General features: G+C 42.4%; 1 protein-coding gene across 2 annotated transcripts; it reads right to left on the reverse strand.

Moving 5' to 3' along the window:
- Positions 1–5,692: 5,692 nt before the first annotated feature.
- On the reverse strand, positions 5,693–22,253 carry GDNF (glial cell derived neurotrophic factor). 2 transcript variants are annotated; one of them, XM_054398072.1, is made up of 2 exons: positions 22,181–22,253; positions 5,693–6,177 (listed from the first exon to the last, which is right to left on the reverse strand). In XM_054398072.1, the coding sequence occupies exons 1-2, from the start codon at positions 22,251–22,253 to the stop codon at positions 5,693–5,695; spliced, it is 558 nt and encodes a 185-aa protein (XP_054254047.1). The 2 variants fall into 2 exon arrangements, with proteins under 2 accessions (XP_054254047.1, XP_054254046.1); XM_054398071.1 differs by having other exon boundaries at positions 22,082–22,253.
- Positions 22,254–72,089: the final 49,836 nt, after the last annotated feature.

A 72,089-nucleotide genomic window follows, 5' to 3' on the forward strand; every position in this document is an offset into this window, starting at 1 on the left:
CTGTCAAGGTCCCTCTGCAGAGCCCTTCTACCTTCTAACAGATCAACATCTGCTCCCAGCTTGGTGTCATCTGCAAATTTACTTATGATGGACTCAACCCCTTCATCCAGATCATCAATAAAGATATTGAACAGGATGGGGCCCAGCACTGATCCCTGGGGGACACCACTAGTGACAGGCTGCCAACTGGATGTGGCACCATTCACCACCACTCTCTGGGCTCGGCCCTCCAGCCAGTTCCTAACCCAGTGCAGAGTGCTGCTGTCCAAGCCACAGGCTGCCAGCTTGGCCAGGATATGTGAAATAAGTTAGAGAGGCTTGAAATGGAAGCAGAAAAACTAGGGGGTTTGTACAAGGATCTAGTCTTTGCATGTGAACATTGCTCAAAAAAATCAACAGCTTTGATACACTTTTTTATGTTTCTGTGAAACTGGAGTGACGCCAAGACAGTCAATGGAACAGCTCTGATGGGGATCTTGAAAGCTTTAGACCTCCTAGAACCCACTTGGTTCTTGGAACCCACACTCTGGCCCAGAGATTGACGTTTTTGTCTTCCTTGGGGTGACAGACAAGAAAGTGTTCTTCATCCTCAGACATTCAAGGTCTAGCTTGATATTCAAGGTCAGGTTTGATGAGGCTTGAGCAACCTGATCTAGTTGGGGATGTCCCTGCTTACTGCCAGAGGTCTGGACTATATGACCTCTAGAGGTCCCTTCCAACTCAGTGCATTCTACATTTCTATGATTCCATAATCCAGCTTGCAGGGAAACAGGAAGCCAGAGGTCTGGGGCAGTGAGAGGAAACCTGTGACCCAGGGCTGGGACTGCTGTCAAAGGTCTGGAGAAGTAGCCTACAAAAGTTCAGCACTGTGTAAGTACAGCAGCCCTTTGCTGCCTTTAAAGTCCTGTTATATTCTCAGCCATTTCTTCAGCTGCAAAGTGGAAAGTTTTCTGTATTTGAGAGTGACCCTTTTAGAGAAATGTGACCAAAATGCCACAGTTTCAAAGTGAAAAACCCAGCAGCAAGTGCAGATATCTTGGTGCTGAGCATGAGTAATGGTGCTTGGTGCCTGCCCACAGAAACTTCCCAGCATTAGGCTGAGCTGAGCACCATGTTTCTCCTCTTACTGGCTGCTGCTGTGGCTTGTCTGAAAGCCACTGGGATTAATACTGCTAGAATATATGGTTTGTTTGGCTATTTTTATTGACCTGTGAATATACTTACTGTATAATTTATTGTAACATTAGTAGTTCTGTCCTTTGGTGTTTGCTATAGAAAATCTTCACTTTAAGCCAGTGGGAAATTTTGCTAGGGTGAGGAGTGCAGGCCTGGCCTCTGCTTCGCCTTTTTTCTTTTCCATTGCAACACAATTAACCTTTTCATTAGAAGAGCTCTGTTCCAAATAAGCAAACTTCTCAATGTGTATTACTGAGCCATTTTAAGCTGTCTCTTGCTTTGGAATAAAACATCTTTGTTCCAGCCATGCATGACATTTGAAGACCTATTTATACAATGTGTCAGCTCCATTTGTTTTCTTCATCCTGATATTTTCCTCTGTATTTTTGGTTAGTCATCCAGATTGCAAGGAGCAAGGCTGCTGCTGTTTTCCTCCTGTATTGTTCCAGACCTAGGCACTGTCTGCATCTAGCTTTTCTTCCCTATTGTGGGCAGAAGTGTAACAACCCAAAATTAAACACATTTTGCCTGTTTCATTCTCTTTGCACTGAGACGAGTACCACTGGACAGCTGTAGGGTGGAACGCACAGGGAGCTTGCAGAAGAACTTGATATTATTACTAGGTAATCATGTAAAATCAAAAGAAAGAATCTGTATCAAGATGTCAAGAAAGCTTGATGTCTTCCTGATTTGCATAACTATAAATCATTATGGAGTTTGGTCCATCCTTTCCTTTGTAAATACTTTTTCTAGCTTGGGATATGTGATCTCCTTCCAGAATGGACCCAGAGTAGTGCTGTCTTTACTACTCAGGCAGCAACATAATGCCTGTCCCAGCACTGACACTACCTAGTGACAAATGGAAGTTTAAATCCTTTTTGAAATCCTTGACACAACTTGCCAGCTGAAGGCTTCAAGCTGCTTTAACACATGCAGGATGTCAGGGAAATACTGGAGGCCTTACTTTAACCAGAAAATGAGGCTAAAGGTACCAGCCATGGAGTGGTGAGCCTGAGGTTGCAATTAACAAAACCCTATCAGCTCCTTCCAATATTATCTTCAGAAGGAAGGAAGCTATTTTGTAGCTCACTCAAACCCTCCAATAAAGCCAAGCAAGACTTCAGTATTGGCCTTGTGCTTCCCCATCCATGTAAGACGAGACAGAAAATCTAGGCTGTAAGAGCAGACATTAATCTTCAGAGGTCCTCACAATTGCTCTTCAGAAAGTGCAGTGTGTGCCACACTCAACCAGACTACAATCAGCAACCTGTATGCATGGTGGATGGGCTTCTGCTGCAAAAAGTGGAGGCAGTGGCATGTGAGGAAGAGTGCCTTCAATACTGTGCGCTTCAAAACAGCGCTCGTGAGCTTTTCTGTGTGTTTCAGCAGCTGGCCTAGAGCTGCGTGCACAGCCTCACTCAGCACAAATGAAACCAAGGCATCCATATGCTGTACATTAAGAGAGTGTTTCATCTCCTGCTTGCTGGCTGACTGCTCACATGCTCCCTCTTCCTCTCTGTAGCAATTTCAAGGAGTAGAGAGACCAGTGTCAAAACGGCATGTGTTTATTTGCTCTGTGGTGGGAACTGCAGTACTTAACACAAAACAGTTGAGACAATACTGCTGGCCACAGCCACACAACCTGCCCTCATCTTTTCTATTGTGGTGGAAAAGTCCTCAAGTTGTATTTTCCTGTTTAAAGACAAGGGGGAAAGGACTGCCATAATAGATGGAATTTAGTCCAGCTGACGTTAACACCTGGGTTAGCAAAGCAAAGCTCAAAATTTGTTCAAGTTCAGGAACTGTGCCTGTGCATAGACGAGGCCACCACAAAGCTGCTGTAGCCCTGCATGGGCAAGGGACAGCTTGGGTAGTATCAGCCTTCAAGCCTGCCACTGAGTTGATTACTGTGTCACTGCTTATTGTGCATTTTCAAGCCATTCACTGCAGTGGCCCATTAATGCTATGTTCTGCTAAGAAGCTACCAGCATCTTTAATCTGTTACCAGGAGAGAAAAGCTCCCCTTCATCAGAGGACTTGCTGGCTCTTCAGCATTGCCCCATGCAAGTCAGGAACCAGACAAAACTGTAACTTGGAAGTAGTACAATGGGAAAGAAGAACAAGCAACAACAAGGCAACAATAGAAATGAGTTTTATTTCATAAAAAGTTATAAAATGAATATTGTACAAAAATAAAGTCTGTAGAGAACTTTGGTTGATTAACACAAATGACTGAGACATAAATCGCAGGTGAAGTAAAAAACTCCAGAGAAGCACACTCCTGTCTTCAGTAAGGTCTAAAAAAAAAAAAAAAAAATCACAAACTTTACCCTTTTGTATTTTGAATATAGTGATTTGCTTTGGTTGCAACCTCTTAAAGCTGTACAAAAAATGCTTTGAGGCAAGTATTCAGCAACCAGGGCAAGTGAAAGCACATCTCTGAGCACTGCTGCTGGTGAGCAGCACAAGCTGACCCTCACCTTAGCAGGCTTTTACTGCCCAAACAATGCCGATGCTTGTGGTGGCATCAGCTGTACCGCCCCTGCCCATCACAGAGAGTAAGGTGTCCCTGTGGCACTGCAGAACAGACCCCATGGATACGCTCCAAGGCTGCCCTCCATCCACCTAGGAAAGCAGCAGAGGTTGGGGCTGCATTTCATTTCATACACTTAATATTTCTTTCTATGCCTGTTCTTTAATTTTGTTGACCTCTAGACCTTTCTTCTGTGGTGCTCCAAGGGCAAAATGAGTATGGAAAGCCATTGCACACATGAGATAAAAGGTCAGACTGTATTCTTGTTTTGTTTTGTCATCTTCCTGTTGTTTTTGTGGGAGTTGATGCTTCACTGGTTGTCAGGTTATGTCTAGGGACCTGCACGGCTGCTCCTTTGGGAAAGTGGTCACCAGAATGACAGCCTGCCCTAGCAGTCAGGTATGAATGCCTTTGTTGTACAATCTCCCTCATCCTACGGAAACTCAGACTGTTCTGCCCCATGGTTACGATCCTGTAACGTTTCACCAAATCACACAAAACACTTTGGTTATTCAAAACAACTGTCTAACTGCAGGCTACATTAAATCCAGGGCTAACTAGTAAGAGGGACTTAACCTCTTTTATATGGAAATATGGAAGAAAAAGCTTAAATAAATATATCAAGAAATTATAAGGCTAAATGTGATTATTTCTTCCATTTGTCAATAGTTATACGAGGTCAGTTGGCAAAAAGTGTGAGGAGAAAAACACGTGACTACATTTAAAATATGACTAGAATTACTTTTTCTAAGAAATTGCTAATCCTGAACCAAGTTGTGCGACCCTCACTCACTCGGAGCCATTGCTGCTCCTGTGCATCTGTGACTGAAGAAATGTTCAAAATTACTAGTGAAGAGGAGGGAGGATTGCAAGCTTTGGCACTACATTTTGTGAACATAATCAGGATTTTGTTTAAAAGTTAAAAAAAAAAAGGTAAAGTAAGTGATTTTTTGCATTGAAGTTAACATTTTCAATGAAAATCATGGACCGTTGTTCCCAACTTCATTCACTCTGTATCTTCCAAGCACCTTCTACTTTGGCACCTTTGAAAAGAAACTTTAATAAATAAGGAAAGGAGACTCATTACTGAACTGTAATAAATAACAATAACTTAATCTCAATAAATATCTTCTGTATATTTATGTCTCTGAATGGATGCATTGCATCAAGTAGTCTCTGCTCACTCACAATGACCAAACAGAAATGTAGTTACGCAAGTGATGTTAGTCCTTTGTAAACCTAAAGAAACATATTTTGTGTAGACTGGGTTTGTAATTTCTCTTACTATATTAAGAAGAAGTGCTTAAAAACTCAACTTGTTTTCACAGGTAGCAGAAGAATAAAATCCTACACTTTTTTCAAAGAAACATGAGATGGAAATAACCAAACTTAACCAGTAAGTGAAATTGTTTTGCTTCGAATTTATATTGGCCCTAGAGAACTTGAGCCTGAGAATTTTAGTATTTGTTATAGTCTTACTTAAGGGGTTAACCTTATCATAGCTTAGAATTTGCCCTAAGTGCTTAGGAACTACCTTCAAGGAGCAGTAGCACAATGTGCTTCAGTAAAGCTGAGGGCAGAGGGGGGATGGGTAAGGTACTCCTAAGCTACTTCTCAGCTAAGCTTCCTGGCATGGACGATGTAACTGCAACACAGAGTGGTGTGGCAGAGTTGTGTTTTTAAGCACGTTCCTCGTGGATCTGAGTCTCACTGATGGTGGACTGTGTCAAATGAGAAAGGAAGTGTGCACGCCATCCAGCCGTTGGCATCTCCACCTGAGCTTTTATTTATTTTTCTGTAGGACATCAAAAGCCACCATCCTCCAATAACGCCTCACATATCCCCAAGCTTTTAATGACCCCTAGTTCTGCATTCTTGGTCCTCTTTTGTCCGCTCTGAGCAGATGCTTCCCTGGGAACCTTGGTCCCTCTCTCAGTGTTGTAGCAGGAATGCAAAACTGGCGCTGCCGCTGGCATGCAGCAATCAGACGCATCCACACCTTTTTGCGGAATGTTTTTTCAGTATGTGGTAAACCAGGTTATCGTCCAAAAAGGACAGGTCATCATCATAGGCTGTGGGCCTGCAACAAGCTTGCCTCACTTTGTCAGTGACAAGTTTCTTCTTTCTCGTTAAATTTTTCAAAATTTTGTCGTAGGTGGTCTCAGCTGCATCACAAGATCCACTGCAATACCGGAAAATTAGCTCTTCTTTGGTTTCGTATCCCAAATCCAAGTCGGTCACGTTTAAATGTATTTCTGTTAAGACACACCCTCGATTTTTTCCCTTTTGATTCCTCCTTCCCTTTTTGTTGGAATTCTCTATGTTTGTGGCTGTATTTTGCCGGTTTCTCTCTCGCCTAGAAAAAATCGGAGTCTGCTTATCCGGTGATCTCCTCAGTCTTTTAATGGTGGCTTGAATAAAGTCCACTACCTCATCGAACTGATCTGGGTAATCCTCTGGCATATTAGCTGTTTGGGAAAGAGAGAAAAGGCTTTGTCACACATCAGTTGTCATTGTTTGTCCGCTCATGTCTCAAAAATGTTAAGACACAATGCAAGATGCTCTGCCCATCACTTCAGTTCCTGTGCCTAGGACCTTCGGAAATGAAGGAAAATTTGGAATGGTTTAGAACATCATGGAAACTCTTTTGGAGAAAAAGGAATTATATGCATATATCTCTGCAGGTGTTTGCTGATGCTTGGTAGCACTCCGTTGCATCTTACAATACTGAATGAGGCCTGTCAAAATTGAAGGAAGGCAAAGCATGTCATGATATGAATATTAATTGATGAATGGATGAAGCTACTGTAGTGAGGTTACTCTCAGCAAAGCAGCAAAAGGGTGAGGTTTCTTTAAAGCAATTTTGTGACTATAATTGTTAATCGCTGTCTTTAGTTAGTACTGCCAAAGCTACCTATTGATAAGGTTTTTGGACACTGAAGCAAAAGAATTTTCCTGGGGAACCAGGCTGAACTATTATCCCTAGTTGAATGCTTGTTTTTTTTACTGCTTCTAGCAGATAACTGTTATCAGAGCTTTCAAAAAATTTCTCATGGAAACATTTTGTATCACAAGATATAGATTAGACTGCCTAAAAATAGGTCAGAATATAAATATCAAGTTAATTTTCAAGGGAAATATTATTAATGTATTTTCTTGTTATGATGTTAAAATACCTGTTTCATTTTTCAATTTATATACACTCTACTAGTGATAAACTATTTAAGTAAATTAAACTTTGAAGCCAGTGAAATTTTTTATACTAGCAGAATGAACCTCTTCAAAGAGAGCAAAACTAAATACATTCTAAAATGTTCTCAGATTTCGACTTCTCAGCATGATTTGGAAAAAAAATTGTATTTTGAAATCTTTAAACTTCCTATGGACTAAATACCTCATTGTCATCTGCTCTAATGAATACAGTTATTTAACGAAGGGTCAGGCTGTCAGAAGCCCATATGTAGGTGCCCTTATGTTGTACTATTAATGATTGTCTCTTAAACACATAAACCTCAGTGCAGTATTGAGAACTTTTTTTTTAATTCATTGTGCCAAAAATCAAGACTTGAGGACTCACTTCTTTTGCTGTAAGACCTAAGAGGATGCTTCTTTCTGTACCTAGCTCTTAAGTACCCACCCATGTAACTGTTACAGTGGAGTAACAGACCAGTTATCATGCACCCATCTCCAGAAGGACCCCTGCAAATCTCCAAGGAACTGCAAACAGTAGGAAAGGCAATATCCAACACAGTCCACCTAGCCAGGGGCTGGTACTTCCACTGAGTCATGAAGGCTCTCACTGGTTGAGGTGGTGAGACAGTAACAATTTATTAGGCAAAGATCCAGTATCACATTTCCCTAATGAGCACTCTAACAGACAGAGGCCCTGATGGGAGACCAGGCAATGAATGCACTCTGCCCAGACACGATGGCAGAGAGTAAAGATGGCAGATGGTAAAGAGAAGGCATGAGACTACCTCCTGTTACCCAGTGAAGGTGCAGGTTCATATCTTCAGTATAAGCACCAAATATAGAGAAGATGGTGGCAGCAGGATCTTAGCTCTGCTAATGCAAAATAGTTTACTGGAAAGAGTAATGATGGCAGGCAACCTTGTACCTTCACACCACGTGGGTGGCACATAGGAAGTGGGATCCTATACAGTATAGAATTTGTGACTAAGAAAGGTGAATTACACTTTGTTTTACAAATATCCATGGCAAAAGCAACAATCTCACAGAGCAGTGACTGTCAAAAAACACAAAGGATGGCTGGCTGCTACCTATACAGTTATATGGGACCCAAACAAGTTAGGACCCTGCACCAAGCTCCATACTCCTTACAGCCTTCTTGCTGTCATTTCCTCTGTAGCAGGTACTGAAACTGCCCACTATGAGCCATGTGTACTACAGGGGGTAGCTTGGATAGAGCTGTCCATTGGATGCACCACTCAGCTCTGTTGTAGTACAAGATGGGTCTACGTACAGCATAGGAATATTAAGCAAGATCGAGGTCAGGGTGATGGGTGGGCTATATTCCTTAAAGGCAGGAAGGAGTAGGTATCTTGCTAAACTCAGTCAAGCAAGATGACTTACATGGAGCTGACACAGACCCCACTACTCAAGTACAAGCTTGGCCCTGGCAGAGACACAGATGGAGTCTGGCAGGAGGCACCTGTTGCTGTGGGACTGGGTAGTTTCTAGATTACTTGCACAGAAACTTGGTTTCTTAACCAAATAAGAGCAGAATGTGATCCTAGGCAGACAGCTCTAGTTGTGTCATTCTTCACTTACCTTCCAATTACCCCTTTCATGCTACTGTGACTACCTCAGCCCACACTTCTGTCACACAGTCCTGGCCCAACTGCTGCAGCAACAGTATGCTCCAATAAGATGCTGGCTATGGACAGGGAAATGAAACCACCAGAGAAGCATACAAGGGGTTAATGAAATTCATGCAATGGTCAACCATCAGGAAGGGGATAGGAGCTTGTTGTAGGGAAACCTAACTTTTGTGTGGAGATTCTTGTCTGCAACCTTTAGTCTCATACTTATCCCAAGCCTAGTACACTGCTAGTGCAGCAAGGGGAGTAAGTGTCCCCCCCCCATCTAAGAAGGGAGAAACAAAACTGCAGATTGCCTGAAGAGATAGCAAACCAACTAGGCACACTGTTTTTAAACTGCTTGCAATTCAGATGCAAAAATATCACCTTACTTTTTTGACATGCTGTATGTGGGAGTTAGCTTTGGCTAGATATTAATCAGACCGTAATAGGGCTCAAGAGGTGTCCTGCCCAAACCACCCCAAGTATGCCCTAGAGGGTAAAGAGGAGAAAAGGCCCTTGTTGTGAATGGTGTTCCTGCTCAAAGCCCATGATGATATCCTGGTTCATGCATGATCACTACCCCAAATGGACCAAGGAAGGTAATGTAGCTGAGAGCCTTCTGTGCTGTGGGAGACCTGTGGTATTTAAAGTGGAGGAAACACACCACAGAAGAACTCTGTGCCACACTGCTAATACAGGCATGGGGTGTCAACACTGCAGAAAGTGAAAGCAGTAGGGCAAAAAGTAGATCAAGTAATCAAGCCAACATCATATCTGTCTAAGAGAAGCCCTACTGACAGAAACGGACTTGCTGAAACCAGAAAATGGGTTATTGGCTGCACAACTGATCCTGCTAATCTCACTGGGGCCCTAACCCAAACCATGCAAAAATTGTTCCAAGCTGTAACCCGGGATGAGGTGTGTGAGGCTGATACGTCTACAAAACTGGGGATCCCTCATCATTTCCTCCTCTATTGCAACATCAGGACACTCAGGACACTCACTGTGAGGGATATCAACATTATGACTAAGATGAATGCAAATTTTCTGTTCCCAGGTTGAACCTACCCTTCAGTGCAAGGGCCTGGAAAATATTCCAGGCAGGTATCCAAATTACTCAAGAGACTCCTTCAATGAGCCCCAGTATTTGGAGATTATATCACTGGAGGAGACACATGGCCTAAGGGTGATACTTGGGAATCAGTGGGAGTAGTGGGCATAGAGCTCCCACTCAAGAAACTTTATTTGAGGCACAGAGCCCCCAGTCAAGAAATTGTATTTGACCCATTAACTCTGGTCAGTGTCTGCCCACCTGCAACACACATGCTGTTCCACAGCTGTGTGGGTACACAACATTAAAACAACAGCAGCTGCATTACCAGTCTACTCACTGAGTCCTTACAGGTTGCTGTAAGCAACAACACCCTCTGCCTGTGAAGCTCCAAACTAGTTATGATCAATGCAACAATGCTCTTTTTGGCAGCTTCCGACTGGACTGGCTGCCAGGGTACCTCATATTTGTTTCCATAATTTAGCACTGTTCAAGGAACACCTCCAGCTTCTGTTTGGTACAACTCTCAATTATTACACATTCCCATGAAGCCAAGTCTCAACACACATGGTTGTGTGGGCCTGTGCTCTCAGTACTGCATCAGGCATGGTGGGACCCAGCAACCACTGAACCACAGACCCAAACAACAGAGCTCATACTGATGAGACGGCTTAATGCTAATTTTCTGCTGCCTAATGAAGCATAGTGATCAGCAGGACTACAAACAGTCACTATGCATGGTTCTCAAGAGTTTGAAGGAAACCTTGACAACCAGGAGTGAAGTGAGAGTTGACTTAGCAGCCTATATCTAGGTGCTGGTCATGACTCAACAGGGATATTCAACTGCCCAGTAAGTGTGGGTGTGAAGCCTGAAAGCCTGAAACAAAATGTTGCAAAAACTGCTGAAAAAGGACCTTGGGCAACCAAGCAGAAATGTCAACATTAACACCAGGCATGATGGGTTGAAACAAGATAGCTACCACCAGACATTCCACCTGAATAAGCAATAACCACTGAGCAAGGACTAAAGACCGTAAAAGGCTAGTGAACAGAAGGGACGATGGAGGAGACTGACAGCAGGACCACACCATCCTGATGGGTATTTGGTTAAAGTGATCCAGGGATGCCAAGACCTCTCTGCACCATAGCCACCACACGCTGAACACTTCTTTGGTCTCTGTACTGTGGCAACTGCTGTGTGGGGTGAAAAGTGTGCTGAGCCAATCTGTGTGGCCAGGGAACACCACTGGACACACAGAGGTTGCCTTGGCTTCATGCGCTGGTTTGTAAGCTGAATAAAACCACCTGACTGAGTGGTACCTAGTCATCCCCGTCTCAGCACTGTTTAGAAAACATTTATAGTCTCAGAATCAGGGTCCAACAGCCTGGCCAAGTTCTGCTTCTCTAATACTGCAGGGATGTGTTATTTGAATGTGCAGCAGACAGAGCTTTCTGTGGGGATTCCACACCCCTGGGAGAAGCACACACCATTATCAATACCTGCAACATACAGTTTGCATGTGTGTATATGTACGTGCTGTATTTACACAATGTATTTAGCAAATGTAGCTAATTATACACATATTTTTTCAAACCAAACTGGTTTACTGACAATGTTTGGCTTCTGATGGAAAAGCTGAGAGAACAAACACATGGCAGATGTCTCTCACACTGTACAAAGTGCCAGCAGAAATGCTCAGATACTATGGCAATAAAAGCAGTGAAGATCTCTGAGCTGTAATCCCTGGTCCCAGACTCCAGAGTGTGAAGGAATTAGAATTTAAAAATCCAAAGCCAGCTACGACAGGACAGGATAGGACAGCACAGAATGGGATGGGACAGGATGGGATAGCCCATGACACTGTGTCCTCAGGACAGGTTAGCAAAGGTTGTTTCATGTACGTGATCAACCTCAATGCAGGTGTTGCCTGAGGGAAAGGACGATGTGTCCTGCAAATGTAAAATCTTCACAGACTGAGAGAGTTGGGGCTATTCAGTCTGGAGAAGAGAAGGCTCTGAGGTAACCTTATTGTGGCCTTCCAGTATCTGAAGGGGGCCTACAAGAAAGCTGGGGAGGGACTTTTTAGGATGTCAGGTAGTGATAGGACTAGGGGGAATGGAAGAAAGCTGGAAGTGGGGAGATTCAGACTGGATGTTAGGAAGAAGTTTTTCACCATGAGGGTGGTGAGACACTAGGACAGGTTGCTCAGGGAGGTGGCAGAAGCCCCATCCCTGGAGGTGTTTAAGGCCAGGCTGGATGTGGATCTGAGCAACCTGATCTAGTGTGATGTGTCTCTGCCCGTGGCAGGGGGGTTGGAACTGGATGATCCTTGAGGTCCCTTCCATCCCTGACAATTCTGTGATTCCAAGGGAACGCTGTGTATCTTGATTACAGCATGGGAAAAGGGCTCACAGAGTCCACTGGGGCAGTGCAACAGGCTGAGACCCACCACTTAAGACTATGGTGCCATGAATGCTCTCAAGACTGGTATGAAGTCAAGTGGGCTTGTTTTTGTATCATCTCTGCCTAGCACCCTGCTGGCAGGAACTTGGGGCAACCAGCAGTGTGTTATGGGAGCTGTGGCCAGCACATGTGTTCTGCTCCTGCGTATCTTGCAGTCCTGCAGATTGCTTCCATGTTCCCTCTTCTAGTGCCAGGACCTGAGCACTCAGGCAGAAAGCAGCAGAGCCTGTTGCTTTGGTGGCAGCTAGAGCATGAGTACCACATTGTAGTGCAATGGTGGAATATCAAGAGTGGTGGGTATAGATGGCAGCCCATGTGCCAGTCTACATGTGGGCACTTCCTCTGCCTCGCATGTCCAGCTAATCAGGGCTCTTGATCTGCCAGGAGCTTCTCAAGGGACCAGGAAATGAATGAAAAAGCAAAGAAGGAAAGAGTGAAAAACCACAGGACTGGTGTACACAGGAATCTAGAAGAATGACCAAGCTGAGGGCAGATTTGGCGAACATCAAATTCTCAGGAGTCAAACAAAATTAAAAATCAATTAAAAAAATTAAAAACTGCATCTTCTGCTTTTTGCTTGCAAGCTGTTCACCTGCTTTCTGAACCTTTAGGGCTTACTCAGATCAGAATGTTGACATCTTGCCATTGCTTTCTGGAACATGAAGTTTTGACCTGCCTGTCCCTGAGCACAGTCCCTGTCCCTTAGGCACTACAAGAACTGTGAGCACATACAGGTGCAGGATCCTGCAGCCAAACACCTGTCATGCTCCCCACCAGCTTCTGTGGAAAGCTCTCTCTGGGCATGCAGGGCAAGGTGCCTTCCTTCAGGCATCTTCCCCACTTCGCTATCTTCCATCCAGCACCTGCTTTGCTTTTCCAATTAATTAGAGACACCACATGCCAGCAGGACGAGCATTTTCAGAAGAATAAACTATACAGTGTTCAGATTTCTGCACAAAATAGATTAAATTAATATCCAAACCAAACCCACCACATTCTCAAGAAAACAACCTCCATTAAACCACATTCTCAAGAAAACAGCCTCCATTAAAGAAAAATAGGCAATTTATTTCTGTCTTTTCACATGTGGTCATAATTATATTTTGTAAAACTATTCCTTTGATTTCAGTAGCAACGTATTTTTTTTAAAGCCAAATATTCCCCTGCAGCAGCAACAACCCAGCATGGTAGAGCAAGAAACCCTCAGTTTGTACCTGACCACAAACTGCTTTCAGTGGGAACAGATGGATCTTCAGCTTTTGAGAAAAAAATCCAGCTACCCATTTTGGTGCCTGATTATGGATTAAAAGGCTACCCACAGTCTCTTCTGACTGCGGTGTCTATTAGAGTTTGCAAGAAAAGATTAAATTCTGTTAAGAGCAAAATAATAATTTCTGTGTTTTCCTATTTTCTTCTCTTGTTTTAACTCATAAAACCTGATGTTTTTAGTTATTTGAAACTGTTTATAGTTTTACATACTGATCCTGGGAAAATGTAATCACATCACTGTAGTGTCATTTGGTACTTTGCAAATCCTGAATTAAAGTGATGTGACAGAAGTCACATGAGGTGTACTATAAATGACAAAATCAGATATTTTGTTTTACAGTGTAGCTTTTACGCATACATTTGTGGCAGTCTATAACTACTACATCAAAATGTCAGGCCAAACATTGAATAAAATCACCAGGTTGTTTCCCTTAATCACAGCTGTCTTTCAATTAGAGCAGTTCAAACAGCAGCATTAAGACTCCAGTGTAAAGAATTTCAAAGTTCAAGGGGATTAATGCAGCTCATTATAATAGTAAGCATTACTTAGAAAGTTCAGATCTTCATTTCTGTTTGGATCAGATGTTCCTTTTTAAAAACAGTTCTGGTACTTTAATCTGGGCCCTTCATAACTAAAATATTTTAATTTAATTTTTTTTTGTCCTGTTGTTTTTTTAAGTTACCTTCAAAATTACACCTACGAAGATATATCTTCTTAGATCATTTTCAAGTGGGGAACAGACAATTAACGTGCCTTTAACAGTGACTGTAACAAATCATCCTCATCTTTTTGTTGCTAATGAAAATTACTATAGCACACTATTTATTCAGTAACTATTTTTGGTTTTAGCTTGGTTTGAAGTAGTGTTTTCAGGTACTTACTACAGTGGACTTGCCCTGTCCAAACACATAATCCTTCATCTCATACCACAAAGATGCACTTTAGGACACCCTAAAAGTAACCTGTTCATGGAAGTGTGACCTTAGCAAGGTTAAAATTACTTCTGTGATGATTATTCTGCTTCATAAAGTTAAAAGAAAGCATCAATTGTGGTTGAGGACATGCCATTTATTTTGCTTAAAATGAAATATTTTTCATCAAAAACAAAGCCTATCATGCAGGCATCAAAGCAAATTCAGGTGTTAAAAATAGTTATACCAAAAGGTTTTCAGGATTTAAACAACTAAAATGCCACCTTTCTGAGGAATTACTTTGCTCTCATGCCTTGAGTGAAAATCCATGGGGCTAAGAGTGAAACAGAAACCAGAGGGTTGTATCCATTAGGAAAAAGAGCATCAAACTAGGGTCAGCTCATCTTTAAATGTCCAACACAGTTCTGGTTTACAATCTCTCTTGCTATCTTGACAGCTCCCAGGAAACACTGTGTCCTCTCCTCTGACTCAGAGAGCCCTTAGAAATGGAGTCTCTTATTAGCAGCACTTGTCTCTTACCAGGTAAAAGGCTAAGTAATATGGAGGATGACTCTGGGGTCACTCATATCTGTCAGGTATAAGGCAGCCCTAGAAAAAGGCACATGATTAGTTCTCCTGGTGTGCTTTCTCCTGATGGAGTTTTGTGCTTCTAGCTCACTAGCTAACACTGCTGCTTCCTATGAACAACAGTTCATGAAAGCAAATCTGCAGAGTACTTTGTGTTTTCACACTGCCATGCTTGGCAGTGCCTCCCCTTGTATCCTTTGCTTGCTTTCCTACGGCCTGAAACTCTGGTTCCCATCAGGAGAAGGGGAGAAAAAGAAGACTATCATAATTGCTGCCAGCTGGGGGAATTCCCTGAGAGCAGGGGGACACAGCAAGGCCAGATGAACTGGGTGAAGTAAAGGAAACTGCCTTGTGAGCTGACCTGTCCACAAAAGTTTCTTGTTCTTCATCTGGTCCAGGCAGGGCTGCTCACAAGATGCTGCCTGACCTTGGGCTGGCACCCAGGGCCAGATCCCTCCTCTGGCCTCTCTGGAGCAAGCAAAGGAGTGTCTCATCTGGCAGTCAAGCAGCAAAGGAGCAGCAGAAGGATCTGGTCTCGCCAGACTTCAAACTTCGGAGTTTGAAAAAACAGCTCTGAAGCACTGAGGACCAGACAACTTTTCAGCAACTGCTCCTGAGGTTTTGTGACTGCTCCGCACAGCAGCTGCCAGAAGCCTGTCCCACCACGACTGGGTGGGTCTATGTGGGAATTCAGCACCCACAAAGCAGTTTCTCCGTCTAGTTACAGCATAAAAATGTGTAAAAGGGGTAAAAGCAAAAAGTGGCAGTGCCTTGTCTCAAGCCAATGATAGAGCAGAAGCCATACCTGGACAAGTCACATACCTGCTTCTCTTGCCTCACTAAGGCCTTGTACCCCTCCAAATTCATACCACTGAGTAAATATACAGGTTCTCAGTACAGCCTGGGTCTACATGTAGTATCTGGCTCTGTCCCAACCCTGTGAGAGCCTCAAATGAGTGGGACCCATAACCTGCAATCTCTATTAGCAAGAAAGCATGCGACCAGCAAACTGAGATAGTAATGAGGCACTGAGATATTAATGAGGCACTGAGATATTAATGGAGGAAACACTGTCATTAATAAAAAGAAATTCTCTTTATCAACTCTGGTGCAGAAGTGATCCGGTCCAGTCCTTGTGTGACATCAGTTATCCCCCATTAGTCACCCAGCCTCACTTCAGTGCCAGCTCACTGAATAGGAACACCAGTGCTAAGTAACAGACACTGTTCCCAGGCTGCCTGTGCATCTCCTGTTGGGTTTTAGGGTTGCTCCCAATGGAAAAACACAGGCAGCAAAGCATCAGGAAAGGACCCTATCCCATTCTCTTCCCTGGAAACAGTAGAGCAGAGCTGTCCAGACAAGACCATGGATAATGCCTCTCCTGTAGCCGTCTCTGCTGCAGGAGTTTTTTACTTAACCTATAAATAATGCATGTTCCACCACTGTTGCCTTTCACTACCTTAATTTCAATGTATTTGCAACAGGAACAATATGAATACATTTAATACTGCGGTTTGGAAAATGTTATTGTTATAATAATCAGTCCCTGTCTCTGGGGTAGATGGTACGTGCTCTGCTGCAGAAGGTCTCATGTTGGTGTGCGTGGATCATGGCCTGCCAGATAGCATTACTGTATGCTCAGAAGAGCAAGCTCCTTCCCAGCTGCTAAGCTGGATCCACACCTCCCAGTCAGAAATTTCCTGAGTAATAGCTGATTTTGCCAAAGAAATCTTACATATGTGGGATGGGAGAAGAGGTAGTTTGTACACAGCTAAAGGGGATATGTAGTTAAAGGGGATATGACCAACTCGCCACTACAAATGTGGCCACCTGAGAAGTTCTGCCATACTCCTGTAATTCTGCCTGGCCCCAGTGCAGAAAAAAAAGTATTCTGATTTTAGTGTTTGCTTCTTTTGAAGACTACTTTTGTTCAATAATCATCAATGCATTTGTAGAAGTCCCACTGACTTCAAAGAAATGTACCTACAGGTTTTGGTTAAAGTGCTGTACCAGCATGTACGGTCTAAACCAGTACTGATTTTGTTCCTCAAGAAGAATGCTTGAAATGCCTCACACAATTAATTTTCTGTCCCTTATCTTAAAAACAGACATAGTCATGTATATTCTGTGACTTAATGCCTTGTTTGTACCTCTCTCAAGTAACGTATTCTTTTTTCTCTTTGTAATCAGGACTGGATTTCTTTTGGTTCCCCTTACCAAATATTACTTGATCAGAAAGTACAGCAGATTCTGTGAAAAATGACCGTTCTGCTGTGTCAGCCACCCTATCAGAACCAACGTGCAGTGGCCTATTTAGATGTCCAATGATCCTGAATGTGGTAATACTACAATATTTAATATTCCTCATTAATTGTCATTCATTTATTACCTCAAAAATAGGAGATTCCACAACAAACGTAGCTGCACAGGGTTTGGCCTATGTACTACAAATTTTAAGATGTAGTTGCTTGATAGTGTGCATGGGGGGATGAAGAATGGATATTTGTACTAGATATCCATCTCTGACCAGATCCGATTGTGGAGGATAGGACTTGATGACCCAATGGCTTCTCTTAGCCTCTGTAACTTTAGATATTTTAAATCTACTTTATGCAGTGCTAAACAGGTATGATATAATTTACAAAGACATTACAACCTATCCATGTAAGGATCCTCTTCAAGTTGACAAATAGTGCCTCCCCCATCACAGTAGATCAGAGGTTGGAAAGGACCTCAAGAGATCCTCAGGTCCAATTCCCCTGCCAGAGCAGGATTACTTATGGTAGTCCACCCAGGAATGCAGTTCACCAATAGTCACTACACAGGTGATTTCTTCAGCCTTTCAAGAAGCGTTTTGCAGCTTGTCATCTTCACACCCTGAACATGTGGATTTGTATAATATACTGAAGAGGCCTAAGAAAGATGACCAAGAAAGGCATGTTCAGGTATGTTCTCTAGCAACCCACACCTGCAAAATGTCTGAAAGGGTCCACACCTCCAATGGGAGATTTTTCAGGTCCTCAAACTGAAAAGCAGTAAAGACATAAAACTTCAAACAAAGGATAACTTCTGGAAAATGAGTTCAGTTCTTTGCTCTGTAAATCCCAGAATACCTTTCAGAGGGGTGTATTCAGCATTCATAACCAAGACTGTAGACAAATCGGCTTCTAGGGCTATGTGCATCTGGATTTAACCAAATGTGTCCTGTTCCTTCTTTTTCTTTAGAATTCTGCCTGTGAATTGGCAGTCTTGACTACTTGAGATTTCTAAATGCCTAGATAACCTAAGCATGCCTAGGCAAACAACCTTTTTCTCTCTCTCTATATATATATATATATATGCTCACTCAGAGACACAAGCACACTCAGACTGACACTGGCTGGATGCACCAGCTGTACTGGATACACACAGATCAGATAATGCAGTGTGATACCTGCTAGGTGTGGCAGATACCTCTCTAATGAATTATATTTACTGTGTGTGGACAGATTACCTCTGTAGCTTCTGGACATCTTAGACTAAAGCACATATGCCACACATAACACAGGTGTGTCGAGCAGCAAAGCCTGCACAGAAACATGAGAATTCTGGTTCATAACACTGGAACATGCCTAATAAACACTGTCGTGAAGGAAATGTATTCATCTGGACATAGTTTAATATTGGGTTTTGCCTTAAAGAGCCCTACAGTATCACAGTTTATTCTAGGTATTTTCCATACTAGTTGATAATGTTGCAGTTAAATGCAGTAATTTACATTAAATTATAGGAGGGTTATGAAGAATTATTAACAGAGGTATAATGCACACATACCATGGTGTGTTACAGCCTAACAAACACAACAAAGGAGCTCCAAAAAGAACTGCCCATCCAGTGGCTGTGAAGTAACTCAGACATTGTAAAGCAATAAAACCCCTTTCTTCCTACTAGGAGGGAAAAATCCCATGGCAAGATTTTTCATTTAAGTCTACATGCTTACCTCTAGTTCTTAACAAAGATGTTCACTTATCAAGAAACTATATATTATAATCTGGATCTCAGGATATTTCAGTCACAGAATCATAGAGTCATTTTAGTTGGAAGAGACCTTCAGTCCTCAGATACATGTTATGACCATACAGTGGCAAGCAGTTACAAAACGTATTTGCTGGGAACTGCATGTAAGTTAAAACGAGGTGTTTGGCTCCTTGTTGCTGACAGTACTTAGTTAATAGTAATTTGGTTTGTATTTGTTACGTTCACAATTGCTGTTTAAGCAAATTGTATCCTTACCCTAGCAGACTGTGAGGGAAATGAAGATTTTCTAATCTTTCAAACTCTATAGCTACTCCTTCTCATGCGAAATAAGCTACCCTATAAACATGGATGAATAAAAGACCTATGAATGCCACATTTATGGAGAATACTCTCACTCAACCCTTCTGCACTAAAATAGGCAGAAGAGTGCAATTGCCAACACACTCTGTCATCTCTAATTACTGCCCTGAACAGCAAAGGTCAGTCCATTACACCTGATCAGCCCAGGAGGTTAGGACCTTGCCTGTATGCTGGAATAAAAGAAGGTTTTGAGCCAATCTGACAGGGATGGGGTAATATGAGGTGACATAAGAGTACTTTGCCAAGAAAACAATCCCATCAAATGAGAACACAGAAAGGTGTTAAAGGCCTGGGGAAAACAGATCTGTGCTCTAGTAAGGTGTATGGCCTACATTTAGGAGCAGGACTTGATCTCCCAACCCCGCTCATCTCTGCTGGAAGTGGTTGAGACCTGACCTCTCTGCACATCATGGAGCACAACTGCTACTCCCCATCCAGCCTGCACAGGCATCAGTTTAGGGGAGAGCTGTGTACCCCTGTGAATACACACAGCACCTGGTTTTCCTTAGTGCCCACATACCTGCCCTTGTGGATAAGCCAATGTGGGTGATGATAAGCCCACTGCTTAGTGAGCTACCCACTGCACAGGCCTTTAGCAAAGCAACTGACCAACAGTATCCACAGAGATACTAACACACAGCAGGTCCACCACCAGATGAGCTGGGGAGCTGCAAGTATGCCTGCAGGCTCCTGGCACACTGCCCTCTGTTTGTAGGAGAAACCTCCAAGAGAAGGAAATCTACATGTTGTTGATACGGTTCCTTTTTTATGTGTCTTTCTTGTGCTGAAGACTGTGTGCCACAAATCTAAGCAAAGAGAAATACGTCAAAGACACTGATGTTGGTGATTTGAACAAAGTGTTGCTGTGGCAGGACGGCAGCAATGTGCCCAGACTGCATCAGCCTTGTGGGCTCTGTGTTTGTAGACTGCTCTCCAGATACCACACACTTTCAAATCAACTAAAAATGGCAAAAAAAACAAATAAAAAATACTTCATTTCTCTCTCACAGTTGCCTTTCTGCAGGTCTCCCCTGACTCATCCCACTTGGCAATGTAGCGGAGAAAAGAGTTTGACTGTGGAGCACTGGTGCTGTGCAAAGATCACACAAACTCCCTGGGTTTTCCTCTATTTCTGTTGTTAAAAACATCACTGCTTACTTTCCCTGTGAAGCAGGGCTCATCTATTTATGATCTGCAAGGTTAAAGAGATTGAGACGAAACTATTAGCCCTTTCTCAAATGACTACCCAGGCCAATAACTTGCAACCCATCTTTGGTTGACAAAGCCTGCAACTGTACCCTGGAAAGAGATACATCTGGAAGAGGCTGTCTATTGATACTACCACAGCTCAAGTAAAGCATAGATTTTCTTTCTTCCCACTTCTTATTTACCCAATCCACAAGGAAAAAAAAAAAAAAAAGAGGCAACAATGTGAAATTCTGGACATTAGGAACAGGTAAGATCACTATTGCTGCCTGACCCTTTGAGCTACTTCAGAGAAACCATGTCACCAGGAACCATATTCCCACAAGCAAGGTCAAGATAAAAGCAGATACCATACAAATACTACCACCCTGATGAAATGGAGCATTAATGCTCTCTCACCATGCAGCTTCTGCCAGAGCTACAAACTTCCCCCAAACACTTTTCTTGCAAGCAGCACTGCAGCTAGCCTGTGCAGAAGGAACCAGAACATAAGAAGTTCATCACTGCTTTTTCTAGGATAGTACCTATCCCACCATGTTGTTCACCATGGAGATCACAGCATGTCACAGCTCTGCAGCCCTGGGACGAAGCACCACTGGCCAGTCTCTCTGCATGGTGGGGCTGAAAGGATGTCAGGGGCTGCCAGGTGGAGGTGGCAGCCTAGGAAGGGTTTCAGCAGTGGGAAAACAAAAGCAAGAAAAGGAATGAGAGAAGACCAAATGGAGAAAGCCAGAGTTATATGTGTGCAAGAGGAGTGGATGAAAGCAGAGTCATGGCACACAATCTGCCTTTCAGTGCCTCACTGCTGTGTTAGCCTGGCTGCTCCTCAAGAAACCAAAGTGACTGAGGATAAACATGAATCCAAATAACTGGATACCGTCTGCCTCCTGCAATGAGCTAAACACAGAGGGCTGAGCAGGGGCACAGCGAGCAATCTCCAAGCTGCATCTGTGGCTTTGCTAAGTGAACATCTCCACAATTCACTTCCACGGTCATATTAACTCTAACTTTAAAAAGCCATCAGAGTTAGAGTAACACTCAAACAGCACTGGGAAAATCCTGTATTTGGTATTGTAGACCTATTATTAGTGAAGCATTATTATTAATTGTCATTTGGTTTGTAAACTGTCTTACTGTGAACCAGTTCATGTGGCTCATTCTGGATCAACCTCCTAACCCAAACACTGCTACTAATACTTCTGTAAATTTCCAAGTGAACACACTAACTTCAGGATCAGAATCCAAGGAGGATGTAATGAAACTCAGCAGCACTTGCGGATGCGTACAGGGCGTCCCACCAGGGAGACCAATCTCTATCAGGATTTGCGCCCACTACAGGCAGTGAATAGTTGTACTGGCAGGTCTGAAGACCCTGAAGCCATGCAGGTGCTTGAGTGCCTGCACTGCAAGGTGTATGTACCTAATTCTCCTCTCAGCTTCTCTGCATACAACTACCTTTCTGGGTCTCTGTCTGGGGTTTTCAGGCAAAGGGCTCCCACGGAAAGCAGAGCTTGAGGTGAGGAGGAAGAGGAGGCATTGCCACCACAACTGCCAACCCCAAGTTTTGGAAGATGAGTTGGTTTGGAGCTTTGGCGGATTCTTTCCTCATCCTAATGCCTGAGTAAAGGGAAGCAGGTTTAGCAAGACAGACAGCAGTGGCTACAAAGGAGAATGTTTCTTACAGTCACTGTGCACAGCATAGGGAGGCAGCAGGCTGATGGGGGAGAGATCGTCTTCAGGCCCCTCTACCACTGAAGGGGGCTCCTTGGGAGGCGTCTTACCAGTGGGCAGGGGCAGGGTGGAGACCGTGTTGAGCAGCACCACGCAGACAGCCACAACATCCCATAACTTCATCTTAGATCTCCTTCTCACAGGGGCCCCTGGCAGGGAGGAAAGGCAGGGTTAGTCCCTAGCTGCTGCACTCACCCAATCCTAACCCCTTCCTGACAGCCCAGAGACAAAGCAGGGCAGCTCTGTGCCCCAGAAAAGCCTAGTCCACCCTGGCCAGGCATGGACACAGCAGACGGAAACAACCTGTGCCCAGCTCAGCCTTCCCCTCTGTAGTGTCCCAGACTGAGTGGTGCAGGACAGGAAGGCACAGCCCTCTGTGCGCAGGAGAGCAGCTGTAGGGGCTGTGGGTAGGCGGATCTCAGAAGCCTGCACCCAGGGACATCAGGGGTGTCACCATCTCCCTGTGCTGGCAGGCAGGTCACCTTGTGCATGTCCTCCTCCAGCACCCGGGTGGCGCCAGGGTGGACCAGGCTCATCTGGGGTGCACGGCTGTACAGATCTGTGGCGTCCTACAGGCAAACCTTCATCTCCTTCTTTCCTCTTTCCACTTTTTTTTTCTCCTTTCCCATCCCCTTCTCAATCCCGTTTCCAACTTTTTTCTTTCATTTTTCTCTTCTTCTCCCTTTCCTCTCCACTTGTCACCTTCCTCTATCTTCTTCTTTTTCCCCTTTCACTTTCTTCTTTACTTCTTCCCTTCTCATTTCCCTTTCCCATGGTTTCAACATTTCTTTTCCTTCCCTTTTCTCTTTCTCCTTTCCTCGTTTTTTCCATCTCTTTCATTTTCCTCTCCTTTTCCCTTTTCTTTTCTGTGCTTGTTTCTCTTCTCTTCGTTTCCCTTTCGTCCTGTACTTTCTTTTCCTGTCCCTTTCCCCGTTCCCTTCTGTTTCCACGTTCCCTTTCCTTCTCTTCGTTCCCCTTTTTATTCTTTCCTCCTCGCCCCTCGATCACCCCGCCCGCAGTCAGCCACTGCCCGCACGCGATCGACGCCTGCCGCCCGGGTATGGCAGCTGCCCCTAGCCCGGTTTGGCTCGGCTCGGACGGCGGCCGCGCGCAGTGTCCAGCCCGGGGGTTCCGCGGCAGTCTCGGCTCCCGCGGTAGGGCTCGGGGCGCAGCAGCCGCCCGTGTCCCGCCGGCACCCGCTTCCCGGAGTGCGCTTTCTCCGCCGTCCACCGCCTTCGCACCTCACCGGGTCCGGGGCACGGCGGGGCGGCCCTGTGGTCCCGCGGAGGTTACTTGCCCCAGCCCGCCCGCCCTGCCGCGGCCCTCGCTTCGCCCTCACCTCTGAGCTGGTCTCCTTGGACCCAAGATGGACATTAACGCCGGGGAGCCGAGCGGCCGGACGGGAGATGCATGTGGGCCGGGTCGGGGTCCAACCGCCAGGACCCTCTTTGCGCTGGGAGGGGGTGGAACGACGTAAGGAGGGGGGCGGGGGGAAAGTGGGACAAGGTCTCAAGCGTGGGTGGAGGCAGAGGGGATCCGCCAGCACAAGCCTTGGCGGCTTTGCCCGGCGCCGCAGGTGCTGTGGCGGCGGCAGGAGCGGCGCTGCGCAGGTCTCCGCCCGCCCCGGCCCCGCAGCCGCGCTCAGCAGCGGCGGGAGCGGCCGGAGCCGCGAGGAGCGCCGCCGGGCAGCGGGAGCTGGCTCTGGGTGCTGCTCTTGGGACCCTGCCTGGAAATCTGAGAAAGACACTCCATCAACAACTGCGGAGAGTCAGATGAAGACATCAGGGCTCCTGTAACGCCAGCTGGTCCAGCACCGCGGGGAGCCGCGAACCGCTCAGACACGCACGCAACAGCACGAAGAAGGAAAAAAAAAAATAAAATCAATAAACCCACAGGAAAAAAAATAAATAAAAAACAAAACAACCCACCCCAGCTGAGGAGGGGAAGGAAAAATAAAAATAATTAAAAAAACCCCGAAACCAGCCCCCTCAGATTGCTGGGAGAATCAGAGGCCGGCGCTGGGATTTGCAGAGCCGATAGCAGCAGCAGCGAGGCTTTCTCCTCCAGACTGCGGGTCCCGTCGCGGCGAAAGCTTAGATCCAAGCGGGGAGCGTGGCGGTAGCGGCAAGAGGCCGGGCCGGTGCCCGGGAGCACCCGCTCCCGCTGCCTCGGCGGGGCCTGGGCGCGCCCGGTTCCCCGGGCGCCGGTGGGTCCGGGTTGGGGCACGGGGCTGAGCGAGGCGCGGAGGGACCGCTGCACCCGCGGAGTAGGGGATCGCGGAGCCGGACGCGGGGGCTTTGCCAGGGCGACTCGGCGCCGCAGATGGATTTATAGGGCCCTTTGGCAATGACGCGCCCTCCGCTGATTCGCTTTCAGACCCAAACACACGCTGGCCCCCCGCACCGGACCCCGCGGAGCCTGCAAATATCTCCCGGCTGAAGTCACCGGCCCGACATACCGAAGGCTGCGCGGCCGCCGGCGCAGCCCCGCGGCACCCACTGGCCCCACGGCGGCGGCGGGGCCGGGCCGGGCCAGGGTAACCCAACACCGCGTCCCTCTCCCCTGCCGCTCGTCCGCGCTCCCGCCGCCCGCCCACCGCCGCGGATGGTGGGAGCGACGGACGGACCGACGGACGGCGGCGGGGCCCGCTCCTTGCCCTTCGCCGGCCGCAGGTGCCGTGCAGCCGGGCCCCTGCGTGGGGCGCGGCGGCGGTTTGACTCGTCGGAGGCCGCTGCAAAGTCGCTGTAAACAGTCTCGGTTTTCAGCCCTGCGCCGTGTATTTATGACTCACCCAGTTGTCCGGAGGTATGAGGTCCTCATGTCGCCGGTTCTGTGGCATTAACGCGGCGCAGCCCGAACGGGCGGCGGGGAAGAGCGCACGGCTTGTGCGGCGGCCAACACGACGCTCCGTTCACCCTGTGCTGTTGCTTTTATTTTTGAATACATTTTTTTTGTTTTGGATATTTCTGGGGTGGGGTGAGGAGGCGCTGGTGTATGGGAGAGAGCAGCGAAATCCCTAAGAGAGCAGGTCGATGCTGGAGTTCTTCACTCCGGTACAGCGCCGAGCACCGGAGCTCCAGGGACAGAAGGCACAGCCGGGCACGGAGACAGCTGCCCCCGAAGTTGTAACCTGGATGCGGGTTTGCTTCCATACTCCCCACCGGGTGTGGTACGTGTGTGGTTGTGTTTGTTGCATTCACACACGTGCGCACCGGCTCACCTCTCTCTCCCGGGCCAGGCGAGCAGCCCTCGGGCAGCGTTGCCGCCCAGTCCCGGCCTCCCCCGAGGGCGGCTGCCTGCTGCGGCGGGGGCGGTCGGGGTTGCTCCCGGCGGTCGGGGGGCTGCGTCGAGCCTCGTCCCGCCGGGGCACCGCCAGTGGCACCGGGGCTGCCTTTCCCCGAGTCTGCCTTTCCCCGAGTCTGCCTTTCCCCGAGTCTGCCTTTCCTCGAGTCTGCCCTTCCCTGAGTCTGCCTCTCCTAGGCCACCTAATCTGTATACCCCTTCCTGTTTCCCTTGCCCACTTCCCTTTCCTGTTTCCTTTTCCCATTTCCTTTTTCCTCCTCGTCTTTCACATTTTCGATTTTCCCTTTACTCTCCCTCTTCCTCCCATTTTCCCTCTGCACCATTTCCCTGTATGTCTCAATCAGCCTGTCCTGAACTTTCTGCACACAAGTCCTTTTTGCACCCCTTGTACCTTCTTGGCACTGCTTGATTAGGAAGTAGGATAAGGACCTCAGGTGCTGACTCCAGAGCCAGGCATGTACACACCAATAACGATTCTTTCCTCTTCTTCATCAGTGTGAAATGTGCAGAATCCTCCAAAGCACTCAGTTCTGGAGATCTCAAGCCAGGGACTATAGGACTGCAGAGAGGATCATTGCAATCTCACTAGGCATAATGAGAGTGAGATGTGATCCCTGTCCCCTCCAAAGTCAGAGCTAGTGAAGGTTTTAAAGACATGTTTATTGAAAACCTGAAGGATGCCAGTGTCATCTGGATGGGCTGCCAGGACAAATATTTCTGCAAGAGGCATCTTGCTGCCAGACAAGTACTTCTCCAAGAGGCATCTTCTAAATTGCCATGGGATGACAAGATGGAGAGACAAGCATGAAACTCTTTGCTAAGCCTGTTGGGCAGCATGACTTTTTTATTGCCACAGCCATCTGCCTGCTGAGGGGAGATTTTACAAACGTCTTCCACTAAATGAGGCATCTGTGATAAGGGGGCAGCCTTCCTTGGGAACATGTTCCCCTCATTACAGAAGCAACAGATCTGCAACTCAGAAGTAATGTCTGAATGAATTACTTTATTAGATTTTTAAAAATTCACGTTACTTTTTTTTTTTTCCATAACTGTGCCATCTGGAGAAACAACTTTGCAGAAAAGGGAATTCTTATAAGAACAGAAGAGTAAAACACTCCCTGAAAGTTATCTCCTGTTCTAAATTTGAAACACTGTTGTATATCAGTAGTCACTTAAAAGGAATCTTCCTTTTTCAGGACAAACAATCAAATGGTAGGCACCTGGAATAAAAGCTCCTGAAGTGCAGCCTCTTCACAGACAACGGCCAATGAGGCAAGAAAGACAGAACAATATGTTAAAAAGAGTATATGCTATCTGTACAATAAAGACACAGGCGTCTGATAAATACATCTGTTTACATATATGTGCATGCCAGAAGAGGAGAGGAGCAGGTTTTACAAGAAGCCATGGTTATTTGGCTCAGTGATACTGTTCAGATTGTGGCATCTCTGCCACAGAGTTGTTTATGTGTGCCTGTGAGATGGGTGATGGTTGCAGGTGCTGTATGCACCAAGTCCTGGTTGTAGAAGGTGCTATACGCACCAAGTGCCGTATGCACAAAAAGCCATTCATGGCTCACAGCTTGATCAGAGTAAGCAGAAAGGGTAAAGGAATGGATAGAATGTGGTGCCTCTGTTAGAGGTCAGGGACTGCTATGCTGGAATGAATGTCTTGGTTACATGCAATGAGATGAAGTTATAGAATCATAGAATACACTAAGTTGGAAGGGACCCTTGAAGGTCATTTTGTCCAACCTCCTGCAGTAAGCAGTGACATCTTTACCTAGATCAGGTTGTTCAGGGCCCCATCAAGTTTGACCGTGAATGTCTTGAGGGATGGGGCCTCCACTACCTCTCTGGGCAACCTGTTGCAGTATTTCACTACCCTCACTGTGAAGAACTTCTTCCAAATGTCAAATCTAAATCTATAGTGCTCTAGTTTAAAACCATTGTCTCTTGTCCTATTGCTGCATCCCCTTGTAAACAGTTGCTCCCCAGCTTTCTTGTAGGTCCGCTTCTAATACTGAAATGTCACTATAAGGTCTCCCTGGAACCTTCTCTTCTCTGGGCTGAAGAATTCCAATGCTCTCAGCCTGTCTTCATAGGAGAGGTACTCCATTCCTCTGATCATCTTTGTGGCTTCTCTCTGGACCTGCTCTATCACGTGTCCTTTCTGTGTTGAGGGCTCCAGAGCTGGACACAGTACTCCAGGTAAGGTCTCACCAGAGCAGGGTGGTGGAAGTCCAGCAGGGTGCTGGAGCCCACACTACCTCCATTGCTCAAACAATGCAGTTAATGCTAGCCCTAATTGCTGTGTTTATTACAATTAGTTTGAGCCAGTGCCAAGGCAACTGCTGTTGTTTGACCACATTCTTCCTGTTCCCTCCACAGAGAGGGTGGCTGCATTCATGTAGCCTCAGGAGTGGCTCCTGATCCTGTGTACTCCTGCACGCATGTGGGAATAGGATTGCCTGGGACAGCAGAAGCCTTAGCATACCAGAGACAGTTCTCCCAGGATGATGCTGTCAATATTTGGGCATGGCAGCATCCCTGGCAGTGTTTATTTTCCTGGGGTAGATGTAGATGCTTCCACGTGCTTCAGGAAGACCTCCCTGCACAGTAGAAACAAATACTAAGCAGAGGCTCTTCTCTTGCTGAGGTATGAGAAGGAGAGAAGACAGTCTGTTTCTAAAACTGGTCTGAGGTGTGGCAAATGGTGCTTAAAAGCAACCTTAACTTCTCTTTGGGTAGATACTTACAGAACTTCATTGTAGATACCTGATTTTATTGTTTATAGGTAAAGTTTAATGTGCAGTGGAGAACACTGTAGGCAAATGATGCTGAATAGTTCATCTAGGCAGTGTCCTGTGCCCAAATTTCCCCCACAGCTGAAGTTCCTTTATCCTTTAGGAGGTGTTTTTCAGGTAAATACTAGCAAATCATGCAAAGCTTTTCTGCTAGAGCCTTTCAGGCAGTAGTTCTCTAGCAGAAAGCTACTCAAAGGCCCGTAAGTCATGAACTCAGGACTTACTCTAGTTGCATACTTCAAAGAGAAGCCTGATAACAGTGTTTAAAACTTACTAATTAAAAGTAATTGTAAACAACTGTCACATTCTGCTACTGTTTTAATTGTCATTCATCACAGCTGCATCTGTATTATGCTGCCACTTGGATCCTGGTGTATTTACTCTAATCTCAGAATGTGTCACCTTCTGAGAGATTAGGAGATCATAAAAGCATGAGGGCAACATATTTGTCAGAGTTGAAGGTCGTTAATCTGTGCCAAAAGCAGTCAAGAGGAGTGAGCCATGCGGAGGGACAACTGGAGCAAGCAGTGACATTTTGCTTAAGCTTTTTGATTTGGATTCTCTCTCTCAAGGTTTTTTTCCATCTTCCTGAATTTGCATTCTGCTGTCAGATTTGGTGTAAGACGTAAGGAAGGTGTTTCAGAACTATTCATTACCTTGTTAAACTTAACTTCTGCCAGGACAAATTGGTTAAAAAAACCCAAACAAAAGAACCCTGCAAAACTGCCAATTTTTACAGCAGAAACTTGGTTCTTTTGGATAAACATCCCTCTTAGACTGTTACTAAGGATAGGGAAAACATCACAACAGTCTGAATGACTCTGATACATTCAGCATTGTATTTAGCTGTTTCTTATGGCAGACTTGTAGGTATAGTTCATTGTCCTTGTAAACCACTGGAAAGACAGATAGTGATTAGCCCAGGTGGTTGGGCAGATGTTTCTGTCAGGGTGAGCAGAGACACATTGTAACTGAGACTGGTTATAAGAACAGCTAGGCTATGAATCTTCTGCTCCTCACTTATGTGTGCTTCATCATGAAGAGACAATTAAATAATACTTCTTCTCTCCTTGCAAATGTGGAGTTACTGCGCTTTCTTTTCTTTTCTTTTTTTTTTTTTTTTAAACATAAACCAGTTATAACGTATGTTGACCATCACATAATGCATCAGCCGTCAGCATGCTGTTTTGTCCTGAAGGGAAAACTTCGCTATTACTGAAACATTTATTTGGTTTCTGTGGGCAGAAAGAAGCTTCATAAATAAACTTTCACAGAGCAGAAGACTTATGACTTGTTAAAAATTCAGAGGAAACAGCTTACATGCAAAACAGATATAGCAATGATTAATATAGATGTGAACTTCCCCATCCGAAAATCTTCAGCAGTTAGGAAGTAAGAGCTGAAAACTTGAGACTGTAATCTGGGACAAAAATGCAAACCAATGCATTTTATTCATAGCAGACTGGTTTAAAAATCATTCAGTAGGAGCTAGTCACTCTTGCTCTGATTTTTGTGGAGTCTTTGCATGGGTCTATCTCCTTTAGCAAGGAAAAGCATGGGGTACTGTACCATGGTCTTGCCTATATCTCTGAGCTCTCCATAGTTAGTAAGACTCTGAAGTGCAATGATGTATGTGATCTTCAAGGAAGTTCCTTCAAGGATTACATTTAGCATCTCAATTCATCAAAGCAGTGAAACATTGACTTTGAGCCAGGGATGATTAGCATACTTAGACACATGTAAGCTTCTTGCTGAATTGGTTCCTGGATCTTTAAATGTCTCAGCTGTGGAGTTATATTTACGCTTCTTTTGTGCAAGCAAAGTAAAAGAAAATAGATAGTATTAATCATCAAGCTGAAATACAGTGCAGCTATTTAGGAATGTAGAGATAAGTGAGGGAAGATGTGAAAGAATCCCAAATTCGTGGAAAAGATACGATCAGTCAATTTTAGGCTGGAAAGAAACATCAGAAATGTTATAATTTGCAACACAGCTTATTTAAAAATATTTTAAAACCGTATTGTATATCTTGGAATGGTCAGGTGCTACAACTCTTCACGGATAACTGTTGGTAAACGTGCTACAGATGTTTCCTAGTGTCTGTTGTCTTAGCTCCACAAAATAATACAAAACTGGCAAATAATACAAAATACTGGCAACTCTGTCTCCTGTTCTTACTTCACCAGTATTTCTACTTGCTTAATGGTGACAATTTCCTGAGGGAGTTCCTGCTTCCAGAGTCAGTGTGATGCTGTTGCATTAAGGATAGCTTCAGCAGACTTGTGCAAAAGCTATTTCACATGGAGAAGTATTGTTGCCTTTGGTCAAGTTACTCCCTCATTCCCATTGCCATTCCCATTCCCTCCCTTTTCAGTTCTTTTCTCAACATGGTTCTTTCCATTAATTATCTCACCTGTACTCTCTGAGCCACTGTATCAGACTTTTGAGAACTTCTGGTCTTGGGGGAATGACACTGTTTTTCTAAGAGGAAATTCACTCCTGTGAAGGGTTTAAGATGATATCATTATTAGCTCAAGGAATTAACTTTTCTGGAAAAGGGTAAAAGGGAAGTTTCCTGACAGCCTTCCTTCATTTTGTTTCCCTTTGTGTTTTTCTTCTGGGACATTTAGAAAGGAGCCAGTGAAACACTGGCAGGTCTCCTCAGGAAAAGCATCTGATACCATGGTGGAAGCTGTTAAAGGTTGTTGGTTCAAGGTATCAATTATTTTTTCCCTAATGTGTTTAGTGCCAAATCCACATTTTTAGATGGGTGATTAAACTATACTGCAAGACACCTGCTTTGTCTTTTCATGAAAAAACTGCCAGTCCATTGCTATAGGAATGGGGTCACATCTCAGGACAGTACAGCGTGTGAGGAAAAATCCAGGGAGGCTTTAGTGAAGGTAGCTTTTAACATAAAATCACGTGCTCCAAAACATCAACAGATGCCTTACAGAAGAGCTATTCTCTACATATCTGTTCATGAAATCAGGCAATCTTCACATTCTGACAAGCCAGGATGCAAGCCCAACTCTGACCCCAGTTTCAGTCAAAATTTCAGTGACATCTGGCTCTTTGGATGCTCCTTTACACTTGTCCAGCTGTTTGTCACAATGGCTGCAGCAGCTCTCACATCTCCATAATACAACCTTCTCTGTTTCACTCTCTCCAGCTGCTGCAAGCAGCACCTCCTGCCCACTAATTTGTGTTCCTTGCATTGTATCTCACCCCACCATTCATAGGTTCTTTGTGCCTAAAACCTGCTATCTCCTGTCCCCCAGCCTTTAGTGTTCAGTGATACTTTTCTCAGGGCCTTGAAGAGCTTGTGCCTGGGTTCTGTGAGCCAGGAGATGTGCAGCTGGGCGGCACCCACTACTTGGATCATGGAAACGCAGGGTGCACGTACCAAGCACTGGTCCTCTCTGCTCACAGGTCCAGAACTTACCTCTCTGCTGGCAATATAAGACAAAAGAGTAATTTATAAAACTCGCACAAAGCTGAATAACATTCTGGCTGAACCTCTCCCCAGAAATAAAACAAAGAAAAAGAAGCTTCAAGCCAACAGAACTGTTTGGTACCGAGTCCTCTGAATATGCCATTTATTCTCTTTATGGGAATTCCAATAGCTCTTATCACATTCCTCACCATGTACCAAGGTGGCTACAGCTTTTAATAATTTTTTTTTCTGTGATTTTTGGGGGATGGGAGGACCACAGGAACGAGGTGTCACTTGACACTGATGCACTTGGACCATATTCTGCCACTTTAACATTGCCTTGCTTAAGGAAAAGCCTGCTGAAAGAGGTTGAGAGAGAGTGAGATGTACTGTGAGTTACTCCTTCTCCACCTAACTTTTGGCAGGCAGCTTGGATGCTCAAGTGAGAAGCTAATCTGCCACAGTGGTTTTCAGTAGTTCATGAAGATTATAGCCTCTTCAGAGGTCAGTTCAGCCCACTTACGAGATGAGCAGCAGCTCTGTGTCTCTCCATTGGCCTCGGAGGAAACTAGGGGTGATCAGTCTCATAAAAGAGGCATCTTCAAAACAAGCTCACATGAAAACAGGTCTATAGGATAGAACCAGGGGAGAGAGGACCTGGTTTGTGATACTTGGATTCAGGAGCACTCAGAGGTGTATTTTTCACACAGAGCATTTGTTCCGTGTCTTAGGCCAGATGAAAGAAGCACTTGCATCTGCATGCACATCTGACCCACAGTACCTTGCAGTCCTGAAAGCCCTTTCCTCCCTTGGCTCCCTCCCCGCAGCCACTGCTGCCAGGATGGCTTATCCACCTGATTTCTGAGATATTTCTGTCCTAATTTTTTGCTTTCCAGCCTCCCTAAGCAGTGCCCTTGGGTGAGTGCTCCTCTTACCCAGGCCTTGCTGTGTGTGTACGCTGCACACCTATGTGCAACATACAGATTTTCCTTCTTCTGTAATTCCTCAGAGTACAGTGGCTATGGGTGGGACCCATATGTCCTTCTTCTGGCCTTGATTTGCAGGCAACTTCTCACAGAATATGTAGCCTAAGGAGAAACGTGGATCTTGGCATGTTCCATGGCACCAGGGGAAATGTTGCACAGGTGCATGGGAAAATGCAAGGGCGTAGGAACTGAGTGCAGGAAGTATTTAACAATCACCACATTTAATGAATTCTTGCTGAGGTAATAATACCTTAGAAGACAAATACTAATAATGGTGTTAGGAATGTATAGTCTCTCAAGTAAGATTCTCTGAAATGTCAGTGCCTGTTTGATAGGTGATGGGAAATGAAGTGCTTTCAGCTTTCAACAGCTGCCATCCCAATAACTGGCTGTGCGACCACCAAAGTTGAAACAAGCTCTGTGTAAGTTCTCTGTCTGCTCTCTGTGTATCTGCTGCAGCTTATGCTGACTAGGAAATGGGAAACACATTGGAGCAGCCTTGGCTTCAACACAGCTGTGTCAGTTTTCATGAAAACTTGGAGTTAAGAGAAAATGAGAAAATTTCAGCAAACATCAGTGTAATACATGGAAGAGTTTTTGTGTTACTGGCAGGCTGTGAAGAGAGAAAATGATTGCAAAAGTAATTATCTGTCTGAAATGGCTGATTAGTTTTTTGAATTTGTCTGAAAGTTTGGTTAGTAGGCAAGTTTTTACTGTCAACTGTGGTCATTAATGATAATATTAAATCCTACTGTAAAACATGGCAAACAGCTGTATTACTGGTGTTTTGCTCAGGAAGAGATCTAACCCTAAACTTCTGGATGGGAAATAACTTTGTAATGAAGCCTTTGTGGAAAATTGGAGAGTCTCTAAGGGCTGATTTTAGACTGGCACCCTGAGGAGCCTGGGATGGTGTTAAGAAGAGCTGGAGCTACTTGCTGTGACTGTTATATTTCCCATGTGTGCTGCCCTGACTGTGGAGATCCCCAGAAGCATGCAGCTTTTTGGCTGTTGGTCCTTGCTCAGTCGAGCCACTTCATCTCTCTTCCAGCTCACCCCTCATTTGTATAATTTTCTTGGTTTCTCCTTTTACATCTGTACATGCTTCAAACAGGAGAATTCTGTGTTTCAATGTAGGATTAGCTGTTATTCATAAGACTTTCTGTCATCCCTTTGTTTTAAAATTCGTATTCTCTGTGTTCTATCTGTGACTAGATCATCAAGAAACTTAGCCTCGGTTACATCTCCAGCAATTGCCTGGGGATCTGCAATCCCTTTCCCCATATCCTGTCTATTTGGTGCTGTTTCTTAAGGATCGTTATCAGAAAAGCAGAGTTGGAGGATGAAGATTTACTGTTTGAGTCATTTTTTTTTTCTTGACATGAACTCTTACTTAAATGTTTTTAGAAATACCAGTCTTCTGGACCTGCAGCTCTCCCATTCAAAATACTTAACTCTGTATTTGTCTCATTTGGCTATATTGCAATAAACTGAGCTGGCTGAAACTCCTTCCTTACAACATAATAGTAACTTCTTTGATTATATGTCTTTAAATTATATCAGTATCTGATAATTTTTTAAAGTTAAGTAAGCATTTCATCATCTAGTATTGCATGAGGTGATTTAAATAGCAGTTTGTGCACAAAAACATAACAACAAATATCGAAGCAAATAAAATTCAAAAGTAAAGGGTTCTCACATTTGCTAAGAAAAAGTGTTTAGACTTTTTAACAGGGAGACTAACAAAGGTTATCAATAAACTGTTAATTTTGCCAGTGCACCTTTCTCTGACAACAAATTGTTTATTTCTATCTGCTTTTAACTGTGATGCTTCTCATGCTGGTTTCCTGCACAGAAAAAAATTGCTGTAATTTTTTTTTACACATGCTTCCAGGGCTCCACCAGCTGCTAGTGGAAAACTAACCTTCTTTGCTTACATTTAGTATTTCCTTTGAGGTAATTTGCTTTCTGCTGACTCTGTGAAGCTCTTTGGGGTTCTTTCTCCCTCTATGCATTTTGGTCACACCTTTCACCCCATAATAAACTAGTAGATAGCAGCATGCTTGTTTCACCAGTTCATAAATTTGCAGACTGGGCAGCTGCTGCTTCATTTGTGATAGTCTTTCACCAAAGATGCCAGGGATACTGCTGCCCTTTGCCTCTTTTATCAAAACTGAAAGCTTGTTTCCCGTAGCGCTTTCATCCGTCAGCTAGCCACTCCATGCCCAGCTATTCTATTGTGGGTCATTTGGAAAGCATTTCTTAACCATGATCCTTAGGGGGAATGAGAGTTGCCCTCATCCATGAACTTTGGTGGAGGGTGAAATGGCTTTGCAGGGTAGAGGCCTGTGCACGTCACAGGCTGACGTGCCTTGTGCTGGAAGAGGTGGCAGGTTTCCCAGTGACCTGAAGAGGAGAAGGACTAAACTGTTCTGTTGTGTCCTGCTTAAAAACCAAAGGTCACTCATGATCAGGATGTTTTAAGAAACATATCTATTAAAGGAAAAATGTGTTCCATTGCTGGGCACAGGTGACAAGATAAAGCAGTCCAGAATCTTGATTAAAATAGCTTTTCTATTTTTAAGGGCAATTCCTTTAAAAGAATGTTTGGCTTCTTTTGTGTGGGTGATAAAATCCTGAAAACCTCTTCGGATAGCACTTGCATTCTTATTATAGGACAGTAACTGTTGTACTTATAGGCTTTCAAAGCATCACTATGTTGATATAAACCTACTGGACTAAGTGCACTCACTTGGACAAAACATATTTTTGAGCACTTAAGCTTTGCTCATTAAATACAAAACTTGATGCAATCCACACTATTAGAAATTAAAAAAATCATGTTTCCAGTGGCAATAGAAATTGTTGGATGTGCAAGAATAACATGCACAGTGTGTGTGTGTGTGTGTGTGTGATGGGAGCCTAGTTAATGCCATGGCAGATGTAGGAAGGATCCTATCAGCATCTGAGGGGTGGGTGTCAAGATAAATGTGCCAGTCTCTTTTCGGTGGTCCCCAGTGATAGGAGAAGGAACAATGGGTATAAGCTAGAACACATTGGGTTCCACCTCAACATGAGGAGACATTTCTTTATAATGATCCTCATTCTAAAGGTGCAGTGAAACCCAGAGGTTGTAGAGTCTCCTCTGGAAACTCTCAAGACCTGCCTGGATGTGTTCCTGTGTGGCCTGCTCTAGGTGATCCTGCTTTGACAAGGTGGTTGGACTTGGTGATCTCTGGAGGTCCCTTCGAGCCCCTAACATTCTGTGATTCTCTGATTCTGTTTTTGTTAAGAGGGGCTGGGGTTGGTCCTAATTCACTGAGTTTATTCATTCTGTAACAAGGTCAAAACAGTTTTAGTAACACTGTCAGCATGACACTGCTCCTGTTCATAGCAGGAATAAACAGCACCCGAAAGGCATGAGAGAGGCTGACACGTCCCACTTCCGTGGGAGGTGGGATCACCTCTGTTCTCTGTGCAGGGTGTGCACAGGTGGGCTCATCATGCACCAGGATTCTCTTACAGTAGAAGAGAGGAAAAACATGAAGTAGACAAAAAGATGAACTAGAAAACATAGCTGCTTTTTTTGTTGATGTCTGTTTGTATATACTTAGCATTAAAAAAAATGTTGTGTGTGTGTGTTTTAGGAGTCTTTTAGGAGTTACCAGTCAGACCTTGAATCTTGGTCCTGGAAGGCATGCTGAGGAAGCTGGAGTTCTTGATATTGGCTGTGGTGTTCTTTTTTCTGCCAGAAAAACTCTGTTAGGATTCTTTTTTGAGCAGAATTCTTAACTTTCAGTGGGTTTGAAATATCACACCATCATCAGTCAAAATATTGCAATCAGTCATTTTACATTGGAGTGAAAATGAGCAGAAGGGAAGGAGGAATTAAAAGTCAAAAGAAGCTCTGTGTTCACATCTGCATTTGGATCCACTCTATATACTAGGAAGAACCCTTCTACAGGCAACCAGTGACATGTATTAATGACTCTAGATGCTGGAAAGGTCTGTTTTCTCAATGCAGAATATAATTATTTCATATGAATAACTAACCTTTTCTTCTTTCAAGTTTATCAAATGTCCAGTCATCATTTAGTATAAGGAGATGTTGAATTACTGGGACAACATTTTCAGCCTGACTCGATCAAGTGTGACAATTCTGCCATACAGAAATGTAGAGTTAGTTTTGCAATGAGTAATTTGCACCTTCATTTGCATCTATTTTGACATAAATCCTTATCTGCAGCTAAGTATTGGGGTGCTAGATAGCATGCCACCTGTGCACACAGTGTTTTATGTGCTTGGTTTGCTCCCCTTAACAGGGACAGTTGGTGCCTGAAAAATTGTTTCTTCATTAAATGCAGATGCAATTTGAATTATTTATCTTCAAACTATTTCCCTAAGAGGAGGGAAATATATTTTTTTTCACACAAGAAAATAAGAAAGCTAGCTGCTCTGTTTTGAAACATGGCTCAAACTCTACAGGTGGACATAGGCAGAGAGAAAATGTATTAGGGAATGAGCGGCAGGTGGAGAGAACCACATCATGGCTGTAAATACCATGTTTGTTCTGTTTCAGTCCTCTTTAGGTGGGGAAGGCTGACTGGGAGTAGCTTGGCTGGATGGGGAGAAGGGAGATAGCTGAGAGATGTGGTGCAGAGGGTTGCGCGAACAGTACAGCTGGAATGGCTGTGAGGTGGGACTAGAGCACAGGACCACGCTGCACTGGGCAGAGAATGTCCAACTGAGTTTCAAGAGTTGTTACTGGGGCTCATGGGTCTTTCCACAGTTTCTGATATTTGTGAGTGATTTTGCTCTTGAGACAATGTATTTGGAGGGAAAGGTAACACTGCAATTGAATGCTTGCTACTGAACCGATGTCCTCTCCATCACTGTGGGAGAAGGGAAGTGATTCTCTGATCGAACACTCAAACTGTTGTTTATTCCTTCTCTGGTGCCCAACCTTGGTGCTACTGAGAGCCTGGATAGAGCAGAAAACAGCCTAGGACAATTCCTAAAGGGGGAAGAGGCAGGGCAGACTGGGATGGGCAGGGTGGAGTGCTGTATTGAGCAGACAGTGTGTTTTTTACCACCCTAGAGGCTGTGAAATGAAGCTCTGCGAGGTGGTATTGGCCAGTGTTGCAACATCTCTGTACTAGAAGATATTAATATAAACTGCTTTGCTTTCATGTAAACTATTCTCCTTCGGAGCAGCCTGCACTGCTGCAGCTACACATTTGCTTTCACAGCCCCCAGACTGTCAAGCAACCTCACACAAGCATGCGTTGAGCTCATATGATTGAGCTACATGTGTTTACTTTGTTATAGGTCAACCACTTGAGACTACCCTGAAGATGAACTTAATGTTTGCAGAGGAAGCTCAGCAGCTATGTAATACTGGAACAGGCAGAAAACAGAATCAGCTTTGAAGAACAGGAGAAATGCTCATGGTCTTACTTATTGCATATGAGTATGTACATCTATAGGAAAAAATATCTCTCTTGCTGTGTTTGGCAAGAATATAGAAATCTGGTAGGTAAGGTAGGAATTTCGTAGTGCCAATTTCTTATAAAATTTGAAACAAGTTCTGTACAAAGAATTATGAATCGTAAGTACTACAGAAAGAGAGGAAAATAAAGCTGTAAATAAGTGTTGCTTTTGGTCTGTATAATATGGCTTAGCTTTGCACATGCCTATCTGCTTTACCTACAGTGGCTGATTGTGACTATGGGCGAGGGACAGAAGAGTGAGTTATGTGATGGCAAACCTTCCTTAACAATAAACGTAACTGAAAATGCAAATAAAACTTAAAATGGTTCTAAATGACAAGTACCCTGGATGTAAGACTTCTCTCTCTGTTTTTTTTTTTCTCTTCTTATTTTTGTTTCTTTGGTTGGTTGGTTGGTTTGAGTTTTTTTGTGTATGTGTCCTAGTTCTGACAAAAATTCATTTGTTCTGAAATGTTGCCATTTTTACTTGGGGAGAAACGCTTAGTTAAACAGAAAATTTTTTGCTACTTTATGAAGGAACATTTAAAATGGAAGGGAGATTTTGAGTGGAGGAGCCAAAATGACCACTACATTGAATGGATTTTGCATAATTAAAATCTGCAAACATATGTTCAAGCTCTTCCTAGAAAGACCAACACAAATATAAATACCATTTTCTCTGGTAGCTTTTACTATTTTACAAGTAAAGTGAAGATTTGAGAAACAAGTATTATAAACTGAAGCTCATTCAATGTAAATGAAAAATTGTCCTTCTGCTAGGCCTTGGACTGTCTTAGGGTGAAAAAGAAATCCAGTGTAAGAGGTTAGGAACAGCCTTTTTATTTTCTGTGCAAGCTGCTTCATGGGATTTCTACACTTTGTTAGTTCCTAGCCCTTTAAAATGATTTCCTAGATGACCCGACATCATACCCTCCCATCTCTGAACACTCCTAGTTCCTTTTATTGAGTGGCTGGAGCAGTGTGGTGACCCTTCAGAGCTGCCATGAGGGATATGGTGTGCTCCCCATGCAGCTCTGGATGGATTTTGGAGAGGGCAGCTCTTCCTTTGATGCATGTGGGAAAGAAGCCCCAATGTTGGTGGCAGCTCCTGATCTGAATTGGTGCAGGCATAAGGCCAGCATTGTGCCTTTGCCTGCTGGATAGCAGAGTGCAGCCTATGTGTAACTTTTAGTCAACACAGGCACACACAGATAACAGACTGTTTCAGCTGCCTCTGGGGAGCTTCTGTTATAATCTGCCAGAAGATTCTTTCTGTGGTTTAAACTTTGGCATATGAGGAACGCCAATACTTTATATATACAAAATGTCAATTATGTGCCCTCAGGCAGCAAGCTAAAAATGATATTACCCTGTTGATGGATCTGGGTTTAGATAGTTTTAGCTACAGTAAGTTTCTTGATTTAAACTCTGAAGATGGCTGTGCCAGTCAGCTAAAGTAAAAATTGCAAGGTGTCACTGGTTTTCCAATGATTTCAGAGTGCTTTGAATAAATCAGCAGAGAGAAAAGTCATTTTCTTACAGGGACTATCGCCCAGCACTTCAGCAATGTGCCTTACATAATGCAGTGGGATGAATGAGCTGCTGTCCAAACTCTGATGACCTAAAGCCCAGTAGTGCTCCCTCTGGCTTCAGTGGCATTTGGTTGTGCAGTGTTACTGAGTCTTCTATAGATAGTGATCTGCAACATGAAAGTGCTTGATGTCTGCAGTCATTGCTGTAGGAAAATTGCTGCTGCCCTGAGGGAAATTGTGTGTGACAGTGAACCACAAAGCAAGGCTGGTGGTACACAGCCCCAGTGCCACTGCCAGAGCACCATGCCCTGAGACAGACAGAGTCGACAGGGGATGAAAGTCTCAGTAACAGAAGCCAATCAACAACCATAAATATATCTTACACACAAGATGAAATCACTGTGCTGCAGAGAACTGCTGACAACAAACAGAAAAAAAAAAAGAATAAGCAGACATGAAATGCCCAATTTTTGTTTTCAGCAAAGCCACTTCATATCCCTTTGGAGAGTGTGAGTGGTCCTCAAAGGGTAAGATACTGCAATGATTTACATCCACTGTATAGATGTGTTAGTTTACAAATGAGAACTGGAGCCTGGACAAGCAGTACCTTGCTGATTTTGAAGTTTTTCAATGTGCTTAGAAATTCTTAAAATTTTTTGTCAACATTTTAGTCAAAGCTTTAAATTAATAATTGAAATTTAGGCTGGAGGTTTAAACTGCCCCAGTCAGTAGAAGTTTCCTGGAGCGGACAACTGATGCTCAATAACTGGAAAAGACCATGGAGTGCCAGCACTTGTGAAAAATCCTGTCTCCAGTTCTAGTCCAACTATTAGCACCCAGGGTTGTGTGACTGCTGCAGTCAAAGGTGAGTGATGAAATAGAAACTCTGGGCCAGATTTTTATCTTACGCATACCAATGTAAATTAGATTCGTGGAGTTATTCCAGGCATATGTAAGCTGAGCTAGTATCAGAGTCTCATATTTTTATTATGGACTACTGGAATTCCTTAAGTAAAGGATGTGGACAATTGTACAAATTCCCATCATGGAATTAAGACATTTTGTAGTAACAACCACATCAGTTGTATCAGGGAGAAAAAAGAAGAAAAGACAGATGGTAGGCAACAAGGCTTAAGAAAGAACTAAAGAGTTATGAGACAGAGACAAATCCACGAAATCTTCAGTGACATAAACGAATTCCTTAAGACTGCAACCACATATAGCTTGGGAACCAAAGATATAGGTAAGACCTGTTTGAGCTGAGTAAGTTAATCTCTTACAATGTCTCCAGTCTGGGCACTATTCAAGATTTTATTACCTTATCTGCTGCTGACTGTTGTGTAATTTCTTAGGACTGGATGGCTGCAAGGATCTTCCAGGGCCTGCATCCACTCCTTCCTCATATCTGGTCATAAAGAAATGTAAGATCTTCTGGTGGCAAAAAACGGTGCAGTTGCCTCAGTTACTGCCACTGGGCAGCCAGTGGCAACTGCAATTCTGCCCCTAAATTTTTAACTATGGGCATATGGCAAATGTAATTCTTTGATAATCCTTGAAAAAGTCCTGAAAGTCTTGTGTTCCACAGATCAATATGGCATTGTCTGTCTGCTTCTCGTTTCGCTAAAAATAACATTTCTGAAATTTGTCACTCATCTGTGAATCAAGAAAATGATATAAATATACAGAACTGTATGTTCTAGTATATGCTGAGTACAAGGCCTAAAATTATGTCTTCAAATAATGTTATATTTTGGTTATATATGTGGTGGTGTAGGAAGTATTTGCATAGTATTTTATTTAATTTATGCAGAAGGACATAAGTGAACAGTGTTTCTAAGAGGGTGAGTGCTGCAGGGCTTCCTGAATGAGTCCTTCCTGCATGGGGAAGCAGGCGCCTCTCTGCCTTACTGACAGGTCAGCTGAACATTATCCCCTCTCCCTCAAAAGCTAGAGAGGGTAAAACTAAAGCTGGCTAGAGCAGATGGCTTCACTCTGTGGAATCAATAGTATAACCCTTCTGTGAAGTCCTCCTCCAGAGCAGGTTGCTTTGCCTCTGCCTGCGTCTGCTTTAGGGAAGTTGTGAGTAAGCATGGATTGATGTGGTAGTAATTTCATTGATACTTTTCCAGCACCACTTGCCACAAAAAAAAAAAAAAAAAAAAAAAAAAAAAAAAAAAAAAAGATTCTTTTCTGAATCACTTCCCTCTGTAAGCAAAACTCAAGTGAACAGAGCAAGAGCTGGAGAAGAGGGACACTAGCAGGCAGTACTACCTTTTCCTCATTTTTTCTGGAATAATTACATACAGTAATTAAATTCTAGGCCTACTCAATAACCCCTCTAAAGATTTGATGAGTGATAGAAAATACCAGTGCAGCTGGCTGTGTGGGACTGATGCAGAAACCCAGTGTGTTATGAAGTAGGTGGCTGACCATAATAGCTGTGCTTACCTTTTAATGAAGCCATAGATGGTTGGGAACCTAACAACCTATTTTAGCATCTGTTTTCCACTTGGTGCTTATTTTGCCAAAGTATTTTTCCTGTGAAGCAGCCCTAATAAAGTGAATGTAACTAAAGCTCTTCCACAATTTCTGTTGTTTCTGAAAGTTGGGCAGGGTTACAGTTTAAAAACACATGGGGTAGGCAAAGCATTTGTCATGGCCAGAAGACAAACAAGCTTCCCATGGCAAGCATGGACAGGGATATTTAAATGAGCCCTTGGGAAAGGATATGAATCACAACTTGGATGGCTGTTGAGTTGATTCATGAGTGGGACAGGACACATGTGGCCATATCTATGCAGGAAAGGAGGTGAAGCTAGAAGGGGAATGGGTAGTAATTTCCTAAGTATAATCTAAGGGCTGTATAGACAGGGGTAAAAATGGAGTACCTGAGTGTCTCTTCAGCCATCCTGTGGTTCTGCACAGATCCACCTGGGCATCACTGAAAACTCCTCAAGCACCTTTCTCATATTCCTTTCTATGAAATCCTTTTTTCCCCCCTGGGATATATCTCTCAGATGGGTTAGGAAGTAAGCAAAAGAAGGAAATGTGAGGTTTGATATTAAGGTATTTTGTACACCTTTACCTCTAATTCCTCCTGATCATTATACAGCTAGTTTTCCCAATCTCTCCCATGGGAAATAGTAAAATGCTGAGGATGGGAACTTATCTTTTAAACCCTTCTGAGAAGCTTGGGAGCAGGGAATAGGAGCATTTGACAATTCCCAGTTGTGCTGTGCTAAGAAGGTAGAGAGCCCAGAGACCAAACTTACTGTGATCCATTCTTGCTGCTGTATTCTGAGGTATTTTTTGCTCTTTATGACTTTTTAGGAACTCTTAACAGGCATGCTCTGATCACCTGTTCCAGACAGAAGAGTTCAGAGATTATTTCACATGGTCCCTTCTATTGCTATGATTATATTTATTATAATCACAGGCACCTATTTTAAGGCACCTTCTGACTTAGCAGTGTATACCGAACTGCTTGGATTGTACACTTCTTGTCCAAATCCAAGGCATGGTTCATGCTGTCTGGAGCCTCCAGCAGAGATACTGTGGGGAGGGTAGCTGAGGGTGTGAGGGCCCCATCTTTCAGGACTGCAAATTGGCTTGGGAAGGCTGTGATAAAGGTAACTGGTTTGATGTTATCCTATGCCTATGAATTCCTGCAGAAACTTTACCTGGGGACCAAGGCTGATCTCTTAAATATTTCAGCTTAAATTTCAGTTTGAAATCTTTGTGTCCCATCTTGTGAAGGGTTGTAGAGAAATCAAGCTCTCAGATGTATATATGCATGTTTGTGTGTATATATGTACCTCTATCCCTATACACATATATCTGGGAGAGCAAGCTGCAAGATTGCCCTGTTGAAGTCTATGATTTCTGTAGGGAGGTAGAAGGAAACAAATTAGTCTTCGTACAACACAAATGTAGGCAGGAAGCCTTTGCTGGCCTTGAGATTGTGATCTAGACATAAACAGTAATTTTGTTCCAACACTAAAAGATACACACAGCTGAAATTTGATTTTACTGCTGCAGGCAAAAATTTGCTCATATAGTTTGTAACTACCTGCATTCTTAAGGATTTATGAAGATTTATTCCCTGCTGTCTCAGTTTGACAGTCTAACCAAAATGGCCATTTAATGTCAATATTCCTGCTAATTTGTCTACTTGCTGTGGTTTTAACCTCAGTTTGACTGTTTTTGGGGTTCATTTGGATTAATATTAATAGCTATTTAGTTGTAGTGGCACTGTAACTCAGAACTCACTGAGAATTACCTCTACTTCAAGCCTAATGAATAGGATAAGATACCTGATTAAAATAATTAAGGTTAGTGAAAATAACACTGGTAGGGAACGTCGTTATGCAGACAGCTGGGCAAACCTAAAGGCTGATAGAAAATTCTAACCTTGTTCCAATCCCTTTTGGTGTAAGAAAGAGCAGAAGAAAAAAAAAACAACGAAAACCAACAAACCCTCTAAATTCTTAAAGCTATGCATGAATCTTGGAATGGCATTCTTTTTGTGATATTAAGATATTAATATATTACCTCCTTGGGAGCATGTTCCATAGATCTCACTTGGAAGGCCGTATCTCTTCCCTGCTAAGTAAGGCTGGGTGTACACGAGGAGGCATTGTGTACAGTTTAGGATGGAAATTATATTGTTCCTTACTAGCTCCTTCATGAGCACTGGCTCTTCAGAAAGTTAGCTTAACCCACTTCAAGGCATGCTGTGCTGGTAAGAGGAGGCACTTCCTCTGTCTGGTCTGAAAGCATCTTTCAGCTACCACAGCTACTGCCAGTCCAGCTGTGTCCTCTCCATCTTCACACCCTTTCCACAGCCTGAGCATGGTCTTTGTCTAGGACAGCTTATTGCAAGGCTTATATGTTTCATCTTGTGGTACCCAATGAGTGTCATATTGTCTCTGCACATTCAGGTTCTGTTATGTTTTCTTTATTCGTTGCTTGATGAGAAATTATTTCTGTAAAAGATCTTATTTTAGCAAGGATGTTCTTTATGTATGTATGTGTTTATTTATTAAATTTTGGCTATTTCTCTGTATTTAAGTAAGGGGAATATAAGAACAGAGAAACAGCCTTATGTGTCAAGTGGTGAGTACTGACTGAGGTATCCATTGCCTTCAAGGTCCTCTTGGTCTTCAAGGAAATTTTGTCTACCTACCCTTAGACCTTAGCATTAGACATATATCAGACTTCAGAAAAAAGAATTCCTCAAAGGTAATGATCAAGACCTTAGACCTGATTTGCACCAATACATAGCATGGGTAGGCTTGTTATTCTCCTGACATCTTGTATTACTTTGGTGTTTGGATGGCCTCTTAAAAGCAGAAGTTTCCATCTGAAGATCAAGGAAGGTTCTTGTACCTAACCAAGATATACTAAAAGGGCTGTTCGTGAACACTTCCTTCAGAACACATGGTGAGTCCAACACAGTGGAAGCAGCTAGTAGGAAATCTTCAAGCAAAGACAATAATTTTATACCTGCAGATTATTCAGGATAGATAAATCTACCTTCGGGAATTGTTACTTGCTTATAAATGTTCTTTTAAGTCAGTATGTTCTTCACTTTTAAGCCAGTATTGTCCAAGCACCAGGCAGATGTGGTGGCGACAGGTGATGATATTTGTTGTCAATATTTGGTGCTAATTCCTATCCAGTGTTAAGAGTCCAACTTCTGTATGAAAGTTATTATTCAATGCCGTAAGATACAAAGACAGGGGAAAAGCCATGACACTGAGGTCAGACTGTTGGGTCTGTTAGTTCCATTGATCCTTTTCTGGCTCTTCTTGTAGATGGGCATAACCTTCACCAGTCTCCAGTCCATTGGAACCTCCCCAGTTAGCCAAGACTGCTGGTAAATGATGGAAAGTGACTACTCCCTTTAGATCTCTCAGGTGTGAGCCATGCAGCCATGTAGACTTGGGTATGTTTAAGTGGTGCAGCAGGTCATTAACAATCTTTTCTTGGATTTTGGGCACTTCATTTTGCTCCCCATCCCTATCTTCCAGCTCAGGGGGCTGGGTATCCAGTGAACAACTAGTCCTACTACTGAAGGCTGAGGCAAATAAGGTATTTAGGACCTCAGCCTTTTCCTCCTTCTTGACCACTATGTTCTTCTGCTGCATCCAACAAAGGACAGAGATTCTTCTTAGTCCTCCTTTTGTTGCTAATATATTTGTAGAAGGACTTTTTGTTGTCTTTAACAGCTGAAGCCAGATTAATTTCTAGTTGGGCTTTGGCCTTTCTAATTTGCTCCCTGGATAGGTCCTCTGAATGATGCATTGGCTATTTCAGTCTGAAATTTCACCAGTTGCTCATGACCCTTCTCACAAGTCAGGAAGGGCATGGGTTATATTCACAGGTCTTGGTTTAAGACTCACGGATATGCAGTAGATCTGACATAAGCTGCACTGCCATGCCTCAGATTTCATAATCACAGGATAGTTGGATTCCTCACTGGCTGCATTAGGCAGGAATTTTGGGTTCCAGTTTACACCGGACGTGTCAGAGACATGCTGGCACTTTCAGCAGCTGATTTTATGACTGTCTCACATAAGAATCTCTGGTTCAGTTATTGTGTTTTGTAAGTGATCTATACAGCACAGGATTAACTTTAATACCCACTAGAGTAATTATCAAAGCATGTGGTATCCTGATGACACACTTACAGTTTTACATGAACTGGTAGATACTCTGTTGACTGTAGGCCAGAAAGTTAAAATCCTCATCCAGAAAGAAACTCCATGCATCTTCTCTCTTTGGACATTTGCATAATTTCCAGGTTTGGAGAATGACTTGTTGAGAAAAGCTTTGAAGCATCAAAATAGGAGGTTTCAATGATAAAGCAGGCACATAATGCAAGCACTCTGTCTTTCCACCATGCCAGAGAGAAGAGTTTGAGGCAGCAGGCTTCAGAGTTGCTTTCACAGAATTCAGACATAAACCCCTGTATTTCAGTGACAGCAGGATTTGGACCAGATCTTTGAGGGGTACCAGGTCACTGAATCAAGAGAATCAAAGGCTTAGTTGAATCAAAAGCTTAGTTGTTCAGCAACTTGGAGCTGGTAGCGCCCTTTGTATGCAGGGAAAGAACAGCACTTCAAGGGAGAGGGTTCAGGAGTGGGAGATAGCTTTAGAAAGCCTAGTTATGCTCAGTGCTGTGATGGGGACGATGCTTCAGCAAGATGGCAGGGTGCTGGGGACAAGCTAGCACCTTCAGGAGCTTCCTGCTGACTAACACAATACACATGCTGCATGAGCTGCTTTGTGTGAGCATGGAGATATGAGGAAGGTATATAAAAGCCTTCCATGCCCCTTAACCCTTGTATAACTGTCTTGATGGACTCCTTTTGCCAGATGCGTTCCAATATTTTTGAAAAACAAAAGCATTTTGCCATTAATCTTTCAGCATGAAGAGAAAAACAGGATAATTTCGCTCATGTCACCACTGGACTGTCATTTGTCATTTGACTGTCATCTGGAACTTAAAGGAAGACTTGCATTTTCTTGAGTCTTGGATCTCCCTCTTATGGGGTGAGGGGAGATTTTGTTCTGTCTGTTCTGTGGCCTGTGCACAGAAACCTTTTTCTTAGTATGACAGTGTCTCAAATGGTGGCCTGAGAAGGCATGGCATACAGCTGGCACACACAGCCATGCTTTCCTCAGAGTTCGGCTACATGTTTGACAGTAATGGTGATTGATGGAGTGTAAGTAATGCTGAGAGTTGACAGTGGGGCAAGGTCCAAAACAGTTTGGAAACCATTGCCTTGGATTGTGTACTGAAAAATGAGGGCTGTGATTTATCATTTCCTTCAGAGAAAAACATTTTAGGCAATTCTGACATGAAACAGTTAGCTCTATCAGATACTTGTGAAGATAATCTGGTGTTTGCTATCGTATCTCTCTTCAGCAGATGGTAAAGGCCAGGTACTAATTAAGAAGAAGCAGAAAAAGAAAAAAAGCTTTAGGTTGACAAAATGCTACATCATGTAATAAATAGCATCTTATTTATTATTTCTGCTAACAATTATGGACTGGAATGAGACCTCTCATAAGGAGTAGATCATGCCTCCATCTGTCTACATCTAGGTTATTCCCTTTGCATTTGCAGCAACTAGTTCTGGCCTTGTTAAAGGCAGATCATGAAACAGTTGGATGATTAAGACCAAACTTCAAAGCAGCTTCTCTTCTGTTATTATTCATAAGGATAATGGCTGTTCATGGGCTACTCATCCTTTTGCAACTTTTCTAGGTCCTCTTTAAAAACAGTGTTGTTTTAGTCCTGGATAAACCTCTGCAGAACCATATTTTAACATGAAAATTAAAATGAACTTTACGAATCAACAGATCAGAGGTACTGAGACTTTGCCAGAGCATATCTACAAAATGAGCACATGAAGGAAAAATGCAAGTTGGTAATGAATAATCAGAGATATTTTTCAATTGAGGATATGATTCAAGATTCTCTGATGTTTCTCAATACCAAGATATAAAAACATCTTTGACTGAGCCTTTCACTGCCCTCTCTCTTTGCAGAGGGCAGACTAGAATGAGAGCATGGATGCAGGCAAACCTGGGGCTGCTTTGAGGTGTGAAAATACAGTGGTTCTGAGGTCCTGTGAAGCTCTTGGGCAGCCCTTTGAGCCAAGCTCCCAGAACTGGGGCAGTGCAAAATTAGATTTGAATATTCTCATGTTCATTATCAAATTGCACCAATAAAGAGCAAACAGCTGAATCTGGAAGAGTGCTGCTAAGATGCAAATTTCTATGAGCTTGAGAAACCAAGTGAAGCTAAAAACCAAAGAAAGTAAGAAAAGATCAGGCAATTCTGCATCAGCTAGTAGTGTCAACTGAGAAAAAGTGAGGGAAATTGTCTGAGCTGGTATGACGGCTTAAACCATTGAAATCAATCAATGAGGGCATTGCTACATTCAAAGCTGCAGCTTTTCCTGATAAGGCATGAAGAGAGCAATTTATTTCCTCATGTATACTGAATCTTTTTAAACCAGAGAGGGATTGGGTTCTTTCAGTTTAAAAAAAAAAAGAAAGAGAAAACCAACCAAGCCAACAACAACAACAACAAAGAAAAAAAGGAAGGAAAAGGGATGAAGGAAGGAAAAGAAATAAAGAAAGAAAGAAAAAGAAAAAAGAAAAAAGAAAAGAAAAAGAGTGGAAAAAGGAAAAGAAAAAAGAGAAATAAAGGGGGAAAAGGAAAAGAGAAAAGAAAGAAGAGAAAAGAGAGGAGAAGAAAGGAGAAGGGAAAAGAGAAAAGGGAAGAGAAGACGGAGAGGAGAGGAGAGGAGAGGAGAGGAGAGGAGAGGAGAGGAGAGGAGAGGAGAGGAGAGGAGAGGAGAGGAGAGGAGAGGAGAGGAGAGGAGAGGAGAGGAGAGGAGAGGAGAGGAGAGGAGAGGAGAGGAGAGGAGAGGAGAGGAGAGGAGAGGAGAGGAGAGGGAGAGGAGAGGAGAGGAGAGGAGAGGAGAGGAGAGGAGAGGAGAGGAGAGGAGAGGAGAGGAGAGGAGAGGAGAGGAGAGGAGAGGAGAGGAGAGGAGAGGAGAGGAGAGGAGAGGAGAGGAGAGGAGAGGAGAGGAGAGGAGAGGAGAGGAGAGGAGAGGGAAGGGAAGGGAGGGGAAAAATAAAAGAAGAAAAGTAAAAGAAAACTCAGCTCAGAGGACAAACAGAAATGAATAATCTAGGGAAATTTTCTCAGAATCTGTACTGAAAGGACATCCTTTTCCATGGGAACAATTAAGAAGTGCTCTAAAAATAAAGTTAAAATCACCTTTCAGCGTTCCTCCTGATACCTAACAGACACATCTATTTTAGAAGGTATAAAAGCAAATTTTGTTTTATCTCAATTAAATGCAAGCAGATTTGCGTCAGCATTAAATATACTTTCATTTTCTTTTATGCTTTGAACACGTTATCCTTCTCTTTAGAAAGGACTGTGGTTTTGGTTTGTTTCCCACATACACCACATCCCCCTGCCTCTTGGGTTCCAGAAAAAAAGCTGCCTTCCCCCTCCTCCCCCTGTAGCTATGAGCATTATTAACATTGCATGTAAATGTTTGACTCATTTGGGAAAAACTTGGAGTACCAAGAAATATTTCTCAGATGTGATGCAGATCTAGATCAAATAAATACATTTCCCTTGTGTAGTAAATTGGTTTTGTTAGTACAAATATGTACCTTGACTGCATGTAACTGACCCTCCTTTAGCTGTCCATATCGGTGGGCAGTCTTGGTAGCCTCTTCTGGTGGTTTCAGAATGGAACATTTGGAATTTTTTTTAAAAAACACAGTTATTGGGTTATTTTGTGTGGTTTAACAAAGTCACTGAAAATAACATGTGTTCAGTATTTTTTAACAGAACAGACTATCCCTTAGGTTCTAGCATATCTTAATTTATTTGCCTCAGATTGTTGGCAAAACACATGACCTGAAATTGTAATTTCCACTGAGTAGCAGTTAGTTTAGGCACAGAAACCTAGGTTCAGAGTAGCTAGCAATATTAGCTCTGCAAGGAATTCCTAGCTGGCCATGGTCCTCATGCCCCGCCAGTCCCCTCATAGGCTTTAAAGGTATAAATAGAGAGACACTGGAATATCTCTCTTCCTGCCCTTCCAAGCTTCCAGAAAGGATGACTCCTACTGTGCTTTGTTGCTATAGAAAGGTCTGGCTCAAGGTTTGGCAGCTCAAAAGACAGTATAGGAAAACATGTCTTTGGCAAGGATTAATAATGACTGTCAGTCTCCTTACCAAAAGAGAATGAAGAAACCTAATGACATTGATGGACAAGTCCTCAGTATCACAAATTACTTTGGCCAGAGGTCATACAGGAACTCCACACACTGGATACTTTGAGAAGAAGCATGTCCTTTCTTCAGTGTTGTTACTGGCAATCTCCTTCTTCCTGCCCTGTTACTGAATATGGGATAAAATGCCACATTTCTGAAGTGTTTGTACTGCCATGAGATGATAGAGTTTTAAACCTATCAGACTGGAAATTTAGAGGAAAACAACTTCTACTTGAAATCCTGTGTTTGCTACAGTGCAATTTTTCTGTAATTTGCTATCATCTTTCCTTACTACACTGCAGGACTGGAATCTCTTTCTAACCAGTAAGGGCTTTAATAAAGAAAGATGTTTATAAGAAAGAAATCCACAATTCTGCAGTGTGTAAGGATATTTTAGAACATTTTTTACCATTCCTTTGCATTATATTTTGAATTTTCACTGGCTTACTTTTGTAATTTCTCTTTCTCCTCCTGGCATAGGTTTTCTGCTTCAGCTTCAGGGGACCAGTAATTCCTGGTGAGACTGCTGATCTTTCTTTTTCCTTTTTTTTTTTTTTTTTTTTGTGAGAAGGAATAGTAGTCTGGTATTAAATCCAGTGAACTTTTTGTTCTATGAAACTCTGGGGATTTAGTTAATCCACTTTTTTTGTACTCTATTACCCTGATGTGAGTTAGAACTAATTCTGTTCTGTGTTTTTACTTTTCAGCTAAGTCTCTTGTAAGTAACTGTACTTTCTGAAATTAAGAGCATGTTTTCACAGAGAGTGTCTGCTTCTAGCAGTGACTTCTAGCTAGTACCAGTAGTGGAAGGTGTCCTGGCCCATAGCAGGAGGGTTGGAACTAGATGATCTTTTAGGTCCCTTCCAACCCAAACCATTCTATGATTCTATGATTGGTGTGCAGATCAAGGTCACTGCTAACTCTAGTGTACTGTGCAGGTGCACAGTAAAAGGCCACACCTGTGATCAGACAGGACCGGAGACCCTAAATTGACCAGTTAGGTATTACATTCCTTATGTGTTATTTCTGGTATAAAGCTGAGGAGTCACAAGGGTCAGGCTCTCTTCTTCAGTAGTCAGCATCTGAGGAGGACTCTGTTCTCCTTTTGATAACAATCCACATGTTTTTTAATACAATTCCAGAATCTAGGTCTTGAATCTGGTTCCCACCTGCCACTGAGTCCAGTATGGACCTTTCCCAGTGCTGCCTACCACAGCATAGTGGTGATGGTGATATATTTGCTGTCAGGGGGGTTGGGTTCAACATTGTGGTTTTGTATATGTTTTATTTTATTATTAATATTCATTAAAGCTGATTTTGTTTCCTTTTCCAGTTAAGTCTCTCTCCCTTGTTCCTTTTCTCTTCCACTTTGGGAAGGGAGAGGGATTAACAGACAGAACGTGTCATTTGTTTAGTGGCTGGCCCTGCCCTAACCCTTGTAATCTATTTAGCATATCTGAAAACTGTGCATGTTTGGTCTTATTCCTCTCATTCCTGTATGAGAAATCTGCTACCTGATGTGGAGTTTGGAAGGGCTCTTGTACTCAGGGAGGTTTCTGAGGTCATAGAGGCCACTGACAGACAAGCTAGAATGTGTCTTAATTAAACTCATCAATACAGAGTGATTAGGAATTCATATTGTGAAAGGAAGATCTATCCTCATTTCTCAGGTTCACTGACCAATGGGGTAAGCATTAATTTCTTAAGGGGCTTAGTGTAAAAGTACAGGAGAGAAAACAGGCTACAGCCTAATTAACTGTGGGGTTAAGCCACAGTCTCAGTATTTTGCCATGTCAGGTTGCTTGAAGGACAGTGAGACAGTTTTGTGATTGCTTGCAGAACTGCTTCCAAGTGCAAAGACCAATGTGGTTAAAAAAAAAAAAGAAGGTGCTTGTTTGAAAAATTTAGCAATAGACAACAACAATTTAAAATGGAGCCATTAGAAAAGACCTGTCTCCTGTGTTTCATCTGCCCTTTCAAAGTTGGGTGGGAGCTGTAAGTTAGGGTAGATAAATGTCTGGCCTTACAAGTGCAGATAAGGAGTTATAGGTGAGCATATAGAGGACAATGTACAGGTGATGTAATCTATAAAGATTACAGGAAGGAAACAGCAGAAATGTTGCCAACAATCACCACTATCGCCCATTTACTTACTTCTGTTTCCATTTTTAATTCTTTGCTATGTGTCACCTTACTAAAGGTGATTTCAGGCAACAGTGTAGATGATGGAAGTCTTTCTTTAAAAAGATTGATATATTCTTTATTATTGCATTATTGTTTTTCATAGGTACAGGTGTTGAGGACTTAGTGCTTCCTCTTTTTGGCAGCATGCTTAGCCCATATGTTATCCTGTAGATGTCATTTTCCATGCCAGGGTTTTCTTTTCCTTATGTGAAAGTGACAGAGTGGCTGTGGTTTCCTGAGGCTTCTTTTCTGCCTTTAAGATTAGAGCTAGGTCCGATCAGCACACAGATGCTATGCTGGCAGCCTTTTTTCTATCACATGTGACAATGTGAAAAAAATCTGTAATTGATAAAAGCCACTTTGTAATCTTACTTCTTTGTCATTCAGCATGGATAGTCCTGAACAGAAAAATATAAACAGAAACTAATAGAGCAAGCAGAAAATATTCAACACTTGTAAAACTGGATAAAAGGGGAAAAGTAACTTTTGAACATGTTTACAACACCGTCAATGAAGCAGTTCAGATTAAGTTGTCTAAGTTTCTTTTGACTAAATTTGAGTTATTCTGGGAGTACACGGATACCCAAACAAAGTTCCATACTACGTCAGTGAAGTGCTTCTAGATAATATGATAAAAGTAATTGCAGATTCCAAGCAGTTTGGTGACCCCAGCAAGTGACTCCTCTGTGCTCCCAACAGTAAAACTGCTGACTGGAAAGTTGCCAGGTTACTACTGTGCATGGGAACAACTTTTTTTGTATTTAATGTTGTTTGATAAATATGCATTCAGTTGTTGCCATAATAAAATGCTGTAGAACTTCCAGTTGTAGTATCTGCTTAATGCAGTCTGTCCTGTGCCTCCTCCTGTGCTTGCCTGATGAATGCCATGCTTCCATTCAGGACCCCTCCCTTGTAAATGCAAATGTGTGAACAGAAAAGCTTTTCCAAGTGCTCTTATTTACAGTCCTGGAAAATGGACTGAGATCAACACACAAGGTCACAAAGTGCCTAGGGAAAACGGTAGCGCTTATTTCCAGAGACATCGTAGTGGCATAGCTTCTTACTCACTCACAAGCTGCATGTGACATTGTCATTTAAAATGCATTCTCTGGTCTATCCAGAGCTGGTTAGCAATTCAAGGCATGTGCCTTTCATGGAACTGAGTTGTTTAAATGCTCTGTAGATCATTGATTTTAATTGGCTTGAAACAGCAGAGCATTTGATAGTTGGTTTGCATTTCATAGAACGATTCACATACCTAAAAGATCTGCCTAATAGTACAGTTGAATGGAACGAGAGGAGCAAATGAATATTCTTTCAGAATGGGTATCCCACTGACGGGAATTTAGGAGAAAACTCATAGTCTGTGGGTCACAGCTTTAGAATAATAAATCTGACTTGGAAAAATAATCATATTGACTTCAATGGGAGTAGCAACACATGTGACTGGATTGCTCTTAAAGGACTAACAGAATCAGACCCTCAAGAAGAATTGCCTAGAGCAGCCACAACAGGAAAAAATAAGAATTTTCTTTATTCCTAGTTTAAGATATATCTGTCAGCACTCTTGGACCCAAAGGACTGTGTGCTTGCAGAATTTAGATGGTTTAAGGGAAATACACTTATAACTGGCCATGGTTATTCTCTGTGAGGTAGATGCTATATATATTCTGTGGGGCATACACAGAATATATTAAGCTCTGAGTGCATATACCTGATTTCTGGATACATCTGCATAATTCCTAACACAGAAATAATTTCTTAATATTATTGGAGTAACATAGCACCAAACCCAGTTTGAACAGAGCTGCATTAAACCAAATAATATTGTAACAGGGACTCAATGACTTCTCTACAATGCTTTTGTGGAGGTATGGGGTAAGATTGGCTCAGGACTTGGCTGTTGCTACTCCAAGAAAGGTTTTCCTACCAGGGGCAGATGTAGATGTTTCTGCCCTGCAGTTTGGGTTATTGTGGGTGCCTAGTGTAAAGTGAGAGGCTTGGCACTTAGCAGTGGTATCTCCTACCCTCTCTTCTCCCCTCATTCTGGCAGAAGTTACAGACCAAAGGAGCAAGAGGGCCATGTTTGTTGTGCTGCTGCTGCTGGATCATAGTCGTCTACTCTGCCTATAGCTGGTTCTGCTCACTGCTGCTACAGGTGTATGAAATAGATGATAAGCACACACAGTATTTCATACAGCCCATTTTCTAACAAGTGCAGGATAAGCCTTTTCTGCTGGAGAAAGGCTGCAGCCCTGTGTCTGCATCAGGCTTATTTGGCTGGATCTCAGACAGATGCTTCTTTGCTAGATACACAAATTGTCTGCAAAACTTAATGCAAAGGGTATTGTGAAGAAAACAACCTGTCATTCTGTCCTCTACTGGTATTTCAATGACTAATGCTTCCTCAGCTTGTCTTCCCTTCAACAGTCCTTTTTTATATGCTATGTGCATTCCTGTTGCTTAGTATAATTTGTTTTTATTTTGCTCTTTCTAGGAGAGTCTACGTAGAGATTGGGCCCAATGAGGCTTTCTGTAAAGTCTGAGAAAATATTGGCCTTGAACCAGCAAAGCACTTACGGTTTGATAATGCGCCTATAAAATTCAGTGGCAAGACTCCCACTCCAGCAGTGCAGTCTGAAGCACTGGGATTACTCACTTGCTTGAAGTTATGTGTGCTCCTGAGTGTTTTGCTGTTTGGAGCCCCAAACAATTAAAGCAGGTTTGGAAACTGGGACTTCCATGGAGAAGGCCACTAAACACTGAACATCAAATGTTTTCTCTGTTGAAGCTAAAAATTAGAACAGAATGACCTTTTGTGCCCCAGAAGCATTGGTACTTGGCACAAAGACAGAGTTTTTGATCTGCCTTGGGCAGAGTTCCAAGTTGCAGTGATGTTATCTAATGGTTTTGATATCTGAAAGAAATTAGTTGTGGGATATTTCAGGCATAGAAATGGGAACTGTAAATTCTTTCCTGAACCTGAAATTCAAAATGAAATTGAATTCCACGAGGAGAGACAAGTGGAAATATCTTCAAGACTCCAGAGACACAGCACAGCTGTGGAGCCCTGTCTGCTTTACCTGACAGTATTCATCTCCTTTGGCCCTTGTGGTATCAAAGTCTGTAAATAAAAGTAATTTTTACCACTATTTTCTGTTATTTTCACATTGTCTCATTTCCCTTTCCTCCACAGAGCATGTGCTTTTTTGTTGTGTTTATCAAAGTCTCAGCCCACTCTGATGCAGCTCTCGTGGAAGGCTGTGCAGATGCACACATTGAAGGTTTTGGTGCATAAGCCAATAGATTCTGCGGGAAGTGGAAACATAGCAGGCTTGGGAGAGGCCTGGATTGGTATCATTTAGACAAAAAGCTAGAAGATGATTATTCCATTTCACTCTTATTTAAACTCTCCTTAATAGCATCTTAAGAGTGAGAAGTATTGTATGTGTTGGTGCCAATGGAAGTTTTGCCACTGAATCTGAGATACGGTGTTGCCCACAATGTATAAGGCTTCTTGGTAGTCTGAATTCTAGGTAATCTAGTTTCTAGGTATTTTGCACTATAGTCTGACCTGACTTATTATGGTTTTGCATAAGCTAATGCAAAAAAATGCATGCATACATAACCATCTACTTCCCATATGCATTTATTATAAGAAATTGGAATTTTGGAGAGTGATACAGTTGCTGCATATAATTGTAGTACCTCCTACTCCATATCTGATGAATGACTGCATCTACCACTCAAAGTGTAGCCCTTGACTCTTAAGCAGTTGAAACCCATGTCTGTAAAATCTGAGCCTATCAAAAAGTAGTGTTTTAAAGATTCTGATAGTCATCAGTTCCCTTTCAGCAACTGTTCCACTTTATATTCTACCCACAGAAAATGTGTATTTATGAAAAGGAGTGAAAAAGTTCAACATAAACAAATACCCTAATCCCGACTAAAAGAACTGCTAAATATAAAAATCTACCAATGAAAGAAAAAAAAAATGCAGGATTGATGCCATCATTTGCTTGCAAAACACCACTACTACAAATCTGCATACATTGCCTTTTCAACAGAAATGCTGAACTGCAGCCCTTGGAAATGTAGTTTCAAATGAGCTGGGTAATAACATACACCAAAAATCTGCCATGTAGCTGCCAAACAGGAACTTGAGGCTTCGTGTCCTACCTGTGTTTCTGTTTTGCTGTCTGACCTGGGGTAGGTTTAGGAGGAGACACAGAGGGTTTTACTGCACCGGCTCATCTACATTTGCTTCCTTTGTATCTCCTTGTCTCTTATGGGACAACAGAGCTCAGGGGAACCCATGGGACTTTCTCATTACAGGCACGGCATTATTAAAGGCAAAGAAAACCCTGTACATAAATTATGTGCACTAATATATTCCTCATCCCACACTCCTCATGACATCCATAATCACCCAGCAGAACTCAGTGCATGTTTCAAGTGAACATGCGCGACCCCAGTTTAAATCAATGTGTCCAGTGGCTTTTGCACTATCTCAGTATTCACACCAACCCCGCATTGCTGAATGACGGTGAACAGCTGACAGAATAAATCAGAGGACCTGGAAATGAGAAGAACTCGCTTGAACTTACTTGACTTGACCTATAATATCTTGTTGGCATGGGAGGAGAGTAGGCTTTCTGCAGTAAAGTAATCATATCCTCACTAATTTTTCTTTGTCCTATTCAGAGCATGCTGTTGTGTGTGCATGGAGTGAAGGGATTTGTGAGGGAGGAAATACCTTTTCCTTCTTGAAGATTATTCTAGGAAACCACAATATAAATCTTTATTCAGTAGAGAAGTATTTGTACTCTGAAAAATGTTAGTAGAAAAAAATATTCTATAAACTGAATTGGAGGGAGAGTGAGAAGGGTCCAGTGCTTTATTCCTGAGACTCATCATTATTTTGCACTGGGGGAAGTGTAAATGTTAGTGACTGTGTTTCTACAGATTATCACAGGATGTTAACTTTGTATGCTAATCAGAAAACAGCAACAATAATCTACTGCAAGAAGATGAGAAAATAGTACAAATCTCTCAAACTTGCACACTCCAACTTTTCTTCTATGCATGAGACATCTGACTCAACCAACCCTGTGTATGGTTGTGTTCAAAATTTAAGCGTACAGGAGGTTTTTGCTCATATAAATGTCATTGTGCTAAAATGGAGGTTATTTGGAGACTTAGTGAGATAAACCATAAGGCATCTATTTCATGTCTACAACTGGCAGATGTCAGTAGATGAAAAGGATGCCAATGAATGCTGCCCAGATAGTATTATGATAGATGAAAAAAACCCAATATAAGCACATTACAAATTTATTTGTATTTTCTCACACTGTTTTGCTCTGTTTTAGGTTTTTACTATATTGGCAACAACTATATTCAGTATTACTTTAGGTGATGAGGCATCTCAAGCATGCTAAGCCCTGGGCAACCCCAAACCTTACAGTAACACAAAATGTATTTCAGTTTAGCCAGGGCAATTGTTATAAATCCATTTAGACTGAGACATTAAACATTTAATTTCTTGTGCAGTTTTTCATTTCTCTGTTAAAACAGATTTTCTTTTTATGGAAGCTCTTGTGATTTCTGCAAGAATTTAGTAATAATAATGATAACTGAAATACAATTCCTGATTCCTAGTGAATTATTAAATAACACATAGAAGTTTCTTACTGAGGTGCGTGGCTTGCTGGACTTAGCTCCTGAATGTTTAAAAGCATGGCACACATATGATTTACATCTAAAGCTTTGACTCTTCTCTGTTTCTAAGCTTTGTACACTCAGTTATGCAGCAGTTTTTCCTTTATATTACAGATATATTTATATTTACCTATTGGCTCTTTAATCATCTTGCCAACATATATGAATGTTTGACATGATATTTGAGTCACACAAGTGTCTACATTTCCTGGAAATAAAATGCCGTGGCCGTATTTTTCCACATGATCAGTCTTCATTTTTCTGAAGTGAGTCACATATGTGGAGAGAACATCACCTGTTACCTTGTCTAAAAGTTAAAGGGGGAAAGCCAATATTTATTAAACAGATTATATCAAGCAACAGGAGGACCTAAAGTTTCAGAGTTCAGGTATTTCCTTTCAGACACTTATTCATCCAAGACTTTAGCACTTCTTTTTTGTTGTTGTTGTTGTTGTTTATTTGTTTTGTCTTGAGGAATGTCCTAGGATATCAGCTTGAAACTATGGTAAAGAGAATGATAGACTCCTAGTGAGTTTTCTACTGGTAAGCCTACACCAGATTCAGTAAAGTTACACTTGTTTACATGCCCTGCAAATTTGGCTCAGTGCCTGGATGTGTGATAAAAGTTACCTACCTGATCCTGCTTTTTCAGATACAGACATCCAGTACATATCTTGGCTTTCTTCTTTCATTCCATTTAAGTCAGAAGAAGGTCTCCAGATAAGGAAAATCTAGCAGAAATGATTAGTGGGAAGCATTAAACTGATATGACTTTAGCAGGAAGCTGCTTTAAAAAGGAGAACTTGGAAGTTTTTTCTTAACAGTTAAGGATTTTTCTTAACATTAAGGATTGAACAATGACAAAAATGCCTCTTCCACCTCAGAACAGATGCTTAGGTCTTCAGCTGTAACCATTTCATTTGCCTAACTGCTGTAAGCTTTTTTTTTTTTTTTGGAAAGACATACTTTCACATGTATGCCATTTAGTGAAAAAACGTAAATCCTTTGTCTCCTGGGAAAAAAATAGCTCTTTCCCTAACAATACTGCAACATGTCAGGCAGGGAGCACTCTCTAGATGGCAGGTCTGTCTAAAATGTTGGTGTCCCCATGCCCCAGCTGTTTAACAGCCTGTTTTTCTTGTGTGCACCTAAGTTTCTGATATGTGCCAGCATTTTCTGTTTAGGCTTGATAGTGCATATTGAACAAAGACCTCTTCCTTCTTCACATTCTGGCAGTTTCTTTCTTTCTTTCTTTCTTTCTTCCTTTCTTCCTTTCTTTCTTTCTTTCTTTCTTTCTTTCTTTCTTTCTTTCTTTCTTTCTTTCTTTCTTTCTTTCTTTCTTTCTTTCTTTCTTTCTTTCTTTCTTTCTTTCTTTCTTTCTTTCTTTCTTTCTTTCTTTCATTCTTTCTTTCTTTCTTTCTTTCTTTCTTTCTTTCTTTCTTTCTTTCTTTCTTTCTTTCCTTCTTTCTTTCTTTCCTTCTTTCTTTCTTTCTTTCTTTCTTTCTTTCTTTCTTTCTTTCTTTCTTTCTTTCTTTCTTTCTTTCTTTCTTACTTTCTTTCTTTCTTTCTTTCTTTCTTTCTTTCTTTCTTTCTTTCTTTCTTTCCTTTTTCTTTTTTTTTTTTAATATTTTATTCTAATAGCTGTAAGTTGCAGTCTCTGTCTCTGGGAAATCAGAATCTTCACTAGTGACTAGTGTGGACTTGGGAGATGCGTGCTCTGCACTCTACTAGTATATATCAGGGAACATATTTTGCTAAACTTCATTTCAATGCAACTTATTTAGGAATCGTGCATTTGAGTTTTCTGTGGAGCTTCTTGAATTACGTGTTTATAGCAATGCTGAAGCATGTAAATCAGAACTCACTTTCCAGAGGTTTTTTCCAATGAGACAACACAAATTCAAAGTAGTATTTTCAGTTGAAAAAAAAAGACTCTGAGTAATCCAGTTCCATGCCTTAATACTTTAAAAGATAACTTTTATTTTGAATGATTCAGGTCTCATGGAAATCCTTACTTTTGCTGTGTAATCTGAATCTTGATATTTTACTTTTGAGCCTAAATATAATTATCTGTTATATTGTATCAACTTTAACTGATTTTACAATAAGGTATTCAGATGCAGGTGCTCACAACAAAAGGAAAAAACAGAAATATGCTGTCAACATGGACATATGTTAGAGTTACATTTCAGAACTGTATTTTATACTTACATGTATGGACCAATTCTGATAGATATGGAATCCATATTTTTCAAAAAGATCACTGTATCTTTCTGTTATTTAATTTAGATTCAGAGATAATATCGACTAGAATGACTTTCATTGCTAAAAGAAATATTTTTTCACAAGAAGAGACAGCTTTTAAGGGCATATGTTTAACATTAAACATCGCTGCTAGATGTATTTCTTTTTAACATGGAACTTCTGACAGGTTAGCTTTAACTTAAGCCTGTTTCATGTCATAAAATACATTCCTATGTAAAAACAATGGCAGTTACTGTACAGGTGTGTATGTTGTGGATGATAGAGATAGCTGTAAAATTAGCAAGACACAATTGTGTGCTTTGGTGGATTGTCCCAAATAACTAATAAATATTATACTCTCATGCCTCAGGACGAAAGCCAGAGAGCGTGTATTTGGTTTATAGGTGGTGAAACGAGTTACAGGTGTAAAGATCTTTGCAAGAATGGTGTATCTGATGTTCACGAAAGGCAGATAAAAGCTAATAGTGGCTTAGTGTGATAGCAGGGGTGGGTGGCCACAGGAAGTCAGTTCTTTTGAAGCGCTAGAACTCCATCCATTTTCATTGTATGTACTCAAAGTGATGAGATCTGCTGCTATCCATTAAGCTAAGGAAATCCAGTTCACATCATCCAGGATCTCTGCTGCGAGGCAGCTCTGCTGGGAGTCAGGATACAGTACTTTAGCCAGCCCAGGAGCCTGTGCAACCATGTGCCTCTCCCTGGGAGGGTGCTACCAGCATCACAGCATGATGTATGCGTGAATGCTGACACTGTTTGAGCATGCTGGCGGGCTTTTAGAAAGAAAACACAAGCCTTACAACAGTCTGCCGGCAGGAGGGATCAGGGTCAGGCTCTGTTTGGAGCTCTGACATGGGTGGATGTCACAGCTCTGGAGAGCAGACAAGAATCCAGCCACGCTCCTGCAATTAACATTTCCAGCTCCAAGTGTGCTTTCTTGGATGGCCCTTCTGAGAGGTCTAACCTTGCATGTGCTCAATAGGGAGAGAGGCTTAGCATCCAGCTCTGGGTTTTGAATTTCACAGGAGGAGCCAGATGCTTAGAGGGCAGGTATTCAGTGCTTAATCTGCAAGGGTTAACCCTCATTGGATCTACCTGCACAAATTTGGTCTCAAGGACTGCAGCTCCAATTAGAAATTGTAGGAAATGGGAAACCTCACCCCTACCACATAAGCATTTAAAAATAGTTATATATATGTCTGTGGCAATTCTTGTGGCACACATGAGGTTTCCAACAATAAGCCCCTGACAAGCTTTATGCATTGAGTAAGAGCTTCTGCTTTGGAACGTTACGGGCAAATTTAATGCCTAGTTGCAGCCTCCTCTTACCCACTGGAAATGTTTTCTTCATTTGTCTCTAATTTCGAATTGAGAACTGTATCGCAGAGCTGAGAAGCAAACGCTTCTTAAATTAGTTCTTTTTAAAAACTTTGCTAATGAGTTTCACATTATTATTATCTACTCCTTCCTATTCTGAAAATGAAATTAATGAGTCTTTTTCCTGAGAGCTGAGGAATAGTGCTGACAGAATGTGACTTTAATAGGGGGGAAAGAACAGCAGAGACTTCATATCACCACGTGGCTTTCTGCTCATCCACCTACACATGGAGACAACAGTAGAAGTAAGAGTCAGTCAAATTGCTCCTAATTCGTGCACTTGACACACTATTTTCTACCTGCTACTGTGGCTTTAAATGCTGGGTTTTCTGTAACACCCATCCTGACCAAACAGAAGTGAAGTGAGAGTGTGGCCTGAGGCCTTTTCCAAGGCTAGCACTCAATGAAAACCAAATTCATATCCCATTACTGGGAGAAAAACAGCGGGGTTTTGCTGCAGGAAACCCTGATGTGCTGAAGGATGGTAACGAGGACCCTTTCCCATTAGGAAGGCAAGAAGCTACTTTGTGGTGTTAAAAAAGTCCTGCTGACCCTGCCTCATGCAGGAATCCCCTTCCCCTGCCCCCTCGGCCCTGTTCTAGGTGTGGGAACACTGCCAGAGATCCCTGCTCTGGGGCCTCCAGCCTGTCCAGCACAGGCCAGACCTGGGTGTAGGTTGCTAGGTGACCCGAGGGTGCTTAGCAACTGGCTGGACACCCTTGCAGTGGCTGTAGCCAATCATGATGGAGTTTGTCAGTGAGTGCCATGTTGGGCCTGGGCCTCAGTGTTGCCTGATAACTGCATGTCAGCCTGTCCTGCAGACGTCATGTACCCAGACGTAATGTGCCCAGGCGTCCCACAGCTAGCAGGCATGAGCTGCACCAAGGAACACCCAGCCTCAACCAGAATATCTCTGAACACCGAAGGCACACACAGAGAGGGCCAATGCTGTGCAGACATTCCCTTTACGCTCGCTGCATTGAGCTTTGCAAACCACCCCACTGACACCATATGCTGGGCTCTAACCTGTTGTACTTGTACACAGCCACATACAGGGCTCTGTGCAAGGCATAGCTGACTGCTTCATGGATGAGGTATGGGCTAATCTGGGATACAGCATGTCAGAAGCAATACTGTAGTGCTAGGGTGGGAGATCTTGGGGCACTTGCAGGTCTCCTTCCTCCTTCCCCATTGGTGCCCTGCTCATTTGTGGTACTGATTAAGGGCATGTCCTGCTAGAGCACATTCTACTTAATACAAAGTCTGCTGCTCAGGCTGGGTCAGGGAGTTCAGCTGGTGCTCTTGGGCTGGACCCTGTCTTTCCTAAGCTTTTCAGGGTCCAGAGATGAAAAAGGGAACTTGAGTTCTAAAAGCACATGGTAGAGAGATTCTTCATTGCTGTTTCAATTCTTCATTGCTGTTTCAACAGGGAATACAGAGAATTATTTACTGAGAGACTTAATTTATCAAATGTAAAAGCAACTGTTGTCATCTCTACTTACAAACTGAGAAATGATATCAATTTGCAGATTTTTTTTTTTTCAGGGCAGGGTGTTGTAAAATCACTAAAGGAAGTCACAGGTTTAGCATCATGTAAAGCAGTATTTAATTAAATGTTTTGAAACATTACTGGAATCAAAGTTTTCTAGAAACAATTTTAAGGTATTTAGATGTCACAGGAATTTCAGTCTGAGATTTTGCAACCCAAAACAAGAAAGGAGTATGTAAGGATACATTAAACTTGAGAGCAATGAACTGTCTGACTTGTTCTGTTACCGAGGTCACCTGGGTCTCATTATCTTCAGCCCAGTGCTGAAAAAGGCTTGAGTGTCTTTTTGAGCCAAAGAGATAGTCTCTGTGACACTATTCCAAGTGGAAACATGTCATACCAAAATGAAACAACAATTCAAAGTACTTGGTATTATTTTTCCACCCTTATTTCTATTTCTTCATTTGGGTGAATGTTATTTATCAAGCTCAGCACAATGATCTTCAGGTTATAGCTGCACAGGACGATGCAATGGGTATCCAGAGGTGCTCAGACTACTGTGGTTTCTAAGATACTGCACCAGCAGTAGATTTTTCTGTTTCTGATTCTGCTAGGCCTAATTATTCAGAATGGGATTTACACCATCAGGTTCTTCTTTTCAGCATAGTCACTAAGCTATTTTAGTAATATTTGCACTACGTTTAACTCTTTTGCCTACTTTGCATTATATTGCACTTATCACCAGGGTTTTTTTGTTGTTGGGTTTGGGGTTTTTTGTTTGTTGTTTTGCTTTGGCTTTTTTTGTTGTTGTTGTTGCTTTCATCTGTGACTCTCTTCTTGGTTTTGCCAGTTTCCTTACAAGCCATGCTAGTTTTATTGAGGCTTGGTGGTCCAGAGGACCTTGTTTCACATTCCAGTGTTGTCACCTCGGTATTGCTCTTTTGTCCTTGCACTGTTAGGACCTCAGAGTATGTTGTCTGAATAGCCCATGCACTCATTTATACGTCTGGAAATGTTAAAACTCATGTGGTATCCAATATCAGTCATTTTCTGTGTCACTCCTTGTGACTCCCTTGTCACTCCACTTTGACTTTAAGCTACTTTTAAATCCAAATTAGAGATTCCATTCCATCCATTAAGTAATTAACCTTTAAGAAGGAGAAGTAGGAGATGGAGCGGAGAAGGTTTTTTCACAGCTGTGTGTCTTCTATGTCTTTTCCAAACAAAGATATGTAAGAACAAATAGAGAAGTAAGTAATAGGATCTTTCTTGGCCTTGGCATTATTCTTCTCTGACCATTCCCCTTTCCTTCCCTGTCTGCGGTGCTGTAGCAAAATTCAAGCTAATGAGCAAGTCTGAGACTGCCAGAGGAAGACGTGTTTTCCTTAGTCAGGTACCTGTAAAAAGGATTAGGAGACAGTTTGGGATGAACCTTTGCACCCTGAACCAAAGCTTGTTGTCTTGACTCTGTGTTAGGTTACTCTGGTTGCTTCTGAGGGGCCCTTAGCACTTGCTGTTCCCAGCCAGTTAGTGAAAGACAGATGGTGAAGGTACTTCGCAGAGTGAACTGGCTCAGCTTCATATGCCTTCCCTTCACAGCTCTAATAGGCATATCTTTGGGGGTTTTATAACAGTGCTGCTCCACCCCTGTTCAGCAGAGCAGTGAAATTAAAGATTTTCTTTGCTTGAATGACGTTGTTTGATCATAAATGAAGTCAGCATATAACATATAACACAGTCTTTCATTGTCCTCAGATGCAGGAGCATATGAATGCAGGATGGATTAAAGAGACTGATTGTACCATTGAATCCTGTCTTCAGCAGAGTTGAGGAGCCACATCTGAAGTGGTTAGTGCAGAAGAATTTTTACTTCTTGTGTCTCAATCTATCAGAGACCACAAAGCACACACCCTCTAGCAAATTTACATCTGGTAAGAGAATAACCTCAATACCACTAACATGTTTATATGCCTCAGTCTCTATTATTTTTTATGTGACTGATCTCCAATACTTGGAAGAATAAAGGAAAAAGAATAAAGATGTAGAATTTTATAATAAAGGAGAAAGTAGTTCTTTCCTGACCACTTTAGGGAGCCAGCAGAAGCCCCAAATTATTGCCATGGTATGAATTTACAGCATGAAACAAAGATGATTAAGAAATGAAGATGGTGGTTTCCTCAATGTCAGCGTACTGAAAAAGTAACCACATCAGGACTCATGACTTAAAATGATTCTGCTGTTTTCCAAAATTGCTAAATTATCTTTCCTATTGGTGTTTGTGTCTCTGATGCAAAAGGGAGTCCAACAGTAATAACACAGATGATAGAAGGTAGAAGGATGATTTTGTTTCCAGCCATTTTGAGGATGTTACAGAAATACCTGTGACTTTTACAGAGTTGTTTTTTTTTATTAACCGTATTTTTTTTTTGGCTGCATAATGTGAATACTTGTCACTGTCATGTTCTTTGCAGCATCTGGAATTGTCACTCATCTGTCTCCCACTTCAGACTATCTACTCTTTTGTAACATCTGGAGGATTATTTATTTAGAGATGCTGTTACTTATTCATGTGTAAAGCATCATTGGAATGCTTCCCATTCAAACCCCAAACTTATGATAGTTCAGAGTTTATAGTATGACTGGTAACACAATATATTGAGTTGCCATTTAGGTTTATTTCCTACAGCTGAACAGTGATAGCTATCTAAACCTTGAGACAGTAAGTGTGAGAGAGAAAGAAGAGGTGGCAATGGGAAAGAATCACATCTGAGATGGAGTTTGGCATTCTCCTGTTACTGATGGAAGCTGTAATGTCCAGAGGTCATCTTCCTGACATTCAAAGCCTCTTTAAAAGAAGTTATGTGTTCTGAATTTTTTTTTTTTTTAAATCTGAAAGTCTCTTCTTTTGGAAGGTTTCAAAAGGGGTGTGGTTTGAATAGTTCAGTATTTCCTTAATCATTTGAGTATTGAATAGTGGCACTACTTAATTTTCGCTTACTGATTTCTGGTTCCACTCATATTTTTCTAGTAAACTTAATCTTGTTGCAGCCTTTGGATAGCTTTGTCAGGATTAATTAATTAATCAGTTTTACAGGATTAATTCAGTCTTTCTCACTCTTATTAGGTTCTTATGTGATCTAAGTTTACTTGTATGTAAGGAGCCAATGCCTTCACTACTCTCACTGCTGCTTTTCAAAAGCAGGGAGTTAGTTTGCCAGAGTTATTTTGCACCCTGGGGTTTTCTTGTCTCTCAGGATCAGTGTTCTGTCTGTCTGACATCTTCCTGGACATTAAAAAAAGAGTCTTGGTGCTTGATTGCCTTGAAGATGTAAGTAACATATGGCACAATCTCAAGTAGCATATGCCTATCTGGTCTGGAAAAACAGAGGCTGTGTTGCTTGTTAGCAACCTAGTTTTCCATCATGGCAAAGCCCAAGAATGCCCATCTAATTCAATGTACAGTCTGTTCAGGTGTATTGTCTGTGATTGTCTGCATGTCTGCTCTACAGTAGCCATTTCCACCTCACTACAGAGTGGATGGTTTTGTTCACATTGCAAATCACAACTGCTTTGTTAAGGGTTCTTTGTCACAGGATTCAATCTTCTGCCTACTAGAGGTTTTCACTTTGATCCTAGTAACAGTCTGGTTTGTGTTATGGATCCAGCTTGTAATTTTTTCTCCTCTTCATTTATCTATATTTTGTTCTACCGGTTTACATCATCCCATAACTCTTCTATATGTTGACCTTCTCTCCACACTTTGTTTAAGCAGATATCTCTCCTATGGTTCAGTTGTTTGTGGCATGCAGAACTGTCCTCACTTCTGAAGCACAGTTTCATAGTTAGCCCTATTTGCCAGAAATAAATAAAAATTGATGATCACGATAAGTGTTTCAGAAGCTGCTGCTATTTCAAGTCTCCCTTCTGCTGGACCCTTCCACTGGCAGATACAGAACAAAACACTAGAGATGATTTCCAAAAGTTTCTCATTTTGTGGAGTCTTTTAACTTGGTGATGGTTATAATGGGAGGAGAGAGGAGGCAGATGTTTAACTGTAGTCTTATTTTTCACCAAGTAAGATATTCAGTGTGTAAAGGAAGATTCCCCCCCCCCCCCCCCCCCCCGCCCCGGTTATGGCATACTCAGTGACTCTTCAGTGATTGCAAAAAATCTGCTTTATTCTGTGTTCTGCATCTGTACTTAAGAGCTTCTCTGTATGTGGTCCAAACTGGAGTGCAGTGTGGAGCTAGAGAGGAGTTTTGCACGCACTAGACCAGGTATTGAAAGAGATCAAAGGATGCAATGCTTCATTCGGTTAATTAACTCCTTACTGAATTGGAGAGAAGAGATGTTACTTTTCACCCACTGATGTTCTTAAATACTACAGACACCAGAAGGGAATATTAACAGAGGAAAAGAAGGCAATGAAAATAAGGCAATGTAGGTTTTTCATGAATGATTCATGGCAAGCTAAATTATGTGTTTGGTGATTATTTAATGAAGGAAAAAATGAAGTGCCCATGCTGTTTTTACCCTGGTGTGAAGTTTTTACTCTGAAAAGCTCAGGAATAAAATAGAATTGTAGCTGCCACAGTAAAGCTCTAGCCTTTTCCAGCTAAGGTTAGTTTAAACAAATATAATCAGTAATTGCTATTTGTTTATTGCCAAGACATGCTGATGTATGAGGAGTCTGTGCATGAGGAGGATTCATAAAATTAGTCTGAGAAGAGTCATGTATATTTTGGAGAAAAGGGCTTAAAAATACTCCATGGATGATATCTGTAGAAAAAGACTGAACTGAACAAATCAAACTTTCAAATGAAAACATAACATGGTTCACATAAGAAAGAATAAATACAGAATGTGGGAAGCCTTTTAGGACAGTATTTAACCCATGGAGGGATTATTATCAGTTTGATAGTTTGAGTTGGTAAAAAGTGCAGTGCTGGGGAAAATAGCTACTACTGTATTTCATTGAACTACCAAGGGTATTTTATGTGAGGCAAGTGTTCTTAGCTTGCTGTAGTTAACATACGATTTGTAGTCCTGTGTTCAGTTCTGGGCATGTTTTGAAAAAGGCCAAGAAAAGCTGAACAGAGATTAAAGAAGAGCAGCTAATATGATAGATGTTTTAGAAGTGAAGACCTGTATGAAAAGAAGTGAGAATATGTAATACAGAGATGACTGATGGGAACATGGGGCCTGACTATCTCACATCAAAATGCCCTTACAAGGAGAAGCAGCATAACTGTTCATGTAAATCCAGAAGGTTGGTAGTAGTTATGAATGGAGCAGGGATGAAAATAAAAATTGAGCAGAGAGGATTTTTTTGAGGATTGGGAAAAAAAAAATGTCAGCTGCCAAGGTGCTGCTGTTGCCAGATGCATTTCCAGACAGAATAGCTGTCCATCCATCAAGGACAGCTTCTGGGCTTAACACATATTTCTCCAAAGACGTGGGTATACAATCCACAATTTCTGTCAGATCCTAAAATGGACCTGACTTCCCCCTTTTTATTTGGCATCTTCCATCCTTACCTCTCCTTTCTGCCTCAAGCATGGCGTCGGCTATTTTGCATTAGGGAAACACTTGGCTATTTCAAGGAGTGGCATTAGTGGAGGCCCTGAAACTCCTGAGTGAAAACCTGGGTACGTGAATCTGCTTAGAAATTTTGGGAAGGGCTTGTAGAAGTTTTTGAGTCCTCGGGCAATGAAAGAAGTATTCTGTTCAGTGACTAAAAATACTTTGCAATCAGAAGCAAAATGGCTACCTTGATGCAGTGTTGTTTATCTTTGAGCCTTACAGCCAGTCTAATTATACAACTGTTTTGATGGTCCAGATATACTTTCTATACAGCTTCACCCCATTCTGTAGGTATGTCGTAGCATGCTTGTCTCTAATGTGAAGCCCTCTACCTCCTTCTCTGTTGAATCCTGTAGGCATAATTCTCATTTTCCTGAAATGACTCGGAATTACATGCTTAACTACAGGCAGTACCTGTATGTCCTGAAGCTGTTCTCCCATCCATTAAAAGTCTGGTCTTGATAAAGTAGGGCTCCTGCTGTTTTATAACCAGGTTTTGTTGTCACACTACAGGGCTTGCTGATATACAGTCATCTAAGTTTGCAGAGCATCTCTGTTAGACTAATTGCATAATATAACCCAAGGAATAAAAGCTACAGGTCCAGAAACAGGACTTCTGCAGAGCTGTAATCTGTATGGAACGTGTCCTTTTGAAAATACTTATATATATATATATATATATATATATATATACTGATAGATTAGTCCTTGCATCCTCTCAGTCAACCAGGCAAGAATTTTATCCCAAGTCTTCCAAGTGGAGACAGTGTGATGAAATGGCTTAAGGAACTGCCAGCTCTCCAGACGGTGTTTTGGCTCCCACACATTGCATTTTTCCTTCAAACATTCTGAACATTTGTATAAAAGGAAAATATTTAAGAGGGGGGAAAAAAAAAGAGGCTACAAATGCTTGTCTGATGCAAATCAGCACTGTGAAGGAACAATGCTGCTGTTCTTTGTTCAGTATCTTACACTTTTTTTGGCAGTGCTGTCTGTGGAAAATCATTTACAAGATTAAAACCTTTCTGTATCAGCATACCCTAACCTTGTATTTCTGACTTTTATCTAATTTTTATGGAGCTGTAAAAGGTGAGGGCTTTTTTTGGATAAAACTTCCCCATCAGAAGCTGAGTGCAGGAAACACAAGGAAGTCTCAAGACATCTGAAAAAGGCAGTTTGATGATTTTTAAGATAAAGAAATGCAAACAATAGTAAAAGTTGAAGGCATTTTATGAGCACTTTTCATTGACATCTACAACTTCAAACCATTTGGACACATTTTATTATTTAAATTTCTAGATCAGTGATCTGGAAGGTGAATTATACTATGTATGAAATATTAAAAAGGAAAGGAAGGAATTATAATAACACATTCAAAGTCATTCACGTACATGTGCAGACATATTGAAATTTGCCTGAAAGTTTTGAGTGTTTTTTTGGCCTGCTCAGAGCATTCGGCAGTGTCAGTGCTGGTGTAGTCTAAACACCGTAAATTGTCTTCTGTTCAGCTGCATTAAAGTCACTTTACTACAGCTCTAACCAGTGAGCTCTTTTTGTTACTGCCAATAATACATTACTTTCTCTTGCTGGGTTTAGCTTATGAGTTCAGGGATATGTTCTTTTTCCAGTCAATTATGCTAAGTATGTGAACTCCCTAAAGGTAAGACAAGACTTTACATTTTACTCCCTTTTCCCACTAATGGTGTATATGGCGAGTGCGGATAATTGCCAGTGTTTATTTTGATAGATATCAAGGTGGCCACTAGTGACAAAATACAGAGTTACCTTTTGTGTTAACAGTAATGGCATGGTCTGCTCTAGTTGCATCCCATTTGCTTTGTTACTGCCTCACTGGCGTTGTGGCCAGGCTAATCATGAGGTGAACTGTGGTGCCAGAAATTTGTCTTCCCCTGCTGCTGTGGAAGTACTGCTGTTTTCTCTCAGTCCAGTTGTGCAATATGAGGCATGGTCTGCTCGTATGTTTGTTGTTTGGGTTTAATCTTGTGCTGCTCTTGTTCCTTGTCTCTCATCATCTTGATATTTCCTTAGTAAAGCTCTCGGATCAGCTTTTGACTTCAGTGCTCTGATTGACGGGTGCCTATGTAAAGACTAGAGTAGCAGTTTGCTGTAGCTGAATGATGTGTTTGAGATGTCCAATTGCTAAAATTGCTCTTGTGTCCATTCTTTGAAGGAAATTTGTTTATGCAGCCTGAACTTGTGGTAAGATGGTAATGATATGCTTATCTGTGCCTTAACTACTGAACTTTGTTCATTTGTACCTTGTGTGCTGGGTCAGATGACAGAGTGCAGAAGCCTCAGCAGTCACCTGGGTAAAACTTAGTCAGCAGTCAGGCAGAATATATGTATTAAAATAAAATTTTTAAAATGTAAAAAATTACTTTTCACATCTCAGTCAAAATACAATGGTCTCTACCCAGCACAAGAAGATCATGCTTCTGGTGCCAGCCAAGATGGAGGTAGATACCCAGACAGAGCACCCACAGGAGGGTGCAACAATTCAGGTTGCTGGCTGTAGTGAATGCCTCAGTTTCTCCTTAGTAGCAGGGAGCTGTGCATGCTGTGAGAATTTCTACTGAGCCATGCAGCACAGCTTCAAAGTGAGGCTGACAGATTGAAAGATGAAGTTGATAGGTTTAGGAATATTAGGGAATATGAGGACGAGATTGACTGGTGGAGCCAGGCTCTGATTGCCGTGAAGAAGAGTCAGGAATACCTGTTATACAGTACTGAAGGGCAAATGCCTTCCCCATCCAGATTGAAGGCAGTACCATAAGGGAAAGGAGGGAGTGGAGGCAAGTCCATGGTGGAGGCAAGTCCATGGTGGAGGCAGTAAATAAACTCCTGCCTTGCCTACCTCCCACCTCCCCTCAGCAGGGGGGAGTGGCAACAGCCTCCTGCCTGCTGTGGCAGTTATTCCCCTAGTCCCCCAGGTGCCCTTGCAGAACAGGTATGA

This window comes from Indicator indicator, chromosome Z, assembly GCF_027791375.1.
Source record: "Indicator indicator isolate 239-I01 chromosome Z, UM_Iind_1.1, whole genome shotgun sequence".
NCBI lineage: Eukaryota > Metazoa > Chordata > Aves > Piciformes > Indicatoridae > Indicator > Indicator indicator.

Coding starts and splice junctions, on each gene's coding strand:
- GDNF (XM_054398071.1), bottom strand. CDS start 22,253: ATGAAGTTATGGGATGTTGTGGCTGTCTGCGTGGTGCTGCTCAACACG. Junction 6,178..22,081: donor CTATGCTGTGCACAGTGACT/GTAAGAAACATT, acceptor TTTCCCAAACAG/CTAATATGCCAGAGGATTAC.